We start from the raw sequence: 70,078 nt of genomic DNA on the forward strand, positions 1-70,078 counted from the left end.
TCAACAAGAGAAAAGGCAGTAGGCAAACATCTCTGGAAAGCCTAAACTTCACCCCTTTGGGGTAGGGGTAGCTCACCAGAAGTGGAGGGACTGACCCAGGGGCAAAGGAGATTCTGCCTCAGCTGCTGGGCAGGGAAGCCCAGAGATGCTTCTCCTGTAGAGCCCAAAATGACCCCAGGAAAAAATGCCCCTAATTTGAGGCAGTGAAAGCCTGCAGCGTGCATGTCCCCCAAAAGAAGCTCTCAGGGTGGGGAGAGGGTCCCACAGCTGCCATCCCCCCACCCCAGGTAGTAGGATGCTCCAGGGTTTCCAGCTCCCCCCACAGACAGCTCCACTGCTTCTCTATTCCCAGGCCCAGGGAAGTTCAGCCTCACTCAGTAGCACCCATCTCTGGCTCCTTTCTCCAAGCTCTGGCCCCAGGTCAGGCCAAAGTGTGCAGCTGGAGGGGGCTGAGAACAGGCATTAACTCCCCCTTTGAGACCAGGGCAGTGGAGCACAGCCCAGGGAGAGAGGGCTGCCCAATAACTCTGAGAGAGAGACAGGAGTGAGAACAGTTATGATTTAATCACCAGTGTTCTCTGCAAATCCAGTGTACAGCAGAGCCGAGCTGTGGTCCGGCTCCTGGTGCTCCTCAGCAGCCACTGCCCCTGCCCGCAATGCGGACCTGGTCCATCAGCAGAGCTGGGCACTGTGGGCAGGGCAGGAACAGCACAGGGATGGGGCCAGCCAGCTCCCCTCGCCACTCCCACCCTGCTGGACCTGTGCCTGAGAATGGACAAGCCCAGGGGATATGGGCTCTGCTTCGCCTGGTGGGATGGGGGAAGAGCCTGGTCCTGCCCAGGACCTACTCAGCTCCAGTCTGTGCAGAGCTGGTGAGCAGCCAGGTTGTAGCTGCCCTGGGACAGGCAGCAGGGACTGATCCTGCCCCTGCGCAGTGACATTTCACAGGTCACTGTGGCTTCTGCAGCCACAGAGCTGGAGGAGATCATGCCCCAGCCTTGGCAGAGGCTGGAAAAGCTTCTGGCTCAGGCCAGCTTGTCCCTAAGCCACCCAGCCCGCCCTGGACCTGAGCCCATGGCACAAAGCCGGTGGCCAAATCTCCCCATGCAGTCCTGCAACGGAAAACCCCGGGACAGCGTTCACTGAGGTGGGGTGGGGCTGGCAGGGGAGCCCCCGCACCTCCCCTGAGACAGCCCAGGGCAAGCACAGCTCAGGAGTCCCCGGGCTGGCAGAGGGACCGTCCCTCAGGGCAGTGCTGGCTGGGGCAGCTCTACAGTGTGTGTGGTTCAAACAGCAACAAGGACACGATCCCTCCCAGTGTAAAGGGTGCTGGGGAGGGCGGGGGGGAACTGCGGCAGAACTAGGAGGGGGAATGGCAATAGTGGTTATAGGTGAAGGCACAGGAGTCCCCAGGCTGGATGCCGTGGTTGGGGTTAGTGGTTGGGACCAAAGAGGCTGCCTGCGAGGAGCCGCCTCTTGACCTCCATCCAGAGCAGGTCCCGCTCCCGGTTCGCCCGCTGCATGAAGCCCCTGTTCTCCTGGGCCCTCCGGGACAGGTAGGGCAGCACCTCGTTCACCGGGCCGTAGGGCACGTACTTGTAGACAGGGAAACCAGCCTGACCTGGATGGAGAGAAGCTGGTTAGGGAAGTGCCAAGAAAGGAAAAAAAAAAAAGGGAAAGGGGAAAAGAAGAAAGAGAAAAAAGAGAAAGGGGGGGGGAAAAAGAGGGGGGGGGAAAAAGGGGGGGGGGAAAAAGAGGGGGGGGGAAAAAGGGGGGGGGGGAAAAAGGGGGGGGGGAAAGGGGGGGGGAAAGGGGGGGGGGGAAAGGGGGGGGGGGAAAGGGGGGGGGGAAAGGGGGGGGGGAAAGGGGGGGGGAAAAGGGGGGGGGAAAAGGGGGGGGGGAAAAGGGGGGGGGAAAAGGGGGGGGGAAAAGGGGGGGGGGGAAAGGGGGGGGGGAAAGGGGGGGGGGGAAAGGGGGGGGGAAAGGGGGGGGGAAAGGGGGGGGGGAAAAGGGGGGGGGGAAAAGGGGGGGGGGAAAAGGGGGGGGGGAAAAGGGGGGGGGGGAAAAGGGGGGGGGGGAAAAGGGGGGAAAAAGGGGGGGAAAAGGGGGGGGAAAAAGGGGGGGGGAAAAAGGGGGGGGGAAAAGGGGGGGGGGAAAAGGGGGGGGGGAAAAGGGGGGGGGGAAAAGGGGGGGGGAAAAGGGGGGGGGAAAAAGGGGGGGGGGAAAAAGGGGGGGGGAAAAAGGGGGGGGGAAAAAGGGGGGGGGAAAAAGGGGGGGGAAAGAGGGGGGGGGAAAGAGGGGGGGGGAAAGAGGGGGGGGGAAAGAGGGGGGGGGAAAGGGGGGGGGGGAAAGAGGGGGGGGGAAAGAGGGGGGGGGAAAGAGGGGGGGGGAAAGAGGGGGGGGGAAAGAGGGGGGGGGAAAGAGGGGGGGGGAAAGAGGGGGGGGGAAAGAGGGGGGGGGAAAGAGGGGGGAAAGAGGGGGGAAGAGAGAGAAAAAAGAGAGAAAAAAGAGAGAAAAAAGAGAGGAAAGAGAGGAAAGAGAGGAAAGAGAGGAAAGAGAGGAAAGAGAGAGGAAAGAGAGAGGAAAGAGAGAGGAAAGAGAGAGGAAAGAGAGAGGAAAGAGAGAGGAAAGAGAGAGGAAAGAGAGAGGGAAAGAGAGAGGGAAAGAGAGAGGGAAAGAGAGAGGGAAAGAGAGAGGGAAAGAGAGAGGGAAAGAGAGAGGAAAAGAGAGAGGAAAAGAGAGAGGAAAAGAGAGAGGAAAAGAGAGAGGAAAAGAGAGAGAAAAAAGAGAGAAAAAAGGGGAAAAGCGCTTCCCGTCCATCCCCGCGGCCCCGTGCCCCTCGGGCCGTGCGCCGAGCGAGGGGTGGCGGTGGGGGGGCTGCGGCGGCCGGAGGCTGCGGTTGAGCACCGGAGGGGGAGGCCTGGGAGCGGCCCTGGGCAGCCGGGGGGAGCGGCGGCGCGTCCCTCCCCGGCTCAGCACGGGGAGCTTGGGAACCGCCGGGGGGAGCGGGCCGAGGTCACCGGGAGCCCTGGGAATGTCGGCAGCCAGGGCCGGGCCAATTCAAGAAGCATTCAAGCAGAAACTTCGAGTTAACACATTTTTCCAGCATGAGCAGAGGAGGTTGTGGCCAGGCAGCCAAGCCCCGCTCGCGAGGGGAACTCCAGGACAGAGCAGCGTCCACTCTGGACAACTGCCCGGTCCGCCTCCGGCTGCTCTCCTGGCTCCGGGTCTCCAGCTCTGGACACCGGTGAGGGCAGGGGGATCAGTCCCTGACCTGAGCTGGGCTACCTGGATCCTCCATGTCTGCCTGCCCGCGCCCCCGGGAGCTCCGCTCTGCTGCCTGGGCCAGCAGCAGAGGAGAGGACAAGGTCACACAAGAGCCAGTTGCCACCGCGGTAGCAGAGAGCCCAGGACTCGGTGTGCACCTCCAGCAGAGCAAAGCGACGCTCCCAGACCAAGGGGGTACTGGAGGGGTTTGCTGGCTGCCGGGATCAGTCTCCGCCCCACCTAGGGGTACCCCAACCTCAGCTTGTAGTCCGAAGCAGGAATCTCCCTGCACAGCCATCACAGTCTCAGTGGTGCCTCCAGGAGACAGATGTGATGCTCCATTTACATCCTCATCTACATCTATCATTGCCCTCTACAGCTCCCTGACAGGAGGGTGCAGAGAGGGGGGGATGAGTCTCTTGAGCCAAGGAACAAGCACCAGGACAAGAGGGAATGGCCTCAAGCTGCGCCAGGGCAGGGTCAGACTGGCTCTTAGGAAGGATTTCTTTGCAGAAGGGGTTGTTGGGCGTTGGAATGGGCTGCCCAGGGCAGGGGGGGAGTCCCCATCCCTGGAGGGGTTGAAGAGTCGGGTTGACCCAGCGCTGAGGGATCTGGTGGAGTTGGGAACGGTCAGGGGGAGGCTGATGGTTGGACTGGAGGAGCTTCAAGGTCTTTTCTAACCTAGATGATTCTGTGATCCTCCCCAAACCCCATGCAGGGGTCACAGCACCCCACACAGCTAGGGAAGAGGCAACAAGGTGCTGTCCTCAGCCAGCCCTGCTCTGACAGACCCACAGCCTGGCTCCATCCATCCTTCAGACCCCACAGCAGCTGCTCAGGGAGACCCCAGGGGTCAAGGTGGGGCAGGCGCATGTCTGCCAAGTCCCCCCTGCTCCCAGCACTCACCCAGAGGGAAGGTGATCTGGTCACACATGCCCAGCAGCTGCCCAAAGCACACCTTCTTCTCCGAGGGATGGAGCCCAAGCTCCATCATCCTGCAAGCCAAGACTCGGCGTTAGGGAAGAGCAGAGGTAGCAGAGCACGGAGGGGCAGCACGTCCTACCAGAGTCTCCAAGTACAAGAGCATGGCACTGACCACGTCCCAGAGGGATACTGGGATGCAAGGACTTGATTTATTTTTAAAACAGCCTCCGGGCTGAGGAATGGGGCCAGCTCTGCAGCTGCTGTGGGCTACCATGCTGAAGCCCTGAGCACCAGATAGGAGCGAGGACCCCACTGGGTGAGCACAGAGGGAGACCTGACAAGCCACAGCACATCTCACCACAGCTCTGCTGGGCCCCCACGTCCCCAGAGCTCCCAGTCCCTGCCACACCGCGCTGCCTCCCCAGCACCCACCTGCGCAGGGTGAACTTCACTGTGTCCTCATTGTGAGATGCCACCATCACGTTGGCTTTCCGGCTGTGCTTGATCTCCTCCAGGATATAGTCCAGGCACCTGTAAGACAGTACAGGGCTCCACGGTGAGGCCGCTTGAGCCCGTGCCTGGTGGGGTGGGAGGGAGGAGCATGGCTGGGGCTGTGCCCTACCTGTGGTACATCTCGTTGGTCTTCTCATAGGTGGGGTTGATGGGATCCTCATAGCCAATCTGGGCCGCCCTCTCCCGCTCCTGCTCCATGTAGGCACCGCGGACCAGCTTGGTGCCGAAGCACCAGCCCTCCCGGCGCGACAGCTCCACGTCCACTGTCACATTGTCGTAAGCCTCCTGGGACCAGATGGGAGAGATGGCACAAGGTCATCTCACCAGTGCCACCTCTGCCCTGCACCTTCAGGCAGCCAGCCCCAGAGTTGCACCATCGCATCACCATGGCTTCAGGAGCCGAGGTCTCCATCCAGCTGCTCCAGTAGATCCTTTCTGCCAGACCTCACCTTCAGGTAGCACTGGTAGGTGTTGAAGATGATCGGCTGGTCCCTGTTGAAGCGGCGCTGCATCTCCAGGGTGAGGCGGCTGATGGCTGGCTGGAAGTAGCTCTGCTCCGCGTCCACCATCAGCCTCACGCCCTTCTCTGTGGCTCTCTAGGGGGGTGAGTGACACGCCGGCTGGCTTCATGGGGCCAACTGCTAGGTCTCCCCCTCTGCGGCAGTGCCCGTGCCCAGCTCCCCCAGCCCAGCGCTCCCTTACCTTGGCAAGGACATCCATCCGCTGCAGCATCCGCTTCATCTGCAGATCCTCCTCCTCGGTGAAGCGTGAGAGCAGAGGCTCAAGCTGCCCAGTCTGAAATGAGAACAGCTTGTGGCACCCTGCCTGCCTGCGGCCAGCCCTGCCCATGGGAGGCAGAAACAGCCCCTGGAGAAAGCCCAGCCCTGGAGCTGCTGCCCACCCCAGCTCCCCGCACAGCGAGCACAGTGTGCCCACCCTGCCAGCTTGGTGGCTGCACACCCAGCCAGGCTCTGGCAGCACAGATGCCAGCCAGCACCACAGCCACCAGCGAGCCACCAGGCAGGGCCGGGGGCAGCAGACCCACATGCTGCTCCCCAAAACTCTCATTGCCCTCCTCGTGGGGCTGCTCCAGGGGTAGCATAGATGGGTACCCACCTGCATGTTGGGGACAAGCAGCAGCTTGGAGAGCTTGGTGCGGCTGTCAATCAGGCTGTTCCAGTCCAGCAGGTCCACAGTGCTGGGAGCAGAGAGACAGGTCTGTACTGGTGTCTTGCAGGGGCAGAGGGGGTGTCTACCAGCTCCTGACCCCCACCAGCAAGCAGGGTGCACAGCACACGGCACCCTGACTTGTCACCTCCACCCAAACCTCCTCTGTGCTTGAACATGGTGCTGAGCCACTGCTGGCCTTTGGAGGCCTCCCCTTACTGCTGCCCCACTGCCCCAGGAACAGGGACAAGGTCCCCCAGCATCCCCATCCCGCAGCACCCCCCAGGTCACACGCAGCTTACCCGCTCATGCCCAGGTTCTCGCCCGTGAACCAGTGCTGGCTCTCCGCCTTGGTGGCAATGCCAAGGTTGGCCAGGGCCTCCTGTCACCAAAAGAAGCATCAATGCCAAGGGGCTACAGGGGTTCATACTGCTCCAGGCTCAGAGGTGTCACAGGTCAGGGCTGCTCCAGGACCTCTACGGCCACCAGCCACCTCCACCAGCACATTCCCAGCAGCACTGCCTCCTCCCTCAGACATCACCCTCCTCACCTGCAGCTTCTCCGCCTCCAGCTTCATCTCCAGCACTGCCCGCCCAGCCTGGCCCTGCTCCGCAGCCATTTGGTGGAAGAACCTCCGCCACTTCACCAGCACCTCCGAGAACTGCAGCTGTGAGGCCAGAGCTTGAGGTGAGACACCCAGGCTGGAGCCCAGCTGGCATGGAGCCTCCTATCATGCCAGAGCTTTGCAAGATCATACCCTGCCTGAGGCAGATCCTGACCCTATAAGCAGGGCACCTTGGCCAAGCAGAGACCGAGCCTAGCAGTACAGACCCCCCACACCCTCATGTTGGGACCTTTAAACTTCTAAGCTCTTCATGTGTCCCCAAAAGTTGAGGAAGGGTCTCCAGGGTGGTCTTGGGCACACAGGGGACAGACCATTGGTGCCCACTCCTCTCTGCCATCTGTAGAGATGCCACTGCAGCAAGCCTGGCATCCCAAAGCACCTGCCCCAACAGATGCATTATCCATGGCCCTGGCTCTGACCCATTTCACCCTGGTCACAGCTCTGGCACTCACCAGGAACTGAGGTCTGCCCAGTGCTGTCAGCTTGATGGCCGAGAAGCCGTTCTCTGAGCTGCCACCTGGATGGAGCCACAAAGCCACAGCTTAGCCCAACAGGCAGGGTGCTCAGGCAGAAGGGGGGCACCCAGGATAGGGTGGAATGCTGCAGGGCTGCTGCAGTCCCCAAGCACAGTGGGGCTGCTCAGGACATGTGGAGCACCTACTTGAGGCATCGATGCAGCGGAGGAAAGTCTCCATGTGCTGGTCACACTTGGCCTCATCAGCATAGAAATATGTGCGGGCGCTGATGACCCCATCGCGGCGATCCCCAAATCCCCGATGAGCTCGGTGTTGCTTCTCCCTTTGTTCTGCTCCTGGGGTGGAAGAGGATGGAGATGGGCCATGCAGCCCTGCCAAGCTCCTACAAGCCTCCCCAGGAACTTCTGCCGTGGGTGAAGTGGAGAGGGGCTCTGGCTTGGACCTCAGAAGAGCCCCCGAGGGCTGCAACGTGCCCTGCCTGCTCTGTCGCCTGAGCAGAGGAGCCTTTGCTGAGAAGCAAGGTTGGCCAAGAACCAAGAAGTTCCTCATCCAGCTCGTGTTTTGAGGATGTGGGAGCTGGGTCCTTCCCTCACACCAGGCCCACAGTGCCTGGATCAGCTGGACCTTCAGGCTATCTCCTGTTAGCAGGAGAGGCTTGGTCACTCACCTCCCATCTCCTTCTCGGCTGCAGAGGTGCAGGAGCTAAGAAGAGAAACAGGGAAGATAAGGGCCAGGTCAGCAACCCCCCACAACCCCTCGCCGGTGGCCAGGGCAGCTCTGAGGCTCCCCTGCTGCCAGCCTGGCGCTGGACCCTGCTCTTCCCTTGCCATCCCATCACCAGTGGAACAAATGCTGCTCAGCACGAGCTCCGCTGGCAGGTCAGATGCCCCAAACCCCCTTCTGGAAGGCAACGGGGTTTCAACATCCAGGCAAGTACTACTTGGAGGCCCTGAGGCAGCACAGGGAGGATGCTCCATCCCAGGGTCCAGAGCTGCTCTCAAACAGTCCATCCCACAGCAAGGACAAGGTCGGCCCTGGTGGGGCTGGGTGCTCCATCTCCAACCACACCGGCCCACGGTACTCACTGTGGTGGCACCAAGCCTCAACCCAACGCCTCCCCACCCTGCAGGCACCAGCAGCCAGACCATGAAGCAAGGAGGTCCTTGCATCCAGCCGTAAGATGCCCTGCTGCAGCTCAGCTGCCTCATGCTTCTCTGTGCCTTGGTATTAGCCAACAGCTTACAGCTTCATCTCCAGCTGAGCTCAGGTGTAATTTCAAGCCCAAGCTCTTTGCCACAGAGATAACAAGGCTCTGACAGCCCAGGGGATGCTGGCCAAGTCATGAGATCCTCCTTCAGCTTGAGCAGCTGAGCCTTCTTGCTGACACCCTAAATCCAGCCCACAGACCTGGGGTCTCACCCAGAAACACTGCCAGCCCCTGGAGAGCAGCCCTGAGTGACAGCAGAGCCATCTCCTCCCAGAGATCTCTGCCTTGGGGTCACCGTCGCAAAACTGGCTGTGCCCAACAGTGGAGATTTCTTGTGTGGACACCTGATATCTGCCTCAGCTTGGGATCACGATCCAGTCTGGCCAATCAGCCTCCCAAAGCGGCCACCTCCCCTTCTCCTCCTGCTCCCAGTGCTCTGCCTGAATGTACTGTGGGTCCCTGGGATCACGGGGTGATCGCACACGGCGAGGCAAGCAGCAAAGCCATCTGTCCAGAGCCAGAGGGCTTGCACGAGAGCGGAGAGGCACGTGGCACGGTCCTAGAACACATTCTCCCACATGGAAACCCTGTGACTGGGATTAGGGGCTGCTGGAAGCATAAACAAGCAGAGACAAGCCCTTGCCTCCGGCTCCCCAGAGCCAGGAACGGACCCGCATTGCTCAAAGCGCAGCAAAGCCCGGTGTGAACCGGGGCAGGAGCAGCTGAAGCTCGGGGGAGCAGCAGGCACCACGTCTGGCAGGCTCTGCTTCGTGATTTTGCTACCCTGAGGACAGGTCAGGAAGATTTCTGTCCCTAAATACAGAGTGTGGAGGAAAGGAAGGAGGAGACATCATACACCCAGGGATGGGATGCGACAGCAAAGCCCCCGGTGGATGGAAGGTCCCCCTGGAGCAGGCAGCGTGGTGTGGGGGAAGGCTTCAGCCGGACACGCTGCTGCAATTCTGAGGACATGCTGAGGGAGATGGGTCCTGTGGGCAGGTCCCAGCTGCAGCCCAGCAGGACAGCTCCGAACCCCAAAGCACAACTTGCGTCCAACATGCTGGGGAGGAGTGGCAGGGAGCAAACCCTCCTCTGACCTGTCCAGGGTGAACACACACAACTCAATTAGCAAACAGCACCCTTGAATTTGAAGCATTTTGTGTTCCTGGAGACAAACACACCCTTTCCAGCAGCATTCCTGCTGCATGACTGCACTGAGCCCTTCATCCCCGAGGGGGGCATTCAAAGCAGTGCCATGGTGCTCGCTTTATTGTTCTGCGTCAAGCAAAATAAAGGAAGCTCCTTCCAGCTGAAGAAATAGCTCTTCCTGAATATCATCTGCTTTCTTTGCAATATTAGTCTTGGCCAGCAAAGCCATTCCTACACCAACCAAGTGCCGCTTGACCCAGCTTATACCTGGCCATCCCTTCTGCAAACCAAAAGCAAGTCTCCCAGAGCAGGACACATCTCCAGGCACTGCCCAAACACTTCTGCAGGCTATAACCAGAAAGGAGCCACCTGCAAGGCAGGCTCAGGACCTGGGAGCTCACACTCGGCCAAAGCATGCACAAAACAGGTCCTCCGAGGGCTGCAAAGCAGGTTACGAAGCCTTGATGCAGCCTGCTGGATTGCAGGGAACAGTAATCTGGCTGACACAGCAGACTGGGACTTTCAGGAAGTTTTTTTTTTATCAGGCTCAAATAAACCATCTCAGGAGAAGCACAAAGGTCCCCCTGTCAGAAATAAGTAGGCAATAATCCATTTCACCCTGGAGGTTACCAGGAGGGTGCCACGAGCACAGTGTATTTGCTTTGCTCGCCAGCAAATGGGTCTGGCAAAAGGGATGTGGGAAGACGAGGGAGAAGCTGTCCCTGAATTACCACATCCAAGAAAAAACTCAAGGTGACATGAAGCCCAGACCGGTGCTACGGGTGATGCTTAAAACCCTGCAGGTAGGAATAAAGCAAAGCTCTTGGCAGAAGAGATTTCCTCAAGCCTGCTCCATGAGTTGCCACCATGCACCAGCCCAGCACCACCACAGGACTTCCTTGCACAGCTTCAAGCTAAACAAAAACCACCCTGTGATCCCAGGGACCCACAGTACATGTGGGCAGAGCACTGGGAGCAGGAGGAGAAGGGGAGGTGGCTGCTCTGGGAGGCTGATTGGCCAGACTGGCTCGTAATCCCACGCTGGGGCAGATATCAGGTGTCCATGCAAGAAATCTCTAGAAGTCTAAAGCAAAGTCCACGTGCTGCGTGGCAGAGCCATTCAGGGTGTCTGACAGTGCTTGGGGGCAAGATTGTCCTTCCCCATGTTAGCCAGCCCCAACCCATCTCCTGGTGTGCGATGCCAATGGGCCAGCAATGGCTCCAAGGCTGCAAGGGGACCACAACCACCTCCACTATTGGGGGGCTCCTTGTTTCACCCCACAGGGAACAGAAGCCCCTGCCCAGCTGCAGCGCAGCTTCTCCACACCCCGCCCAGGGCTGCAGCCACCCCAACGCCCTCAGCCCACGTGCTGCGGAGAAGCACCAGGCTCTGCTGCCTGCAGGACACCTTTCTCCAGCCGTGTCACCAGGACCTGTCGGCAGCCTTCACCACATGGCCAAGGACTCCCGGGACAAGCTGGTGCCCAGGCAGGGCAGGGCAGGTAGAGCCTGCAGCAGGCAGGATAAGCCAGTGCCTGCACATGTTGCATTGCTGTTCCCAGCCAGAACGGCTGTGACAAGGAGTGGCCAGGGCCCATCGCTGCGGCGGAAAGGGCATTTCCCTGCTGTTACCTCCAGCTTGCTCCACAAGAGCAAGCTGCACTGGTGAGCCCAGCATGGCTCTGCCTGGGGGAAACAACAGCAGATGGCACCAGGAGCCCCAAAAACCTGCTGGCTGCATCTGGTTTGTACCTCTGCTTCCCAGCTGGCTGCGGGGTAAACCAGCAAAGTGCTCATGGAAAGGAAGGACACAGCTCCAGAGTCCAGCAGCCACAAGTCCTGGACCACTCACCCTCTCACAGAATCACAGAAGCATCCAGGTTGGAAAAGACCTTGAAGATCCTCCAGTCCAACCATGAACCTCACACTGACAGTTCCCAACTCCACCAGATCCCTCAGCGCTGGGTCAACCCGACTCTTCAACCCCTCCAGGGATGGGGACTCCCCCCCTGCCCTGGGCAGCCCATTCCAACGCCCAACAGCCCTTTCTGCAAAGAAATCCTTCCTAAGAGTCAGTCTGACCCTGCCCTGGCGCAGCTTGAGGCCATTCCCTCTTGTCCTGGTGCTTGTTCCTTGGTTCAAGAGACTCATCCCCCCTCTCTGCACCCTCCTTTCAGGGAGTTGTAGAGGGCCATGAGGTCTCCCCTCAGCCTCCTCTTCCCCACACTAAACCCCCCCAGTTCCCTCAGCCTCTCAACCACGTGCAGCCCAGCTCGGCACCATCCCTGGCAGAAGCACCGGTAATTTGGGGTTTTGCCCCTGAACAGAGCCAAGGAGGACCGAGAGCGATGCTTGGCACGGGCCAGGGTCCAACAGAGCTCTTTTGGTGCCACCCATGCCTCCTCTGGGCTTTGTCCCAGCTCCATGGCATCCCTGGGAGATCTCCAGGATGACTTTCCAACCACCCCTGCCCATTTGTTGGAGCAAATCCCACTGGGGCTCGGGCAGGGTGGCATCGGGGGGCATGGGTGGCTTTGCTGAGCTCTCTTGGGTGAGAATGACCCACACAGCACAGGCAGAGCTCATCTAGCAAGAAGTCCCACACACGTAACCCCCAAATCTGCTCCAGGGACAGACCAGTGCAGCCTGGGCACCTCACAAACCGCTGTCACTTGCCTCCGCACCGTGAGCAGGCAGGATACAGGTGCAGGCAGAGCCTGCCTGCAAAAGCCCTCAGTGGTCAACCACAGGAAAGCACTTGGCACGGGCACAGCCAGCCCAAGAAGTGCAGCCACGCCAGCCCAGCAGCACCAGCACCACCAGCTCAGGGGGGTCGCGCTGGGGCCAGCTCAGCCCCACGGCGATGCGGAGGAACGAGCCTGGACCACAGCCCAGGGAAGAAACCAGCCGCTCCTGAAAACCTTCGAAAGAGCCAGCCGCCCCCACGGGCTGCAGTGGGGTATTTTGAAGCTTTTATATAAAAGATAGGAAGTTTGCAGCCCAATCTGCAAGGGGCTGGGATGGGTGCAGCCCTGCCTCGCCCCTGTGCGGCTCCAGGACCTTCACACTGACGGGGACTTCGAGCAGCGGCGGCGAGGGGCGAGCGGGGGGTCCCTGATAAGCAGCACCCGAGTGGGGAGCAGAGATAAAGCTCCCGGCAGCGGCCCCGAGGAGTTGAGCAGCAGCACCTGCATCACCAGACTGACCCGAAACCCGACTTGCAAACCACCCCAAAACCCCACTTCTGCTGTATTTTTAACACCGTGTGACAAGGCTGGACGATGTCCCCTGCTGCGAACAGGGACACGGGGCTATTGCAGCCTTGCCCAGGGGAGTGCAGCGTCCCCAGCCTGCGCCCCCCCAGCAGGGCCGCCCCTGCCCTGGGTGGGGGGGACACGGCGCACCCCTGTGACCGTGGGGTACCGGGCAGCGGCCCAGCGACCGGGTGAACGGAGCCGCCTGAAGCTGGAGCCTGAAGAGTGGAAAGTTACCGGCGGCGTTGGGCCGGCGCCTGCCCTTGGCAGAGGGTGTGAGGCTGCCTGGGATGGGGGGGCAGTGTGGGAAGGGGGTGTGACCTGGGGAAGGGGGGGGACACCCCAGTGTGTGTATGATGGCGGATAGAAGGGGCAGGACCCTGGGGGAGGAATGGGGGTTGGGGGGGCAGCATCCCAGTGTGGGGGAAAAGGGAGAGCAGATGGGGGGGGCAGCACCGTGGTGTGTGCAAGGGGGGGTGGAGGGGGGCAGCGCCCCGGTGGGGGTAGGGACTGGGTGTGCAGCACCCCAGAAGGAAGGGGGAGTGGGGGAGCAGCACCCCAGAAGGAAGGGGGGGGAGGTGGGGAGCACCTCAGGGTGTGCAGGAAGGTGGAGGGGAAAAGCACCACGGCGGGGGGCGGGGCAGCACCCCTGGGAAGGAAAAATGGGGGAGGGGGGGTAGCAGTTTGGGGGTGTGTGATCGCGCGGCGGGGGGCGGGGCTGTGACGCAACGGCCCCCGGCCCCGCAGCCAATGGGAGCGGGGGGGATGGGCGGGCGCAGCCAATGGCAGCGCGGCCAAGTCCCGCCCCCGCGCCCCCCCGCGCCGCCGCCCCGCGCTCACTCCGGCTCCCGGCGCTCGGCGCCCAGGTCCTCCTCCACGCTGTAGTCCAGCACGGCGCCCACGCCGAAGGCCGCGTTCCGCCGCAGCAGCGGTTTGATGGCCTCCTGGTCCTCCCCGGCCACGAACTGCCCGTAGAAGGTCATCTTCATCAGCCGCTCGAACAGCGCCTGCCCCAGCACCCGCTGGCACAGCTGCAGCAGCTGCGGGGGGGGCAACAGCTCAGCGCCCCGCCGGCAGCCCCCCCCGGGACACCCCCGGGACCCGCATACCCACCGGCCGGAGACCGCCGCCCCCCCCCGCAGCTCGGGGAGCGGGCACCCCCCAGGCCCGGCTCCACACCCGGAGGGGGGACCTACCCCTGCCCGGCACCACCGCCCCCCCCGCCCCGGGACACCCCCCCGCCACCGACCTCCCGGTTGTGCTCCACCAGCGGCCCGACAGCGCAGAGCCCCAGCACCAGCAGCCCGCGCAGCAGCTCGGCGCTGCTCTTGCTGCGGAACGCTTCCCGTGGGTCCCCGAAATCCACGGCGGGCGGCGGCGGCCCCCGCTCCGCACCCCGCGGCGGCACCACCGGCCGGGCCGCCCTGTCCGCGGCCGGCGGCGGAGCGGCCCCGCGGGGCGCGGCTGCGGGCGCGGAGCGCGGGCGGCGGGGGACGCCGAGGCGGGCGGCGGCGGCGCGGAGCGCCCGGACCGCGGGCGGCGGAGCCATGGGCACGGCGGGGCCGCTCGCCCCGCGCCGCCGCCTTAAGTACCGCCCGCCCGGCGCCGCCCCGCGGGGCTCCCCGCCGACACGGCCGCGCCCGCCGGGGCTACGGGGCCGCCGCTCCGCCCCGCGTCCCGGCTCGGCACCGGGACCCCCCTGCCCGGCGCACCCCTCTCCCGCAGCCCCCCAGCCCGGCGGCCTCCCCGTTCCCATCCCCTCGGGGCAGCCCGGCCCGGGGGCACAGCCCTGCGAGGAGCCCCGGGAAGGGCACAGAAAGGGCAGGGGTGGCCCGAGGGGTGCCCCGGGTGGGGCTGAAGGGAGCCGCATCCCCTTGGAGCAGCGCTGGGGAGGGCCAAGGTCGGGGGGGGGAAAGAGTCCCATGGCCTTGGGGGAGCCCCGGGGAGAGCTATGGAGGTGCCAGGGGAGCCCTGAAGTTGTCACCATCCCACTGGAGGGGCCCTGAGGGCAGCACCGAGGCCAACCCCGCAAGGCCGAGGGGCTCCTGACGCCGTAGAGCAGCCCCAGGGAGGGCCAAAGGGTGCCCCAGAAGGGTCCCTGTCCCCTCGTAGCAATCGCTGGGGCATGTCCAGCCCCCAGAGCTGGGAGGCCCTTGTGGAGGGTATCTCAGACCTGGGGGATTTGTCATGGGAGAGATGTTGCAAGCCCCTGTTCTTGCTCCTCCTGGTCTGTGCGTGAACGAGTTTAGGGTTTCAGCTGAATCCTTGTTCATTTGGGCAGGGTTCATGGGTGCTTGGGGGGGCTTGAGCCAGCAGACCGGCTCCCTCGGCGTGGGCTGGGCCAGTTGGGTTTCACCTGCCCCATCGAGCCCCACGGCAGAGAGGGCTGGCAGGGCCTGAGGAGGTTCCTGGCCAGGGCCGAGTGTCTGTGCTGCTCCTGGCAGGCATTTGCCTGAGCTGTTCCTCCCAGGCACACCCAGTGCCGAACTCCAGAGATCACCCAGCACCTCCTTGGCACCCCGTGGCCAGATACGCTCCTGACTCTTGGCCCGGGGAGCAGAGAGCGGGGACCTCCCTTCCTTTTTGCAGGACTGTTTTGCAGCAGCAAGTATCACAGCTGCATCTCTTCTCCATGCCCAGATCCCTTCTCGCTGCCCACATCCCCTCTCCGTGCCCACATCCCCTCTCAGTGTCCACGTCCCCTCTCTGTCTCTGTGGCCGCTCTCCATGACCACGTCTCTTCTCCACGCGACCTTTCCAGCCCCAATTTCGCAGTGGCTCCCGGAGGATGACTCCAGGCTGATGCAGACCTGCCCAAACCCAGCTCCTCAGTGACATCTTGTGCCTGGGGATGCTCAGCGCAGGCAGCATCGGCCAGGCAGGAGGGGAGCAGGCAGCAACAAGCCTGCGAGGTTTGCTGGGGTGATTCCCACCACGTCCTGAGTGGGGTGGAGAGAAAGAGCCCGAAGCTTTGAGAAGGCTCCAGTAGCTGCGATGCAAAACTTTTCTTTTCCAAAGCAACCTCCAGTCCAGCAAACTGTAAACACTGTAAAGTCTGACCCCGTCTGGATGAGGTACAGCTACCACAGGGTCAGCAGGACAGGAAAAATGAGTTACAGCAAATGGTTTTTCCTCCACGCCCCAGCACTGGCATTGCTGCAATTAGCAGTGAGACCACGGAGGTTCTCTGAGTTCATTTGCAAGGAAGGTTTCCTTTTGGGATGTCCCAGCCTTCCATGGTGAGAGCCAGGCAGTGGCATTGTTCCCTAGCAGAGCTGGGTAAAAAGTCAGCTATGAAAAGGCATCTCTTTCCTTCACAATATTCCCTGCACTGCATTAACTCTTCTGTGTTATTCAGGGCAAAATAATTCACCTGAAGTTCCTTGCTGCCACGAGATTGCGCATGTGAAGTCTCAGGCTGCGGTTCAAACTCCTGTTGAGGAAAAAAAAAGCCATTGCTACACTGAGCTGCATTAAAGCCTGAGGAGCAGTCGCCACTGCTGCAATTAAAAACTTTTAATCAACTGTAATTTTTGCTCCTTTTTTAGCCTCAGTGGTGCCAGGCCAAGCCACGACTCCCTGTTAACCAACAGCCACAGCCAGACCCCTGTGCGGTGGCAGGGAGCTCATTTCTCAGCCAGGTGCCACAGAGAAAATTCCCTTGAAAGGCTCTAACAGCATCAGTCACCCCTGGGAAATACTTGCCTGATCTCAACAGGGAAAGTTTCTGAGCGTTGCCCGTTGTGCTGGCAGAGCCGGCAGCCCCGCGGCGTTGGCAGAGCCTCCAGGCTGGGACAGGGAGTTTGTGGTGCACGACCAGATCTGAGTTTCTGGAGGAGCTTTAGTCTCAGATCTGAATACAAAGATGAAATGTAAAAAAGACATGTTTCATTGGAAGTGCAATCTGGTGTTAATCTCAGGATGGCTGGTCCCGAAGCAGAGGGGATCCCTGAGCCCTGCCGATAGCTGGGAGACCAACCAGGGATGCTCGAGGCTGCTGTGAGGACCGTGCCAAGCCCCTGCGGGTCACCACACCATAGTCCTGCAGAGCACTGACCCCCAGCTCCCCATCCCCCTCAGCTGGGACTTTATGCCCTTTAGGCCACTGTCCCCATATTGTCCGAAAAGCGGATTCCATCACCCGATGCGCAACAGGTCAATAATCACACACTCAGGAGCGACATTGCTTATTTATTTCAGGGTTGTGCAAGCCTCGGTGCTCGGTGCATTCCCACAAATCACGCACACCAACGGGGCTTTCTGCACTATATTTATACACAAAACTTGCAGAGTTAGTAATTTTCCGAGTCCGTCCTCTTTACATTGATTGGTTAGTAATTTACATACAATTATAATACTGCTGACACAATACTTCTACTACTACGTGTGCTCAGGGGAAGGGTCTTCACCTGGGCAAGGGTCTTCTTGACCTCTAGGTGTGATTTTTAGTATCATAATGGGGATAGTTCAGCTAAGGATACATGGACCTTGAGTTTGCTTGCCAAACATCCTTAAAACATCCTGATTACATGTCCTCCTCAAGGTCTAATTGCTCCGGGATGTCCTTGCTCAAAGGTTATCTACGGGCTCTTCTCATTGGGGATGCCTTTGACTTGTCAACTTAACAAAGAACAGCTTTCTTGACCTAAATATGATATTGCTTACATTGATCTAAAAGTTTAACCTTCAACACCCGCACCCCGCCGTGCCCAGGCCGATGCTCAAGGTCTGCTCCTACCAGCATGGTGGCTGCAGCTGGCCCCTGCGCGGCGTGGGAAGCCCGGTCCAGCCCACGGCACCGGTAGCCACATCACGAGCGCAACCACGCTGCTGCCTCCCGCACAGGGAACGTGCCCCAGGCCTGGGGACACGGATCCGAGTCCTTCAGCGGGCACGCTCGGCTGCGCCAGCAACGGCGCTGAGCCAGGGAGAGGCTGTTACTGATGCCTTGAGAAGCCATAAGATGTAGAGAAACAGATCTGAATGTGAGACAAATAGGCAAGAAGGGGATTTAGTGCAGGAGGAGATGGCAGTTTGGAAAGGGGGAGGCCACGGCATGCATATTTCATGGGCCGGTGCTCGGCAGGGAGGCTTTTTTGACACCGTGAAAATAACAGATGGCAACAAGTAACAGCAGCTGCTCACGGCACCTGGGAGGGAGAGTTGTGAGATGAAAATCACTCCTCCTGCCTTTCAGCAGAAGTGGACACAGGCGCATGACCCCCAGGTGCTGGGGCGCAGGGATCAGCCTTCGTCACCCATCACCTTCCTCCAGCCTGATGCCGGGGTAGGGGCAATCCTCGGGGCTGGGGCTCCATCCTCGCTGTCCCGCAGCTCTGCCAGCCCTTGAGCCCTGCCTGCTCCAGCAGCCCTTTCCACGCTGGGCACCCCGCGCTCCCAACATCCACCCTCTGTGGTTTCCCTGGAGAGTGCTGACTCAGATCCTCCTCCGCCGGGTATTTCACGCTGATCACACGCCCGACTCGTGCCCAGCACCAGTGCTACCAAACCGCTTCCACCCCAGGCCAGCGTGCTGGGAGGGACATCTACACCCTGGCAGCAAACTGGAGCGATGTGGACCCTCAGCTGGCGTCTAGCTCTGCTAAGTGTGCCCCTTAAAGCAGGACGTGACAGGGTGGCCAGGAGCTGCAGCCTTTCCCCAGCATGGCGCAGGGGCAACTGTCTGCCGTGGACCTGCCAGCAAAACCCAGAAGAAGGTGGAGGTGGGGACGGCACTTCCCAGATTGCAACTGCGTGTGGCTCATCATCTGGTTGAGGGTTATTTTTCTTCACAAGAGGCTTCATCTCCTGCCGTGCCACTCTTCAAGGAGACCCCCAAACCCACTAATATCCACGCTGATAGGAATAAAACCCCCGTGGGGTGCATGGGAGCTCCCAGCACTAGCACAGGGTGTGTTTAGATGACGAGTTGTTTCTCTCTAACCTTTCCAAGCAGCTCTGTCACCCTCCCTGTCACCCTCCTGGGGGTGGCTCGTGCTGCAGTGTGGACCATTACAGGCGCTGCTCCGCTTTGCTGTGACGCACCGGCAGTGTGGTGGAGAACCCAGCCTGTCCTCCTGCCACTGGGGAACTGGGAAACTGCATCTTTCCCCTTCCTCCTGGTGCTAAAGAGGCCCTGGAGTTTTAACCGCTGCCGTGAGGGTGGTGGTGAACCCCATCACAGCACTGTGCAGGCAGTGTGAGGCTGCAGCACTCGTGTCCTGCCTCTATGGGAACAGACTGGGGAGCTTTGGGGACTTGCTGGTGGTCACCCAGGGAGTCACAGGGTGGGAGCTCCAGCTCCTGGGGTGTTTCTGTGGGTTGGGAGCCCTGGTGAGAGCAGCTGAGAGCTGCCACAGACACTGCCAACAGAAAGAGATGCTGGGGGACTCCTCTTGCAGCTGATCTCCTGTCTGTCCTGGACCTTGCACGGTCAGGATTTGGGAAGCTGGGCTGGGCTCTGATCAAGAAAATACCCGGGTGAATTCCTATCTCCATAAAGGTAAAAGCTATAAAAAAAAGGAGGTTGCCTCTGAAAGGGCACCTAGGAAATATCCAAGGCAGGAGAAGGCACATCAGACTTCCCACATCAGGTAATTTTTTTTGCAGAAGCTCCCTCTGGTTTTCCATCTGCGAGTAGAAGTGGGTTGTGTGATATGTCTATGAGTGTGCCTGGGGGAAAAGGAAGGTCAGCGAATGCCTGAAACAATTTTGCTGCACTTACAGCTGAGAAAGGATCATGCTGAAAGGTTTCTGTGGAAGTGGGGTCTGGGGAATAGACATAAAAAGCCTTTTTTCCAAGCTGACTCCCTTGGCGGGTGGGTTGTTTACGGAGCCTGGATGCCAGAGCGCCTGGAGGGAGCCAGCTCTGTTTTAACCCTTCATAAATGATTTAAACACCTCGTGCTGGGCGAGCATTCCTGGGAAAGCAGCAGGGAGAGGAAGGCGAGAGAGAGGAGCCCTTCAGGGCAGAGGTAGGGGCTGCCAGGGAACGGGTCCCCAGGAGATGGGTGGAAGGCAGAACAGGCCAGCCCTGGGCAGGGACAGCAGGAGCATTTGGTGGGGGGCTGGCTGTGTCCCTCCTGCCCCCATCAAGAGCTGCTTCTGAGACGTGAACCCAGGGAAGTGTGTGCCCAGGGCTGGCAGTCCAGCAAGCATCTTCCCAAAACTCTCAGCTTCCTCCCAGGTGATGATATTAAGGACCCCCTCTACTCTTTTTGCAGCTCTTGCCTGCAAGGAGCATCCCTTGGCCAGGACACGGAGCCAGGCTCCCCACGCTGAGCTGAGCCAAAGAGCCCCCAGGTGCTGGTGCAGGAGCCCGGCGTGCCGGGGGCTTGGAGCAGGGCTCCCTGCAGCAATCTGGTGGCAACCAGCCATCATCAGACTCGGGATAAGGAGTGCTCTCAAGGCTTTAGCAGATTAACTCAAGCCACCCTTACCCTTGAGAACCTGTCTGTTCCTTATTGATTAATGTGGTGGCTCATTTTTCTAAAAATACTCTCTTAATTACTGTGCCTCAGGAAGCAGAGATGTCTCGCAGCAAAGCCTCATCAATTTGAGGGCTGCTACAGCCCCAGCAAAGGCCCTTTGGTCGCGGAGCATTGATGTCCACTGCCCAGAGATGGCTCCTCTCCTCAGGTGGGTTTCGGTCTGGTTCAGGGGATGGGTCGATTCCCAGCTTGAGAGCGTGTACCACTGAGTGGCGCTTGGACTTCTCTTCTAGTGGAACAAAGCGCAAGGAAAAATGTTCTTTTTCACCTTGCACTCCTGAGATGTCCACAGGGAAAGGGGAAAAGTTGTTCTGTTTTCTTTATTTTTGTGTTGTTTTCCTGCTTTCCTCCTTTTCACAGGCAAATACTTCAGGAACCATCATGCTTTTATCTTATTGTCCTGTCCCAGGGAAGTGCTGGTCTGCCCCTCCAAAGGCCCAGGGAAAGGGGCTGATGCTCCCTTCCAAATGCAAGATCCCATAAAGGCTGAAAATAGAAAAAAAATAAAGAAAATAGAGTTGAAAATAGATTGACTTTTCTGGGATCATTTCACCTCTCCTGGCTCAGCCTCCCACGCTGGGAACAAGTGGCTTGCCAGGTCCTGGAGATGGAGAGGGGGTTGCTCGAAGGCCCTGTGATCCCCTGTCCTCCCACCAGCACCACGACACAGCCCGAGAAGGAGGGGACAGGAGTCTTCTGGGACAAATTAAAGAGAAAAAGGGAAAAGTGACTGAGGCCGTCAGTCTCAGTGACTCCCACCCCAACCAGCGCAGCCGGTGGCAGCGTGCAAGCCATCCGTCATCTGAGAGGTCGGCAGGGCACTGCTTTCCGTCTCCATCTGCTTCCAGCCAGGGCCTGTATCTGCCGTGTCTCCCGTCCTTCTCCATCTCCCCTGCGGTCTCTGCCCTGTGATCCCAGCCAGCCCCTGCCCCGAGCTGAGCACCGCAGGGCCAGGGGATACTCCAAGAGGGTTCATCCACTTTTGCATGACTAACATCCACAGGCGTTAGGAGAGAGCCCTGAACCACACGTCCAAACCCACGTATCCCTGCTCACCAACCACACAAGCAGCAGATCCTTACTGATCTACCCTTTTTTTTTTTTCCTCACCTTTATACCTTTTGTAGCCTTTTTGTTACCTTTATACCTTTTGTAGCCACCACCCCTCTGCCCCCCACCCCTCCAAACCAGCTCTTTGTTTCCCCACAGGCTTGTCTGTCACGTTCACCTTTCCCCAGGTGAGGGCTTTGCAATTTGCTTTTGCAGCCCCCAGGAGAGCAAGGGCAGAGCCGAGGTGTTGCTCCAGGGTGACATTTCACTGCCCTTTTCCCTTACCTTACTCGCCGCCTGCCTTCAGGTTTTGGCACCAGGTGGATCAGAGTGTGTAGATGATGGCACCCTTCCTCCCCAGCCTGACGTCCCCCTGCTCTCCCCATCCCACATGATGAACGCGGCCTACGAAAAACAGGCTGCGTGGCTGGGGTCACTTCAAGATGTATTTTACTGCCCAAAAGTGCTGCTTTTTTCAAGGCTGAATCTCATCTTTCACTCTGGTGGTTGCACGGCTTTGTTTTGCACATTCAAAGTTCCTTCTGGTTGGATTTTTTATGTGTAATTTCTTACTTTTTTTTCCTGAAGAAGCATCAAAGGGAGCAGGAGCATCCCTCCTTGGAGAGATTCAAGCCATGGCTTGAACTAATGCTCCTCCAAGGGGGAGACTGACCTGGAGATGCCAGAGACCCCCATGTCTCTGCCATCCCTGAGCCCCATTCCCGCTGTCACACAGCTGTGACAGCCACCCCGGGACTGCAGGATGAGGGAGAGGCCAGGACAGAGCCCACCCCAGTGCTCTGGAGGATGCTCCCACGGGGGACGGTGAGAGGACACCAGGCCTGGGACAGCAGCGCTGACAGACGCCACTAAAACTCACACCCTGAATGTTTGAGCTCTCAAATAATTTTTCAACGTCACTGGCCAAATTTCTGCAGATTTTCCTGGGGACAGGAGAAGGCAACACTCCAAGTCCCTGTTTCACAAGCTGGCAATGTGACAGCTTTCCACTGGAGTGACTGATTTATTTTTTTTCTTAATGCAGGCCAAACAAAGTAATTTTCTCTCATTAGAGTTGCTGATACAGCTGGAAAAAGTGAGCTCGCTCTCTGAAAGCTCATCTGCTGCTCCAAGGAAGGGCACCATCCCCCTCCTGGCAGACCTCTGGGTGTTTGGCTGCCCCAGCTTCAGCACTCCTTGTCTCTCCGACTGTGACTGTTTGCACTGAAACTTGGAAAGAAAAAGACTCCAGGATGGAAAATTTCAGCCCTAAAGGGTAAAGTTGGACAAAATCCAGGCAGGACTTGGCAGACAGATCCAACAAAGGTTGTTCCTCTTGCTGACATTTTTGCTTCTGTGCTTTCGAGAGCCGCTCTGCAGCTCTGCTCTGGCCGGGTCATGTTCTGCTGGTACAAGAGGTGATGTTGCCAGCATGACAGATGACTTTCTCTGGGGTTTCCCAAGTTTTCTTGTCTCTGGAGCTGTGGATATTGCAGAAGCAGACAGTGCAGTAGCCTTGCATCTTGCCATCACCCCATCCCACTCCCTCGCCAGCTCAGAGGTGACTGGAGGGCTTTGCTCCCCTGGCTCTTTGTGTGCAGCGGATGCCATCCGTCCATCCGTGGCTGCACCAGAGCAACCCTAATGCAGCTCAGATAAACCGCCTGGTGGAAATGAGGTGCTGGGATCTTATTGCAAGCTCTGGTTACCGGCAACCAAAAGCAAAAAAGCTCCTTTTAACGAGGAGCATGCTGGAGAACTGGTGTGACTCCCTCTCCCTCCTGTGACTTCTTTCACTTGGGTCTTGACAGGAGGACAAGTCAGACCATCCCTGCAAGGCTTGAGGAGCTTTGCAGAAGGACCTTCACAGGCTGTGCTGATTCCTGAGCTCTTTGCAGCAGGAGGGACCCCACAGTGACTGAGTCACCCCCCCGGAAACCCCCAGGTGCTGGTGCCAAAGGCAGAACAAATTCACCCAGAGGAACAGCTGTAAAAGGAAACTGGACCTCAGTCGTTCCAAGTGTTTAAGCTCTTTTTGTGTTGTTAAAAATGTGTTTTTATTTGTTTTATTTTAAGTGCAAGGCAGCTAGTTCAGGGTGAGAAAAAGGAGGTTGAAGATGAGAGATGAACCGGCTCTGAGGGAATGGCCTCAAGTTGTGCCAGGGAAGGTTTAGACTGGATATTAGGAAACGTTTCTTTACATAACAGGTTGTGAGGTGTTGGAATGGGCTGCCCAGGGCAGGGGGGGAGTCCCCATCCCTGGAGGGGTTGAAGAGTCGGGTTGACCCAGCGCTGAGGGATCTGGTGGAGTTGGGAACTGTCAATGTCAGGCTGATGGTTGGACTGGATGATTTCAAGGTCTTTTCCAACCTAGACAATGCTGTGATTCTGTGAGATAAGCCATCACCACCCCTCGTGTGGGATCTCTCTCAGCTCCTTCCCTCCGGGGAGCACTGTGGGAGCACCTTTCCCCTGGATTTTGGAGAGAACAGATTTGTGTTGCTTACCCAGAAACAGAAATATAACTCCAACAACCTGCCTGTGAAGGCCTCTTGTTCTCCCCTCCGCTGGCCAGGTTCCTTCATGCAGGGGATGACCAGAGGCCAAAGCTGCACCAGGACCCCATGGGCAGGAGGGGGCTGCTCAGACCCGCTCCCCCCCTGGAGGTGAATGTCGGGGAGCAGACGGCCACGCTGCCATGATGCAGATGTGATCTTTGGTAGATGTTCCTGGGGCCACACCACCCACTAGAGACGGCAGCGCCCTTTGGACACGTTTTTGGGGGGGTCCGGGGCAATGGCAGCGGTTCCTGGCCAGTGGGGCGTCTGGAGCCGAGGAGGCGGGCAGGGGGCGGTCAGGGGGGTGCGCTGGGGCTGGGTATGGGGGGGTGGGTGCCGATGGCGGGGGGGAAGGATGCGGGGGGGCGGCGGTAGCGCCTGGATGCCGCTGGGTGGCGCTGTGGCTCCGCCCGCCGCACCGGTACCGGGAGCGACGGGGGTGCCGGTACCGGGGCGTGCCGGGGGTGCCGGGGGTGCCGGTACCGGGGAGTGCTGGGGGTGCCGGGGGTGCCGGTACCGGGGGGGTGCCGAGGGTCCCGGTCCCGGGGGTGCCGGGGGTGCCGTGGCGCTGCCCGGCCCACACTGCTTGTCTCCCCGGGCCACCCCCCGCTCTGCAGCCGGGCACGGTCCCGCACAGCCCCCGGTGCCCGCCGGTTCCTCTCCGGTTTCCGTGCCGGGTGACCCCCGCGGGTCGCAGATGGCTGGTCCAGGACAGGGGCGAGCGCTGCTGGAGGCTCCGTCAGTGAGGACCTGCGGTGATGCTGTGGTCAGGCAGCCACGGAGGGGCTTCTCCTGTTTTCTGTTCCGCCTCCTCTTGGTGGTCTCACCCCCAGCCCAAGGTCTGGGCCATCTGGAAGTGGCTGCTCCCTTGATTTATCCCCACTGCAGCCCTTCAGGCTCCTCCAGCCCCTGCCCCGGCCTCCCGGCCCCAGCACAGCACTGCGGGCCCTCCACAGAATCATCTCGGTTGGAAAAGACCTTGAAGATCCTCCAGTCCAACCATTAACCTAACATTGACTGTTCCCAACTCCACCAGATCCCTCAGCCCTGCGTCAACCTGACTCTTCAACCCCTCCAGGGATGGGGACTCCTCCGCCTCCTTGGGCAGCCCATTCCAACATCCAACAATGCCTTCTGGGAAGTTTTCTGTGCTCCAGCTGAGCTATGGCCAAGGCGTCCCGGTGCCCAGTCCTCCAGCCTGAGCACTGCCCTGCCCCGCAGCCCGGGGTCTGCAGGCAGCGGGGTGCATGGGGGGAAGGCAGGGTCTTGGCAAGCTCCCCAGGGAGCCCTAAGGTGGGTGTTTGGGGTGGCACTGAGATGCCAGGCTGCCCTTGGGTAACTGCACCTACTCCCCACCTACTCTTCCCCACCCAGCAGCACGCGGGGCTCCCACGGGGCGCTGGGAGAGGGCAGGTGGGCTGGGGACACCCCGACCCATCCCTGTGCACATGCGGGGGGGCATGGCAGCTCTCTGAACAAGCCCTCCTCCCGAGCACGTTGGCAGCCAGCTCCACCAGCATCTTTACGGGCGCGGGATGAAGGTGTGGGGGTGTGTGGGGAGGCAGGTGTGAGCACACACCAGGCGGTGCACAGGAGCGAGTGTGCGTGTGTGTGCATCCCTGGGAGTGTGTGTGAGGGGTGCTGACGCAGGGCGAGGGGTGTTTATTGGGGAACACACATGTCGGAGGGCTGGAGGAGGCGGGGGGTGTATGTGTGTGTGGGGCAGTGCCCAGCAAGACCAAGGGTAGGTCTATCAGCCCTGCACGTGGGGACACACTGCGCTGGCCCTGGGCCACCTGACTGATGCAGGGCTCCCCCCAAAAAGCCCCTTGCCAGGCCCTGCTCCATGTGCCTCGTCCTGGTCCAAACGACAACGGCGTTTTATTGCTGCTCCCGGGGACAGTCGCTGGAGCTGCTGCGGAGAGCATCCTGGGAGGAGCTCCCAGCCCATCCATCACACACTGACGTGGCATTTATGAGGGATCTGAAGCAATAAATTCTCCCTGGGACGTGCCTGGGAGTCGGTGTCAAGGACGGGCTTGGCAAAACCTCTGCAGGCACCATGTGCCCACGCAGCAGCTGCCGGCCGGCGCTGCACAGCCCGTGCTTGTTGCCGGCTCCCTCCGTTGGGTCGGCCCGGGCTGGGGGTGCTGCCCTTTCCCAGGCTCATGCATCCCCTCAGCCGTGCTGCAGTGTGCCAGCCTGCCAGCCTGGCCCTGTGCTGGTGGCCGGGCAGAGGTAGGGACGGCTGTGGTCATGAGCTCTCCAGGACAGACACAGCTCCCAAAGCCTGGATCTCTGATGCAAACAATTATTGGAGATCTAGGTTTATTTTAAAGATAAGTGGGGTGGCATCTGGAGTGCTGCACCCAGTTGTGGGCTCCCCAGTACAAGACAGATGTTGGCATACTAGACCGAGTCCAACAAAGAGATGTGAAGATAATTAAACCACTGAAGCGTGTCACGAGGGAAGCGGTTGCTCTCCATCCTTGGAGATATTCAAACCCCAATAGGCGATGGCCCTTGAGCAGCCTCCTCTAGGTGACCCTGCCTGAGCAGGGGCTTGTGCTAGACCATCTCCAGAGGTTCCTCCAACCTCAGCAGTTCTGTGAGTCTGTAATGAGATTGCTGAGCCCTGGAAACATGAGGCAAATGTCCAAGACCAGAAAACAAAGAGAAATAAGAAGATGGTCCATATCCTTTCTTGGGTTTTTTGGAAGCGTCTCCAGTTGCAGAGCAATGAAGGGCCAAGTTGGGTGGTGGTGAGGGATGGAAGAGGAGAACTAATCTCTCAGACCTCCTTTTGGCTGTTCAGCCTCACCAGAGGGCATCAATGGGGAACGTGGCATGTTCCCAAAGAAAATAACAGTTCAGCCCTAGTGCCACATTTCTCCACCCATTACTGGATCATGGCAACAAAAAAGATGATAAACAATACACAAATTGTCCAAAATCTGGCATTTTTTCTGTGAAGGGTGCTGAGATTCTGATTAAACCTGGTTTTATCGTGACATTTTGCTCTGTGAGAAAACTCTTCTTGGCTGTGCCCAACACTGTGTGCTGCTCAGCAGAGCACAGACGGCCTGACAACAATTTGGCTGCTAAAACTTCTAAAAATAAAAGCCGTCCTTTTTTTTCTATTTTTTTTTTCCCCTCTAAAGAAACATTGCAGCATCACACCTTCCTCCCAGTCCAAACTGTCAAGCCTCTTAAAGCAGAGGGGCTGCATGCATGATGCTGAACTCCAAGATTGTGTCGTTTTGGTTTTCTGCAATATTTCATTTTGAGAACGGGTTATTTTCTCAGGTCTTGGCAGTGGTGGAGGAAACAGGGAAGCAAAGGTCGAAGGGTGGATTCAAACACTTCTTGTTGTTTGGGGCTGCCCAGAGAGGAGCATTTGGGGGGCTTTTCTGGAAACCATCTGCCCAGATGAGGAGGTGGGCTGGAGCTCACCTCTCTGCGGCGGTGGATGGTTCCTGTTGTTTTGTGCTGGACTGGTTTAAACTGGGAGTTCCATCACGCAACATCACCCCTCTTTGCAGCGTGGTGGCTACCTGGGGCCTGTAGCACCAACGCTGCCGCTGAGGCTGTGGCTCCTTTTGTGCTGCCCAGGGGCTGAGCTGGCAGATGGAGCTGAGGCTCTCACTGATCATTGCTTAAAAGCCAGGAGGCTCAAGAGTGGGGCTGGAGGAAGAATTGAATTTTTAATTTAGTGCATGAACCATAATTAAAAAATAATAATAGATTATTTTAATGTGAATATGTATATATACCTATATTTAACAGGGCTTTACCCAAAGCCATGTACTTTCCACCATCTGAAATGTCTAGTTAAGAGGAATCGCTTTAGTCCACGGATGTTTTGAAGGGGCTGGAGAAGGGTGTCAGCCCTCCCCATGGGGTCTGGGGGTGGGAGGGGTGCAGGGCTGAGCAGGGGACAGCAGGGCCGGTCACAGCCATGCTGGGATTCTCCTCCACATGTTCCCGCTTGCTGTATCTCTCCGAAGATCCAGTGCTCGATGCCCCCAGCCCCCAGTCTTGCCGCTGGTGGGTGTCTCTCCGCTGGGCTTGCAGGAAGCTCCATCAGCCACCTCCCGGGAGGATACACCTTCATTGCACCGCTGCTGCCACGCGGACTCTGTCCTTCCCAAGCGAAACTTGGCACTGCTGAGTGTCTGCCGCACGACTGGGGAACCCCGGTGGCTTTGGGGATCCACCCAAGTGTCACCCCCATGCTTCGACATGCCCACCAGCCATGCTGCAGGAGAGAAAAGGCACCCAGCCTGTCCTGGGACAGCCCCCTGGCAGCGCCCTGGCAGCCCGCTCCCAGCCCGCCAGTAAAGGGTGGCTGGCTTCACTTTGAGCACCAATGTTCACTCAGTTTTACCCACCTACCAGGTTTCCACTCAAATTGTATTTCCCTGCTTTGTATATGAAAATGGCATGCAGGACAGCACCAGAAGCTTCACCTAAGATGTATCACATCCTCTTCCTCCACTAGACCAAATAACCTGGCAAAGAGGGAAATTAGATCACCCTGACATGATTCGTTCCTGATAAACTGGGTTGGCTGGTTTTTATTCTTTATTTTTATCACATTATTGTCCTCTAGGTCTTTACAAATGGGTCATTCAATAATTTGTTCCAAAATTTTTCGAGAAAATGTAGCCAGGCTGGCTGATCTGTAACTCCCCAACTTCTTCATCTCCTTTTTTTCTTTTTTTTTCTTTTACAGATAGACTTCCATGCTTCTCTGGGATCTCTCAGACCTTCAGAATTTGTCACAAACTACTGCTACTTGTTCAGAGATTGCTTAAATTTTCCAGGGTAATTTTTCTTGACCACTGACTACCCATGCATAGAGCTTATCTCGGCATCCTCTAACTGCTCCCTTCCTGACATTGACCTCAGCTCTTGCTAATGACAATTGTTCTAGATACTGGTTACAGCCTTATACTGTGAAAACCATGGCAAGGAAGGCACCATTTACTTCTCTGTATCATCTCTTTCTTCTTGTCTCCATCACAAGACACGAGTGCTGTCTGTCTTTTCTCTCCATTACCCTTCCAGTGTATTTCTGGAACTTGTTTTGTTGCTTTTTATGCTTCTCGCTGGCTGTAATTCACTTGGCTCCTTAGCCTTTCTCATTCTACCCCCATGCACTTGAGCTTTCCCTGTACACTCATCCTTATACCCTCATTCCCATTTTTATAGGATTCCTTTTTGATTTTCAGGACACTAAAGTGCTCCTGATGCAGCAATATTGGTCTTTTACTGTTGTCCCGTGGTTCCTCTGCATCAGGATGTTTAGCTGCTGTGCACCTAATATACTCTCTTTTAGTAACTTCCTGCAGTCCTGTATTTCTTTTTTTCCCTAGGATGCCCTCCCGAGGGACTCTTGCTGGTGGTAAATCATCCCCACAAGTTCATTAAGTTTGTGTTTGTGCAGCCAACTGTCTTTTTTTGGATGCTCTCCTTCTTTTAACGTCAAAACCAATGAACCACACTATTTGTGATTGCTGTGCCCCACGTGATGCCCAACCGGTCCTTCCATATTGGCCAGAAGCAAGACTGGAAGAGCTGCCCCCACCCTACCTCCCCAGTCCCAGCACTTTGGAAAAGAAAAAAATGGCCAGGGAACTTTCCAAATGTTGTCTGGGTAGGCTATGTCCTCCTGCATTTGTCTTTGTGATGAAATGTCAAAATGAGATGGTTTAGACATAAAAAGTTGCTGTTTATTCAGCCAACTGCTTGCTGAATGAGGCCTTAACTTGAGAATAATTGCAGATAAAATGAAGCTGTATTTTTGATGAATAAATTGTTCTTCTTTCAAATGTGCTCAATTTGAGGTTTAGTGCTGTGATAAATCTTCACTAACTTCTGTTCCTGAGAGAAGCAGCAGACAGGGAGGGAACATTCCCGGCCCCAGTGCGGGACAGATGGTCCACGCAGCAATCCTGCAGGAGAATGGAGTCTCCTCCCTGCCGGTGAGAGTGATGGGGACCTGCCAGGTCTGAGCACAGGCGCCTTCCCCCTGGTCTGCTCAGCCCTGAAGTGTAATGGGAAGGGGGAGAGGGAATGCAAGAGAGGTGGGTTGAATACTGGTTATCACCTAGAGGAAATGTGCCCAAAATGCCACACTTGCTTTCTAGCCAGTCAGTCTGTTCACCCATCCCTTCATCCATCCTTCCATCCATCCTTCTGTCCTTTTGTCCATCCATCCACCTGTGTATTGGGTTTGCGTGGCAAGGTTTGGGTAGCGGGGGGCTACAGGGGTGGCTTCTGTGAGAAGCTGCGGGAAGCTTCCCCCACGTCCGATGGAGCAAAGCCAGCCGGCTCCAAGACGGACACACCGCTGGCCAAGACCGAGCCCATCAGTGACAGTGGTAGCACCTCTGGGATAATGTATTTAAGAAGGGGGAAAAAACCCAACAACTGTGCAACTGCAGCTGGAGAGAGGAGTGAGAATATGTGAGAGAAACAGCCCTGCAGACACCAAGGCCAGTGAAGGAGGAGGGGCAGGAGGTGCTCCAGGTGCTGGAGCAGAGATTCCCCTGCAGCCCGTGGTGCAGCCCATGGTGAGGCAGCTGTGCCCTGCACCCAGGGAGCTCCATGGTGGAGCAGATCTCCACCTGCAGCCCGTGGAGGACCCCACACAGAGCAGGGGGATGCCCAAAAGAGGCTGTGACCCTCTGGGAAGCCTGTGCTGGAGCAGGCTCCTGGCAGGACCTGTGGGCCCATGGAAGGGACCCACGCTGGGACAGTTTGTGAAGAGGTGCAGCCCATGGGAAGGACTCACATTGGAGAAGCTCATGGAGGACTGTCTCCTATGGGAGGGACCCCACGCTGGAGCAGGGGAAGAGTGTGAGGAGGAAGGAGCGGCAGAGACAATGGGTGATGAACTGACTGCAACTCCAATCCCCTGCCCCACTGCACTGCTGGAGGGGAGGAGGTAAAGAAATCAGGAGCAAAGCTGAGCCCGGGAAGAAGAGAGGGGTGGGAGGAAGGTGCTTTAAAATTTAATTTTTATTTCTCATTCTCCTACTCTGATTTGATTGGTAATAAAATTAAACTAATTTCCCCAGGTCGAGTCGGTTTTGCCCATGACGGTAATTAGTGAGTGATGTCTCCCTGTCCTTGTCTCAACCCGCAAGCCTTTGGTTATATTTTCTCTCCCCTGTCCAGCTTAGGAGGTGGAGTGATAGAGCAGCTTTGGGGGGCACCTGGCATCCAGTCAGGGTCAACCCACCACAGCCTGCTGCCTTTAACAGTGTAATGTGGGAAAAGGGACTATATTCTGCAAAACTCTTTCAGCCAAGAAGGCAGAGATGCACAAACCAAGACAGGCCCGAAGGTGCTGCAGTAGCCTGGCTGAGGCTGTGGATGCAGCCCCATGCTAGCAGCCAGGAAAAGGGCAACACTGGTGAATGGAGGCTGGGATGGAGGACAAGGACTCACCCAGGGGCTGGAAGATGGATGGAAAGCCTGCAATGGTGAGGAGTCAGAGGCACCAGAAGGCAATTTCCTATCCCAAAATGTGAAGGCATGTTCTGCAGCAACAGAAAACAAAGTTGTGGCCTCTGCAGTCAACGATACTCAATGAACTCATGAGGAAACATGATGGGAGTGTCCCACTCACTAGAAACAACGGCCACCACTGATCCTGCCATGTTCCTGGCGCAGTGAGGACTGTCCTGATGGGAAGGTCCTCCCAGCACTTATTTTCTCAGCTCACATCCTTGTTGGTGCTGCCCATCATCTGGGACCACTGGATCAGGGTTGAGGAGCAACGGCCAGTCCCTGTGGGGATCACGTCAGCCCAGAGTGATGCCTTGGAGAGGACTCTCTGCCCTGCTGGGAGAAGGCCTGACGCTCACTGTGCGCTGTCCTGCCCCTCACATCTCTCCCAAGTTCTGGGAGGAGAGCGGACTCTGCCTTTTGCTTGGCATGGTCTGGGCAACGCGGGACCTGTTTGGGGATATCTGCTACTTGTGTCACCAGGCAGGGCAGCACAAGGCAGGGCTGGTCCCTGATCCGGGGTGCTGTGAGGGCTGTCCTGACCTGCTGTTGCAATGGCTGTGGCTCAGAGGGCCACACGTCACAGATGTGACCTCAAAAGGGAAACGCTAAGCTGCTCTGCTTTCGGAGAAGCTTAGCACTTAAAGCTGATTTCAACAGCTTTTGCCTAAAGTTTTAAGACCCGTCACTAATCAGCAGCTGGTTTATGGCTGTTGTAAAAGATCAGAAAAAAATAAAGAAATCTCCTGAAGTTGGGGGGGGAGTGCTTCCCAGCTCCCACATCCATCACCAGTGGTGCCGACATTTACGAGCGCAGGGAGCCATAAATCCATGCGGGGCTGACACCGGCCTGGGACTCGGAGCTGAAGGGGAAGTGTTGTGTCTGAATCTGTGTCCTGCCCTGGGAGAAACTTTATTAATGCTTCGCATGGTGAGCCAGACGCATCCAAGCCCTGGGACATTCATCTCCGGATTTTGCAGGCTCTCCTGTCTGCTCCTGCCGCAGCCTGGTGCTGCTGCTGGGTGATTTTCTGCTCCCGAGCATCCTTTGGGCAGGAGAGCTGGGTGTTTTGTTGGGAGGGGGGAGAGGTGGTGGCATATTTTGTTGTGATTTCGCTTACTCTCCTGCCTCCCCTGCTTCGTGGAGCAGCTCTGGTGCAAAGTGCATCCCTCCATGGACTTGGAAGGGAATGGAGGATTTGGGTCCAGAATGGTTCCCTGTGCAGAACCGCTTGTCCCTTAGATGAAGCTGTTCTGCCTCAGACCCTGGGATGCTCTGGGACATGGGGAAAATCCCCTCTGAGGGATGCTGTGGTTTGAGGGGTCTCTTGTCACTCTACAAGTGCTTCTGCAGGTAGTGTGTCCAGGCACTGCTGCCATAGGAACCCGCTGGGGAAGGCTCCCAGCTCTGTGCTTCAGGCTTGTGGTAAAATCCAGCCCGAGGGAAGGTGGTAGGGGCAGCACAGCAGTGTCCCTGCTCCAGCCTTTGGGCACAGCTGGGACGTCCTGGGGCAACGGGAGCTGACTGGTAGCAGAGGAGCGGAGGAGCCAGGAGGGGCCCCAGCCAGCCCCTGGCACTGGGTCTGGCAGTTGCCCGTGGGTCTGCTCAGCCTGGTGCAACCCCGAGCTGAGTCTGCTGCCAGCAGAACCCGGAGCCAGCCATCTCCCCTGGGGCTGACAGCCACCCCAGAGCACCCCGCCTGTGCATCAGCCTTGCTGCATGTCGGCAATCACCCACCACCACCAAGCCTCCCATCCTCACCAGTGCAGTACCAGGAGCAAGAATAAACACAGGGCAGCTGGAGTGAGGGGAAGCCAAGGGAATGGCTCGATCCCCATCCTGGTGAGCACAAGCAGAACCAGGTGCCTGTGCAAGCCAGCATCTTGTGTCAAGGATGCCTTGGGCACCAGAGAGGCTGTGTGCTTGCTCGGCCACCAACCCTCCAGCAGCCCTGCTTCCAGGGCGAGACCTCGCTCCATCGCCTTGTAAAATATTTTCTTTGCAAACCTAAGGAAACCGTGCGTGTGTGTGTGAAGGGGGGAGGACTGAGACATCCCCAGCCGCCGTGTTCACTCCGATTACACATAAATTGACATCTTGTAAGAGAGCTGTCCAGAATACTGAGTAATTATAGCTTGTACTGAATCACAGAAGAATGTGGGCACAGCATCTCTCTTACAAATCATTGCAAAGACCCTGCAGATTAAATCCTCCTTTTCCCCCATAAAGGACTGCATTTGTGCTGTAAACAGTAAAAATAGCAAGAGCTGTTATTAACTAGGATGTACCGCAACTGCTGACTCCAATGCAAAACGCGTCTCCATATGGTCATTACAGTTGAAGGACAAAAACAATATTTTATGTTTCTCACAGTTATTGTTCATCAAATGTTTATGAAAACGCATAATGACTGTGTATGATGAGCTCGTTGTTCAATAAAGGGAATGAGATGAGGACCCACGTGAATTTCCAACCCAAATAATAAAGACCATTAAATTAATAGCTTAATTATGTGATAAATTTCAAAACATTTTCTAGAATTCATTTTATTTTTATTTAACCTAATAACATGTTTATCTGCAACTCTTTCTGGGATCTGTACAATAAACCCACAGCAACGGTGATGCTTCCTTAAGTCTCAGTTTCTATTTTTATTGCCCGTCTGGAAGCTGCCAAGGGCCCAGGTCCTGCTGCCGTTCGGTCCCACGGCATGCACCGGGGCCGGGGGTGTGTGATGCACAGACGGGCTCCAAACAGGGCTCTGAATCACTTATCTCAGAAACACTGAATGCATTACGGTGCTGATCCCCCTCTGCCAGGACCCGCGTGGGTTTATTCTCCTACTCATACACTCCGAGGTGCCTTTCTGCCAGCTCAGGGCCATGTGCAGAAAGTGCAAGTGATAATCAGTACTGCACTTTTCCAAGCAAGCAATTACTGTTCATTAACTTCACCTCCTCACTGTGCCACTGTCCAGCTTCATGCAAAGCCCATCACCCTGCTTTTGCATGGTTGTACTCTGCTCTAATGAACCAGCGACTGGATCCTCCCGCCAGGGATCCATCCCCACTTTGGCACGGGTGCTGACAAACTGGAAGATGATCAGAAAAGAGCTGCAGGAAGGGCAGACTGGCTGGAAAACTTGCCTTACGCCGGGAGATGAGAGGGCAGGTCACAAGGTGACCTGCCAGAGTGCAGGAGTCCTCTCTTTAGGAGAACAGTGTCGGCATTTGGATGAGCAGGACAGCACATAGAGAAAAGCCAGTGGTGGAAACAGACACTAGGATGAGTCAGATCAGAAACAAAAAGAGCATGAACAGCTCAATTAAGGATCTGCCAGATTTGGTGTCAGTGACAATCTTCTACCAGGGAGCTGTCAGGGAGCCCTGGGTCTCTGCCTTGCTGCATCAGTGATACCAGGGAAGTGAAGAGAGAGGCTGAGAGATGGTCTGAGCTAAACCCTGTGTGTTTGGGGTGTGTGTGGACTTCTGGGGCTGTGGCCATTCCTCCACATCCCCTTTCCTTGCCTGTACCTGTGTCCTTGTCCCCTTGAAGCCGTGTGTCCCTGTGCACCTCCAGTCTCCTCCTGCACATCCCTCACGGTGCCCCCTCACCCAACATACCAGCAGTCACCCCACAGCCCAAGGAAACCCTCTTGGGAATGGGTCACGCAGCAGTTTTGGGAACAGTTGATGGTGTCCCATCACTCTCCCCTCATGGCTGGGCTGCGGGCTCTGCCTGTGCACATTGTTCTGGAAAATCAGGGCAGTTTCTCTCCAAATCCATGACATAAACCAGCAATCAGGGTCTTTTCCATTCCTCTTTCCAGCTGCGCTATAAGTGAAAATGTCCCTGCATGCAGTTAACATGTCAGGCAAGGAGATTTGAGGCTTGTGCTCCTCAGCAGATCTGCTAAATGCTCTCTGAAACACAGCTACGAGTAATTCAGTAATAACCAATGCCCCATTAACAGCAAGCAAGGCCTTGCAGCAGGCTTCTGAGAGGCATCATGTAATTAGCTGAAACTTCTGTAAACTATAAATATATAATTAGAGTCTGTCTAACGAGTTACAGTGGTGGAGGGGGGGTGCATGCACAGTTCCCAGGCACAAACGCCTCCCTGGCTGAGAGCGGCGCATTTAAGCAGCATCTCAGCATTTATGCCCACTTAATATTCTACTTGCAAAAAGGTGTTTTATTAAATGACAATTTGAAACTTAATTGTATTAATTTTCCATTGATTGCATATCTAATTCTAAATTAACTCACTGGTGCCTTGCTTCCCTACCTGCACGCTGAATTAATCTCAACATCCAAACACAAAAGCTGATGGAGTCACAGGTTTGTCACCTGCGAGTCACCCATTTCTGCAGGTGCTGAATGCTCACCCTTTGCGGTCAAAGAAAAGGGCTGATGCTTTTGCTCTGCAGAGACTGATGCTCCCATGGGTTTCCATTCAGTCAGTGTTTTCAGCCTGACCTCGGCTTTTGGCTCTTGGTCCTCTACTCATTGAAGCTCTGTTGGAAGAAAGCTCATGATTCATGCCAGGCTCATCACAAACGGCCACCGTCAGCACGTGTGGGTGTCTGGGAGCTGGTGTCACACAACAGCAACCTGCTGGTGTCCGTGGCCTCATGCTTGCTCCAGGGATGATCGAGCCTGTAAAGGAGCAGGATTGATTTTCTCTTGCTTGGCCAGGACCTTCTCTTTGTCCTTGGATTTCTCTTCTGTGCTTCACCATGGGGCTGTAGCTCTCTCTCCATGGCCACCACTGGTCCTGAGCCAGCTTCCAGGCCCTCCTGTCCTGGTGGTAACCCTGTGTGTCCAAGCACTGAGGTGCACAGCAACTGGACAGATGGGTGCACACCCCAAGGAGTGTACAGAAGAGGAGGATGGACTGTGAAGACCCAGTGAAGTGATCACAGCTCATCTGCCGTCAACCACAGCCACCATTACCCTGCTTGGTGGGTCTTTCTGCCCCACCTGCCCCTGACTAGGGCTGTCCTTGTCATCAGGAGCCATGCTGCATCAGTGGCCTTGCCTGGTGAACTGAACTCCTGGGGGCAGTGATCCAGGACATGGGAGGATCCATGATGCAGCTGAAATCCCCTCCTGCTAGCACAAGAATGAGGCCAGATGTTTTCCAAACAGCCTTTGAAGTATGGGAGATGCTGTGCAACCCCTGCCCCTCAATACCCTCATGTCTTCTGATGCTGGCTCCAGAAGATGTTTCTTCATCCCCAGTGGGGAGCCAGGGGATACCCTGGGGTCCAGGTGTTACCCCAGATCCTCCTGGCTTTGGCTGAAATGTGACCGGAGAAAGGAGAGGTTCCCAAGAAGGACTGTATGAAGGCGTTGAGCAAGGACCTTACTGAGCCCATGAGAAACACCATGGGCTGTTCTCAGTGCAGTGCTGCCCCAGACCCTCCCCAGCCCCAACTCCCCATCCTAACCAAAGCAAAGAGCACAATTCTCACTCATGAATACTCATGCCTTGGTTCCTGCTCCCAGAGCAGCTACTCCAGCCACACAAGGCCATGAGAGGAGCCCGCTGGTTTCTAGCAGTGGGGAAGACCCAGGTCCCTTAGTGAGCAGGGTAATGGTGAGAGCCTGCCGTGAGGGTGGGAGCTCTCTAGTGGCCAGGATGGGGATGATGGAACTTGCCTTCAAAGGGTTGTGGAGTACCTTTGGCTGAGGGACTGTGGGGTAACAGCCTGTGTGTGAAATAGGCTGCCAGAGCAGGCACGGGTGAGCGTTGCCTGGTAGGTCTTTGGGGCGCAGGGATGTGTGGTCTCAGCCTCATGAACAGGACACAGCCACAGGAACTGCGTGATGTCCTTGCCCCAGGCACCAGTGTCGCTGCTGCCGCCGCACCCTGGCTCAACGTCTCTGCTGAACAGAGATCCTCGCTTTTATGGGCACTACAGCAGTCATCGCTTTATTCGAATGGAGGCTTCTTATGGTTTAATATCATTAAATACAGATGCAACTTGTGTTCTCTAAAGCCATAATGTCCCTTTCTGTTACTGCCTTACAATTAACTGGACTATAAAGCTTTCAAACATATTGCAGACACTAATTCAACTGGATGGTGAAGAAACATGGTTTTATTGGGCAATTACAGCGCTTGGAACAGGTTCCAGTACGTGTGATATCTTCCCAATAGAAACAGGGGCTACCAGGCCATGCCACTAAGAAAGGTTCAAAGGTGGTATCAAAACATCCATGTCTCCAGGCTGCAGGGATTGTTTTATTTACATCTTAATAAAAAGCTATCCAGGAGTGATATCAGAGCTTGTGAAAGCAGAAAGCACAGCAAGCTGTGCAAATCGGAGCTGAACCAGCTCCTCTGTGCCTCCACCTTGCGTCACCTGCCCAGCCATCCTCCATCATGGTGCTGATGCCCATCTGCTCACTCTGCTGCATAAAGTTTAGTTTCAGATGCCTGGTCTGTGCCCTCTGCACTCAGCCCACACTTAGCCTCTTGGTCTCTGGAGAGCTGTGGGGAGAATCCCACCAGCTCCCTACCCTAGCAGACCCCGAGGGTGTGCATGTTGCTGGACAGGAGGAGGACCATCGACATGGCAGCTCTCTGGGTCTTGGTCTCACGTATGGGGTCCTGGTCCTTCGGCAGGGACCTGTCCCTGTGCCAGGGCACACTGAGCAGGGGGGGTGAGGAAAGGTGATGAGCTGGGTGGTACTGGACTTTCACTGGAGTAAAGGAGCCTGGGGAAGCTGGGATGGGTCCTGGGACCATTGCTGTGAGGGCTACCAGGTAGGAGAGGATCCTCATCTCCTGTGGTACCTGCATGTTGTCCCAGAGACAGATCTCTCGGTGTCTTTGTTCCTGACATGGAAGACACATGGCATGACTTGACATGACATGACATGACATGACATGACATGACATGACATGACACACACCAGACATGGAGTCATGCCTGGGCATGTCTCTGGGCAGGAGATGAAAGCAGGCTTGAGTTTCTTCAACTATGCTGAGTGCAGGGATTTCTCTGGAGGGCATCCTCCAGCAAAGTGTCTCCACACGTCCCTGCAGGCCCTTGGAAAAGTCAGTCTAATCACTAAGCAAATGTGCCATACGGGGTTGGACTGGGCAGGCACAAGAGAGACAAAGGCAGTTGACCACATCCTGACCTATTTGGACTGACTTGCTGTGCTGAAGCCTAAGTTTCCCTGCAAAAACATGGCTGATGATATTTGTCTGCTGGAGCTGTCAGAGGGTGTCAACCTGTGAGCTGACAGGGGATCTGTGACACAGGGGGATCTGTGACACAGGGGATGGTACAGTGAAGGGCTGGGTGCTCTTGTTGTAGTGTCATGGCTGCTGGTTCCAGCTGTGTCTTGTTGCATCCTGAGAAGCATCGGGGAAAAGCTGCTTTTTTGGTTCTCTGCAAGGTCCAGCAAGAGATTACCCACTTTCTGGGAAATTCCCTGGCTGGCAGAAGCAATGCAAAAGAAATGGATGGACCTGGCTGTGAGCACCCACTGTGGTCCCATGGCGACTTTCTTGGAAAAAGCATGACATTGAGATTTCCCTGTGCAATTCAGGGATGGAACCCTTGACCTGGGGCAGAAGCAGACTAAATCCTTGACCCCGTCCATGACACTGCTGTCTTGGCAATGCGCCTGCTCTCAGGCACAACCAAATAGAGCCTATTCCTGCCTTTTCTCCAGGGATGGTTTTTCTGTGGTGCCCAGCTCCAATGGAAAGACGAATTCACCCCCCCAGCAGTGTTGGTTGTGTCTTGAAGCTGGGCAGTGAATGCCTTTTGCTGCCGATGGCTATGGGGGGTGCAGGCATCCTTGCTGGGAGGAGTGAGGGGACAACCTGTCTGGGGAATGATTTTGTCCTCTCTTCTCAGCAGAGGGGTTATTTCCACAGTGTGGAGAAGGGAGGCTGACCTGCCACCCTCCCTGCAGACCGTGCTCAGTCCTCCCCATGTCCTCTGGTGGGAACAGAGGCTCTTTGTTCCTCTACAGATGTCCAGTCCCTGAGCTCTTGAGGCTGGGTGAGAGCAGGTCCCAGACAGCAGCTGGGGGCTGTGGGGGCAATACTTCCCCATGACAGTTTCAAGAACGCTCTGTGCCACAGGACAGCTTGGGTAAGGGATGGCTTGGACCCTGCTCGGAAACTCCTCGATAAAGCTGTCCCAAAAGGTAGCAAATACCTGGATATTCACAGGAGGCAGGTGTGATGTCCTGGTCCCCATCCTCCCAGGTGCACAGCCATTCCCACTAGGGTGCTTTGCTACCCAGCACTCATATGAGGATGGTTCCAGGGAAGGGGTGGAAGAAGTGCTACCCTGTCACATGCAGCACCTGGTGCATCCACCCAGGGAATCATCCCAACCAGGTCTTTCTGCACAAGAGATGCTTCAGCCTGTCTGCAGAGTGGAAGACCTGGTGGCACGATGTGTGGATGCTCAGCAGGCCGGAAAGTAAGACATACAATGCTGAGGAAGGGAAAGCAGTCTGGGTGAGTCTTTGCCCTCAGAGCTTTTTCTGGTTGTCTCTGGAGGCCAGCCACAGCAACCACCAGTGCAAGTGGCATGGCCAGGAGCAGAAGGAGGGTGGCTGTTGGGTTGGGGACTACTGCTGGTGCTGGCATGGCCCTGCCATGCGGTCGAGCCCAAAGAGCTTCTGCAAGCAGCAAGATATGAGTGGGGCATTTGATTTGGGGATTTCTTTGGAGTTAATAACCACATTTATGAAAGAAGTTGGAGTCAAATACTCCCTCTTGACCACATTGATTTACACAGCCCAGACTGGGAGTAAGAACAGACTATATTCATATTCCTTTTTATTTTTTTCCCATTTTGGAAATGGAGAAAATTTGTTAAGTCTTGAAGGAAACTGTTTTTATTTCTGCTATAATAGCAGAACTTCGTATCCCTGTTTATCCCTGATATGACTCCTGCTTTCATGATATTGACTTCAAGAAGTAGTTTCTCATTTGTACATTTCTCTCTGGAGAGGAAGGTCATATCCTTCACGAATGGGAAAGCTAATTAGAGAAGTAATTCAGCAGTTGCCTGATAGGTCAGATATCAGAAATAAATATACAGGTTAGTGCATTATTATGATGATGGTTTTTGCTCCTTTAGTGAGTCATGAAGAAAACATGTTGTGTTAAGAAAAGATTAATTTTATTGCCCACTGGCGGAGCAGAGGGTATGTAGCCACACGGCGTGCTCAGCAGCAGTCTGCGCACAGCCGGGGAACCTCTCGTCTGCAGCTCTCCAGAGCCACTTCACCTCCTTTTTGCCATCGTGAAGGACACCATTGAGTGGGACTCAGGTGTGGTCAGCAAAGACATGCGTGATGTGGGCGAGCAAGTGGGAGGACCAAATGAAGACCCATTTCACCAGCGATGAGCCTACCCAAGATGTCTTATGACATCTGCTGGGTTTAGGCACTACCCAGGCAAGGCACCACAGAGCAGCACCTCTGGACATCCTCTCCCATCACTCTACATCCCGCAGGATGCTCTAGCACCTCCTTCCTTGCTCTTTCCCTGAATGTGCCTGTCTGGGAGTGGGCTGAGAAGGCTTGTGAAACTGGCACAGCGCTCGGAGGCTCATTAGTGGATTTACACTGCCTGCAATACGTTGACTGAAAGTGCAGCGTTACTGTGGGGGATGCTCATCTCTGCAAGTCCCCAGCACCGCTCTGAGCCCAAGGGGCAGGAGCAGGAGCAGCATCTCCTGGGACAGCATCCTATGGGTGGGAAGACATGATGTCCCTCCGCTGCAGCCTCACAGCTGGAGCAAGTGTGGTGGGGCCAACAAAGTGGCTTGTAGCTATTTACTGCTTGCAAAGGAGCTACAGCCTAAGAATTGTTCACAGGAACAGCTCCAAGACACAAATTCATTTGAGAAAGACGCAATCTGCTCATGGCTAATTCAAGAACAGAAAGAGAGGGGGACTGGTGCATGTGATGAATTATTCACATGGTGCTGAGGGGGGTGCATGAGGTCTGTGGTGCAGAGGTGTGATGCAGACGTGGCTTGGACTTTACAATCTCAAGTAGGGTGTAGCGTAAACTGGCTCCAAGCCTGGGAGCAAATTACTCTCCTTGCTCTTGAAACAGGTAGAGGCAAGCAAAATGCATGACTGTCAAAGCTAGGCTGCAGTCAGCGAGGTACCTATGTATGTGTTCATGCATTAGCATGTAAATTACTGTGCAGCAGGCAATGAGATTACACCTGGGAGAAGAAGTAGACATGTGCAATAGATGCTACTGAACTGTGAAATAAAACCTACCAGCAGTCCAAGAGAGTCTGACCAACCACCTGAGAGAGCAGGTTGCAGAGCATATGAGTGTGCCTTGGTCTCAGCAGCTTTTGGTGGTGCTGGGTTTAGCTCTGGCGGTGTACCTGTGGCTTACTAGGCCAGGAATGATTACTGACATTGAATTGCCTAAATGCAGCTCCAGAACTGCATGAAAGATGAAGAGCAGAGGGAATGAGAAAGGAGAAAAGTGCAGGAGGACAGAAATGGGACTGACATTTGACAGAGACGCTGAAGATCATGGTGGAGCTGGGCTGGAGGCAAGAAAGGAGTGGGAGGAACGCGTATGGGAGGGCTGGGGATCCTGAAGTGTTCAATAAACTTGACCCTGGGAGCCATAACCACAGGCAGGCAGACTGATGAAATGGACATTTTGTTCCATGGGCCCAACTGGACACAGCAGCGGCCCAAACCATCCCACAAAAGGGTCACTCCCAGGGCTGGAGACTTCTGGATCGTCATGGTCCAGCCTGGCTGGGAAATATGTCTTGGAGCTGGGGCTGTGCAGACACAGGTCAGCTGCTTCCCAGGAGTCCCGCTGGACTCAGGAACTCCTCAAACTGGATGTCAGCAGGCACAAATATAACCTTGGGCACAGACCAACTCGGGGAATTAGACATCACCAGCAGCCATCTGGCCACTGCTGCTGGGGGGCTTAATACTAGCAGGGAAAAATGAGATCGGTTAGGACCAGGAACAAACATTTTTGGCTAGGAGTGATCAGAAAAACAAATCCTTAAGCCAAAGATAGTCCGGGTGAAGCAACAAAGTGCTGTTTTCTCATAAAGGATGTTTTTTACGCAAGACTCTCTCTGGTCTATGTGGATGAGATGGGAATGGAGCAGAAGGAGGGCGACCACGCTCTATCCTCTCTTCTGGAGTGCCCTGAGCCCTTTGCACTGCCCTGCCTGTGGTCAGCTCTGGCAGGGGGGCTTATGATGACTGCAGCTCCAGCCTGCTCTGTGTGACAAGGCTTTGAGCATCCCCCTCCTGCAAATGCCATCTCTGCTTCTCAGAAGCCTGAAGGGCATTTCAGTGCCCTGTGCTCCAGCCCGTGGTGCATTGGATTTGGCTCTCCCCCTTCCTTCTGAAAGGTAACACTGGTTGGTGGCAGATGTCCTTGCTGCAGGGTTTGGGGAGGTGAACCTCCATTAACCTGCCCAGTGCCTGTGAGAGGAGCCACTGACCCTGCTGTTTGTTACAGCTTTGTAATTTAATTTGAGTTTATTGACTTGTTTGTCACAGTCTGGGAGCAATCACTGTGGTGCTCGGGATCCAGTGCTCGGGAGATGCTGCTTTCAGTTATGTTCTGGCTTCTTGTGGCTAGCCTGTGGATGGGATGTGAGCAGACCCAGGGGCTGTAACCCACTTCACCCACAACTCCAGGCTGCGCCTTTGGGATGGATCAGGTTGACAGTGCCTGTCCTTCACGTGCGTGTTAGGAAGGCAGCCTAGCAGGTGATTAATTAATAAGGGACACTTGTCAGCAGCTTTCTGCAGAGCTCTGATGTGTAGAAGTACTTTTGTATCTCAGTGGCATCTTCTGAGTGATGGAGGGAGCAGTGAGGAGAATTAGGATAGGGAGTGCTCTATTAAGTGGCCCTTCCCAGGGCAGGAGCAGTCCTGCTGTCAGGATGGATATCTCCCATCAGAGGGAAAGTGTTCATGTGTGATGGGGACACTCAGTGAGGAAGGTGGAAGGCATGTGGTCCTGCTGCAGGGCTGAAAGGACCTTACTAGGAGATGCTGGGCTTGGCTGTGAGCAGACTGTTATGCAAAAGCCATGTAGATGGGTTCATCATGGGGCTCATCTCTGGTGCCACACGGCTTTCTCACTGCCAAAGGAGCAAGTCCCATCATTCACTTCCAAGTCTCTGCTCTCCAACCCTCCAGCTGGATGGAGCCTTTGATCCAAAATCCAGTGTGGGCCTTGACCCAGAGGCAGGCTTGGTGTGCTCCATGGCATGCAGGACCCCTCTCGCCCCAGTCATGCTCTAGATGCTGTACGTAGGTGGTCAATGTGCTGACTGCATGCATCAGAGCAAGGATCTGCCAAGCCTCATCAGCTCCAGGGCTGACAGGGACACCATCAGATGCTGTAGTAGAAGGTGCAGACCCAGGGGTTGCATGTGTGGGATAATTCTGGTTTCTGAGAGCTAGAGATTGGCTTCCTCCCAAGGTCCCAAGCAAAGAGTCTGCCAGAATCGCTGCTGTGCTCACCAGCATGTGAATAATCTTGTTATCTGCGTAAATGTACAAGACCTGCTTGACTCTCACTAAATTCCAAGACCAAAGTGTCTTCTGGTACTGGGGAGACCCACAGGAGCCTCCTGCAAGAAGGTGTTGTCTCTTCCCATGGGAGCTGTTGCTTTCCATTTTCAGTGGGTGTCCTTGGATTATGAGTCAGGGAGAACAGATGCTGCCAATTGCTCTTTTCTAGATCATTTATCATATTATTGTGCCCCTCTTGCCTGTCCCTTCTCCAAAGAAGCACCCTCAGGCTGTCCAACCTCTCTTCACAGCTGAGCTGCTCCAGGCTCTTGTCTCAGCCTGACGTTCTCCAGGAGCAGTTCAGCTCTGTTGCTTTCTTCTAGTGCCTTCATTTACCTGGCTTAAACCATAACATCAGCACAAACAATAATTTTCAGCCACTCACATTTGCTGTCAGACTGGGGAGGGGCGTCACATGCAGCTTCCTTTGTGGCAGGTGCCCTTGCCCCGGGACTCCTGTTTTCTGAGTATGGTTGTCTAAAGACCATGCACCTCTTCCACCCCATCAGTGCGCCATCACACTGAGATACTTCTCAGTTTACGTGGCTGAAACATCCCCAAAGGGCCCTGGGAAGGTCAAGGTCCTTGGCTAGAATAGGACACCTGGAGAGGCTGCTGCCCGCAAGCAGCACCAGGTTTAATTCCCTGGGTGGTGTGATGGTGCTGGGAGAAGTGGTGAGATTTGTCAGGCAAGACCTAGAGATGGCCGCGGGCAGACCTCCAGCGTGGATGCTTCTGGAGATGCTGCCCCACAGAGAGGTGGGGACTAGTCTCCCATGTCACCGTCCCCCCTTGCTGGGAAATCTGGGCCCATGAAGAGCAGGGAGACTTGTTGCATGCTGGCGCTGCTATCTGAAGGAGGCTGCAGCAGTTATTTTTCTGAATGCTCATTGTTTGCTGTGGGAGATAAGGCTGCTGGGAGCTAAAAAGATAGAAAGTGCTCTGATAGCAGTGCTTTCTGCAAATATTTGGTGAGTGCGTTTGATTCCCTCTGAACAGAGACCACCAGCACGCCCTGTCCATAATGGAGAGATTGTTTTCCAGGTTGTCGGGGAAATTCTGTTTGCCGTCTCCATCTGAAGCTGTTTTCAATCGCAAGCTCATGTCCTCAGCCCACATCTATTTTGGTCTTGACCCAGCCTGGGGCTGACCCAGCATATGGGAAGTGCCAGTCACAACAGATGGAAAGCTCTCTGTACCCTCCTGGCCAGGAGCACAAGCAGGAGCTGGGAAGCAGCAATGCCTGATGGACTATCCTCATGGTCTGTCTGGTGACAGGGACACCAGATCCTTTCTTTAAGGGATATAGGGGTTTCCCCAAGGATTTTATCCTGGGGAAGTGGTGAAGCTTTTCTGGGCAAGGATCCTTGTAAGCAAGGTGCTCTGAGCAGGAAAGAAGAAACAAGTGACACACAAGTTCGAGCAAGGATCCTTGCGGCTTCCTGGTCTCCATCCTGGTCTCCAGTCTCTAGCATGTCACAGCCGATCACACCCTCTCAGCCCTCATACGGAGATGTGTTGCTTGCCTTCAGTTCAAGTTTTCCCAGGACAGCATCCCAGCCTAGGATATGTGGAGACCTGCGGAAGGCACCTGCCTCACTAGGAAGTTTCTCTGCTAGTTTAAGCTTCTTCCAGCATAAAGTATCTTCTCCACAGGAAGGTGCTTATGTGGGATGACTAAGTCAGCCTGCAGACTTCTTATTTGCCAAGATAGATGTGTTGAGCTCTTTCAAGTCCCTCATTTTCCCATCCATCTAATCACTGTCTGGCCTGCAGTCTGCACAGCCAGGCTGGATGCAGCATGCACATCACTTTTGCCCGTACTGTGCTCAGAGGTGAAATCACTGTGCTCCTCTCTCTATCCCCCAGTCCATTCAAGAACAGCACAGTGGGTCCTGCAAGCACTCACAGGCGATCTGCAGAGCCCGATGTGCAGACCTGTAGGACTCCTTGATGAAGCACTGGGCTGTAACACAACACTTAGGGGAAAGGGTCCAGTTTCCCGGGTGATCCCAGTCTCTCCCCAACCCTGCCAAGATCTTGATACGATTTATCAATCTCTCCATTCTTTGCGTCAGCCACAAATTTTTTATGAATGAGTTTTTAATAGGTATGTTCGAATCATTGATGAAAATATTGACTACTCTAAGCCTCCTGCTACAAAACATTATGAGAAACACAGATTTAATGACAGCTCCCCATCAGCAACTGCTGTCTGAGCTCTTACCCGAGTCTCGGTGTCACGTGTTTCTCCCTGATGCAGTCAAGTGCTCATTTTTAATCAGCCATGCAGCACTAAGTCAGGCGCATTCCCCAAGCTGAAGTATATCACATCTATTCAGCTACTTTTATCAACCACATATGTAATCTCTGTGAATGAAATGAAGGCTGACAAGACCTGTTTTCCATAAAACCGTATTGATTGGCGTTAATTCCTCAGCTTCCTTTCAGCTGACTCCTGTATCGCTTTCCCTTGGCTTTGCCCATGCCTGATGCTCAGAGGCAGATTCACCCAGCCTGCAGTCTCCTTTGGGATCGTCTGCTCCAGCTGCCCCCGTGGTCCAAGATATACTCGGGATGCTCCTGAGAACTTTCTCCAGATCTGCCCATTGTGTCACACATCCCTGTTCGGTGCCATTTAACACCATCCTTGATCTTAAAAATGCTGGTGAGTTTTTCAGCATCCTCTTGTGATACAGACACAAAGGCAGCCCAGAAACATTTATTGCATTTCTGCCCTATCGAGAGTTTGGTCATCTCTCTACAGAAAACCTCTGCACTATTTTTCTCTGTTCACAGAGCATTTCAATTGCCTCCTCACTGTCATTCATTCACTAAGTAAGTCATGCATTTTTAACTGATGAGTGTAGTTTCTCATATCAATTTTCTGTACTTCATAACTTCTAATTCAAAATCAATAGTTATCTATTTCCCCCCTACACTCCATTTTGTTATATATTGCTTTTTTTATTTCTAGTAGCTGCCTCCACTTCATCACTGAAGAGGATGGGCATCTGGCCAAAAGCGTCCTCTTACTTGATTATGGAATTATGGCTCTTGCCCTCTAAGAAAAAAAAATCCCTGTTTTCACTCCCATTTTTCTGTCAATGTTTTGTCCTTCCCACTCAGTTCTGCTTGCGATTCACCTCCTGTAACTCCAGGCGAGCCACTTCTGGTTGTCTGTCATAGCACTGGGAAGAAGCACGGCTCTATCCGCTTCTCCAGAGTCCCTTCTAGCTCCATTTCCAGTAATTCTACAAATATGATAATTACAGGAGTCCTTGAGCCACTTTCACTCTGGTAATTGCTTTCCCTACCACCTTCCTGCTGGATACCTCCCAGCCAAGTTAACCACTCCAGAGGTGCATTTCCAATCACTACAGGTCCCAAGACCAACCTGTTCCCACTTTGCGTGTGGTTTTGTCATCAATACATGCTGTTTGCTTTTCACAGGACTGACTATATCAGAGTGGCCAGATAAAAGTCCCCTTGGGACTGATGTGGAAGGACTGGCCCCCTCCAAAAGGCAGAGGCACCCCGTTCTGGTGTCAGGGAGAATTGCTGCCCATCTCCAGCAAGCTGAGGTGCTTCTGGGGCACACCTCCAGTGAGAGCTCCTGCTCCTCGAGAGCCTGCAACCCTGCAAAGAGAACAGGGCAAATTGAAATTAATAATTTATGAGTGACAGTAACAATTTCCGCCATTTGAGGAAGCAAAGAAAATTGTTCCATAAACATTTTTCTTTTCAATTTCCTACCAGTTACTTGAAATTTGATTTCCATCTAGTTTGTTTCATCAAACCTCCCTGAAGTGATTTAAAAAGTGTCGCTGGCAATTACCCAGCTGCAGAAAGAAAGAAACAGCAGTGGGGCAGCTCCATTTCACTGGCCCAAAAGGAACTGGGAGGAGGAGGGTTGGGGTTGCTGTCAGAGAAACAATTAGGCAGCACCATCAATCGCTTGTCAGAAGTTCAGCTAGCACAGCCTTGGCCACACTCAGATGTGTGGCACTGCCTTTGGTGTGGCAGGGACAACACGGTCTGCTTCATGGGGCCAGTGGAAGAGGTTCAGGGGCTGTGGGTAGCGGCAGGAGGCCATCTGATTGTGTACGAGCCTGGCACATCATCTTCCCTCCAAATTGCTGGCAGGTCCAGCATGCAGCTGGGGCTAGAGTGTCAGCACTCATCAAGTCCTCTCTTAAAGACTCCCATTTCTAACTCTGATGTGGCTGGGGTTGGTTTCCACCATGTGCTCTGGTTCTGCCTTCACCAGAGTGAGGGGTCCTCTGAGCCTGGCATGTGTTTGGCCAAGGGCATCCATCCTGCAGAATGCTGTGGGTAGGTGGGAGCTGGCTTGTCTTGGGTGCACAGCTCACGGGGTTACCTCTGCCACTTTGCGACCCTGGCTTGGCTGTCCCACATTTTCCAGTTTTGGCTCTGCCTCTGTCCCTCTCCTAAGGATATTCTGCACATTTTCCAAGTAGCAAAGGCCCATCTCTTCTGCAGTCCCAGATCTCTCTGATGCTAAAGCACAAGCAGCCCATCCTCTTCTTTCGCAGTTATTCTCCCACATGGCTGACCTAGCCTTCAGGTGTCACCCTGCACTGTTCAGGACTGCCATGGTACTGACATCGGGGCTAAACTGATCGTGTGTGTATCAACAAGAGCGATTCCTCCTGCCTCTGATTTTCTCCAAGACCTGCATCTCTTCAAGTGGCCCCAGACTGTGCATGCTGGCTGCTGGCAGGGAACTGCTGGTGGAGCTGGGCTGGCTCATCCTCGCTCTGTGCCATACCTCAGTGGTGGGGATATTTGTCTGGAGATCAAAGACGGAGGTTCTTCTACTGATTGAGTCTGTGGAGGGCAAGGACTAGACAAGGTGCTCGGGGAAAAGGTCACTGGAGCTCTTTGGCTGAGATCTCCATGTCTGCAGTGAGCATTGTCACTGGTTTAAATACCCTAGACTGACAGCAGGAAAATGATCACCTGGAAACAAATGATTCAAGGGGCTGGAAGACAGGTGGTGGATAAATTTGCACAGTTTGCAGTAAATCAGTGCTCTGAACATCCCTGGCCATGGAGGCCCTGATGCCAGGGGTCTGGGGAAGGTGGGGAGGGCAAGCTCCTCACCCCAAAAGCCACACCAAAATTTCCCTATCCTTCCAATAATTGAGGAAGACAAGTGCTGAATAGGCAGCAATCCTCAATGGACATCATCCAAGCCTGGAAGTGTTTACAGTGTCAACTCTTTCAGCATAATAGGGAATTACATGAATAGGCTGGCTGAGTTTTAAAAGCAATAGCTTTGTTAAAAGCAGTTAGGATCAGGTGCTGCTCGTCAGTGCCACGGCTGTCTCATGGTCATGGCAGACATGGGTTTGCTGTCCTGTGACTCTAGCCAAGTAACACAATTATTTCTCTTCTGAAATAAATGACAATAAATGAATACAGAAATTAAAAACAATTAACACCACCTGTTATGTAGGAGTGTACTGATTGCCTAATGACTTTGCTTAGAGCATGGCAGCACTAATCTCTCCATGCTGGCAATGAGCTGTTGTCTTGAGCTTTTGCTTTTAAATAAAGACCCAGGATGGCAATAACTGCTCTGAGTGTGAATTCATTATCCGTTGGGGATGGGTGCAGGAAGGTGGGAGGAAACCTGTGACAGCCTTCAGGAGAGAAGCAGCATGGGCTTCTCTCGTGGTGCAGTGTCCACGCTCTCCCCCAGCCCCAAGGGAGAGCTTAGCACACATCAGAGGCAAGTACCACAGTGCATGAAGGGCAGATGTTCCCCTCCAGAGACGGGGATGCGTGGTGGGATGTGTAGGACTCATGCCAGGGATTCAAGTGGGACATGGCTTTGCAGGGATCAGACCCTCTTACTTGGACAGAAAGACCCAGTGATGGACTCAGGTAACCTTGTGTTTAGGATATTATCCCACACCACGGCATCCACCATCCTGCCCCACAGACCCCATGCAGCAGGATATATTGCAACACCAGTGTCACATGCCTTCACTGTAAGGGTTAAAAGAGGTTTCCACGAAGGTCCTATTTTTAGCTTTTCACCCAGCTACATTGCTCTGAAGTCTGACAAGTGTGCCCTGGAAGCTAATTAGAAGTTTCCTGAAAAGTTTGACTAAAATTAGTCAAATTGTTATGGAGATCCAGGTCAGGAGGCATTACTCAGATTCTGAATTGCTCCTTAAATCGTAGTTTTTGGAGCAGGTTCATTCGTCTTAAGTAGGAAAACCTTTTACATTTTCCACTGGACAGTCCAGGCCAAGGCAGGAGAGCACCAGTAATTAAGCACTGCTGCTAATGAAGTTTTTAGTTAAGGGTTAGAAGTGCACCTTCTGGTGGCAATTTTCAGTGTAGAGACCACAGGTGTGAAAAGCTCCTGATTTTCTTTTAATATCTTTTTATTAAACAAAAGAGGTGAAGACACAGAATTGAATTCCTCTTCTCTGTTGCTCTCTGATGCAGGGGCACGTTTGTATGGCAGCCCCATGACACCGCACAACCTGGTGCTGATCACTGACTCTCATCCCTCCACTGACTCTCTTACTGCCGGACCTGCAAGCTGGATGGGGTGGGAGAGGGTGGTGACCAAGAAGGGTATGAGGTATTGGGCAGGCAGAGCTTTGCTGTGGAGGAGAGATGAGGAATGAGCCAAAGTTTGGGTTTCTCTTGGCCATAGCTGGGTTTGGTGGGTGAAGACCATGGTCTGTGAATTAAGGAGGTGGGTGAAATGTTGGTGTCTCTAAGGAATGGGGATGCCTGTGTGGAGATGCTCTGTGCAGGGTCTGAGGCAGAGCTCTCCCCTGGTGCTGGTGATGGGGCTCACCCATGGCAGGGTGGTATCGGAGAGGCAGTCTAGACTGGACATAACCCACTGTTGGGAACAGGCACTGCAGACTCAGGGCCACATCCATGCCAGTGTCTCAGCTGCCCACATCGCTTCCTGTGAGGGCAGGCTCAGCTGGGCTCCCCTCGGCCGACCTGGGGATGGATGATCAGCCCTTCTATTCATTACCAGCTGGCCCATTCCCTTGGCCCACCAAGACCAGAGTGTTTATTTACCCAGAAGTTCTCCCATGTGTTGAGTGTCCTGTCGTTGCCCTGTCTGCAGAGCCATGCGAGCTGTGCCAGGGGTTATCCACCATCCCTCGGTGGCAGGGCGAGGATGCTGTCCCTTCCTTCTGCCTGTTCAGCTCAACAGGCCTAGTGGAGGTGGTGGGAGGTGGTGTAGAGTCCCGCTTTGTTGTCTCCACCCTTTAACCTAAAAACTCTCGAGGTGAAGCATAACTTGATTTCAGCGCTGGAGCCCCACACCAGAGATGACTACCACAAAAGACGGGTTGTAGGACTGTAGTGATGCCCTGGGCTACAAAGACATTAACTCAAAGCATGAGGAGGCTGACAATTTGCTGTACTTTTCCAGCGTTTGATGGCAGATAACAGCCTTTCTAAGCAGATAATTAATACAAATTCAGTGGCCACATATGGGACTTTCCTTTGTTCGTTGGAAGGATGTGGATTTGAGTTCAAAGCAGGCTTCCTCCTGACCGCTAGGCCTGATGCTGGCAGAGCCGCTGCCTTTGCCAGCTCTCACTGGGCTGTGCGTTGGGTTGCTGCTCTGCTGTTTCAGAGAAGCCAGAGCCCTGAAAAATTCATGTGAAGTTCTAGGAGGAAAAAAAACAAACTTAATTTGGATTTTCATGACACGCGAGCCCTCTATTAGGCCTTGTAAACTTTTTTTGACATTACCACTTCATGAAAACTTTGATTTCAGCTGTTGACTAAATCTTTAATCTCCCTCTACCTGCTAGGTCTGTCTCCTTTTCTTACTTAAAAAAACATTTTGGATTTGTCTTCAATGGCATCTTTCAAATGTCAGCAGTTACCAGACTAACACGGAATGCAAAGGCCTTGGCAAACAGTCTTTTAAAGAGCTGGGGCATATAAATTTAAAGGCATGATATAATCTAGGAGGAATCCATCAGCCAGGGGAGCCTCTTGCATGAAGTGTATTGAGAACTAAGCACAATATGAGCAGAGGGAAAATTGCTTTTTCCCTTTTGAATTTTTATTCACTTACCAGCAATATTTACTAGTAGCAGGCAGAACCTATTTTTCATTTTCTGGGGAGATGGGAGAATTCTGGTGCCACTCATCTTGTCACCAAATTAAATCTGTCGACTTGCTGCCAGGTCGCTGTGATATTAATGATACACTTGTAATCCCTTTCGTTTGGGAGGCCTGTGGATGGAGAAGTGAGACACTTGACCATTGTTCACACATTGTAATAGAAGGAAAAATAGCACTTCTGAAATCCTGGGAAATTGTAGCTCCCTCTGACATTTATTCCCTTTATGTTAACAGAGCCAGGCTGCAATCAGCTCTCACAGCTCAGCATGTGGACGCCTCTCCATCGCTAGCTTCGTTTGGTAATTAGTCAGAGGACAGGGAGCCTGGTGCAATCAGCAGGCAGCCAGGCACTCACGCAGCTCTGTGCTTCTGTCTTTTAATAAGCCAGGACCAGCCCAGGGACAGCTGCCATGCCTGCTCTGGCCTCGCATCTCCTCTCTGGTGGGGTGGATGTTGTCTCTTCCCTGTGCTGCTGTGGCCATGAGCAGTCACCAGTGCTAATTGCCTTCAACCAGGACAAACTTCCAGTGTATAGCAAAGGAAAAGCCCTCAGCGCTGTTTGTCCAGAATAAAGGAATAAATCCTAGCTGACCTGAGAAAACTCGAAGTCAGAGGGGCCAGGGTGGGAAGATGTTTTGGGTCATGACTGGTACTATCCATCCACATTTTGCCAGCCAGCCATTGCCCTGGGACAGAGCTCAGCAATGTCCTGTCGCAGGTGACACTGCTCAGAGGCCAGCTGTGAGCGCAGCACCTGGAGAGTCCCTCTGTACACCCGCTTTTGCTTCCTGACAAGCTGCACCAGCTCTTCAGCACCCCATGGCAGCCAGTGAAGCTGGTGCTGCTCATGGGGCTTGCGACTTACCCACAGCGGTGCAATCCCTGTGGCCCTAAGGGAGGGACCCATCTTCCAGGGGCTGCAAAGGGAGCGTGAAGGCAGAGGATGTACCACAGTGTGCCCTGCTTCATTTCCGCAAGTAGAGCTTCTCTCCTTATACAAGGTGCAATTGCAGGAGAGCGGTGTCCCTTGCTTTCAGGAGCAGCAGGAGGGCGACAGTCTTTGCCCTGGAGCAGGGATGGTGTCACATCGTATGCTGCTGTGACTTTGGTTAGTGAGGATGCGGCCACGGTTGGAGAGAGGGCTGGGAGGTGGGGTGGCACCAGGGTGCTGGGGGGCCTGAAATCTTCACTGTTTACCATGACCCAGCTGGGTCACTCAGGGGCAGATGTCTTGCAACACCTGGAAAAGACTCCTGCTCTCTTTTTACAGTGGGGAATCCTCAGTACTTCAGCTAGAAATGTCCTCTCATTCAAAGCTCCCAGAGATACCTTCTGAGTTCCAGCTGGTCAGGAGAGAGCTGGGACATCCTTATGACGCTTTGGCAGAACCACTTATTTCTTGGGACAGCTACAGATAAGCACAACTCCAGCGAACTTGAGCCCTTTCAAAATGCCTCACATAGCTCAGATCTTCCATGCCCCCTTTTCCCAAAGCTTTGGGCTCTCCAAAACTTGAATGTAGAAGGGGTGCTTTGGAAATGGGGCTGCCGCTGAAAGGAATGAGTGATGGAGTTGGCTTTGAACTTCCCTGGTGAGACAGTCTCTGGGCTCTACCTGTGGTATCCCAGGGGCTGTTACTTACCATGGAGAGAAGTGTCCTCCATGCTAACCTGCCTGTCAGTCTCCCAGACCAGACTGCCAGGCTCTGTGGCTGTGCCTTGCATCCCATCACCTCCTGACTGCTCCTGAGTTGGACTGGAGCAGCCCCATGGTGAACTGGCTTTGGAGACCCCTCTGGAGCAGCTGCCCCAGGCAGCAACTGCATCTCCAGGGCAGGATGGAGGGTCTCAGGAAGGCTTCCTGGGATTACACCATTCCTGCTCACTGTCTCCTAATTAGCATTCCTTTTGCACACTTAATTAGCACATTCCTGCCTTTAAGTTATGGACTGCTTTCCTATATTTACACCCTCCTAAAACATCAAGGGAGAGGTCTATAAATTACATCTCATGATAAACATTAATTGTGTGAATTCCTTCTAGGATTTATAATGCTCAGCTTGCTACTGGCTCTGCACGGAGCCTGCTCATGCAAACATGCACACACAGAGATTGAGAGATTTACGTGTGCACACATACTGCATCTATTCGCACGTTGAAATATTGCACACGTGCACATCCACGCACACATACTGTGTCCATCACCCCCAGCCAGGGCTACCCAGCCCACCCGCGCACACGCGGAGCAGCACGCTGTGGTCTGTGAGAGGCACTTGTCCAACAGGTAACTCTGCATCTCCAAATCACCCTGCAGGCACTGTTGGGGTGGGAGGCTGTAATGGGATTCAACTGCCTGTAAATCTCCCAGCAGAGCTATTAGTGTGCACAGAGCACCTGGTTTATAGAGCATGTGGGCCTTATCTCAGCCCAGGCAGGATGGACGTGCCGCCTCGCAGTCACTGTTTTTTCAGAAGAGAATTTGATGCTGGTGGGAAGTACTGGCAAATTTACCAGCCCTCCTGAGAGGCTGGCAGCATGGACTGTGAGCACTGACCCATCAATGGGGCCATGGCACAGGCAAAAGGGGGTTTGAATGACCTGGCACCGGGATCCTGCACCCTTGGCACTCACTGAGACTCCTTCAAAAGTGCAAGGGAAAAGGAGCATCCCAGTGAGGTAACTCATTGCAGAGGTCCCAGCTGTCTCAGAGCCATGCTCATGAACAGCCATGCCTCTCTGCATACAGTATTGGACTATAGTTTCAATAACAGTCAATATTCCCACCTTCTGTATTTGTCTAATTTTTTTTTAAAGTCTCTGTAGCTTCCCCAACATCCTGTGGCCCTGAGCCCCACCAGTTACTGATGCGTTGTACCTAAATCTGGGTTTTTTTTTTTGAAGTCTGCTGTCTCATCACTCTGTGACAGCCCCTACTCCTTGTTGTAAAACACACAGACAAACCGTTCCCTACTTGTCACTCCCAGTTTTACAGATTGCTATCACATCTACCTCAGCCACCCTTTCCAAGCTGACAGGTCCTGCTCTGTTTAACCTGCTCCAAGCAGAGTCTACTCCATTTTGTAGTCTGGTGCCTTTTTCTCTAGCTTTTCTACTTCTGCTTTGGAGATGATTTGACCAGATCCAGGCACAGTATTCAAAATACCCTGTGGATGTACACTTTTGCAGAATGATGTCCTTTGCTTTGTTCTCCCTTCCTTTCCTGCCACTTTTTGACTGCATCCTGTACCAGGCTCCGGTTCTGCATGCCTGTAGAGAGCATATGGACTTAAAACATACCCAAACCTCTGGTCAAAGTCCCCTTGTCTGTCTGCCAGACTTCCTCTGTGGGAAAGCAAGAATGAGTTCTGGTCTCTATTTCTGAGTTATGAATATTAGCCACTTTTATGAGCCGTTTATGGAGGAGGCAGGCATACGGCAGAAACCCAGGGTTGGTGATAGAGGACTGAAGCTGAGAGCATAAGTGGGTTAGGCACAGACAGATACTCTGCTGTTCTTACACGGCTCCTTTCTCTGCTCTGGGACATAACTTGGCTGCTCTGGTCTCTTTGGAGGACTCTGGTGATCAGACTGGTTGGACTGGCAGTTGGGAGTAGGTGTGAAGGGTCTGGAGGACAGGTCTTACAAAGAGCGACTGAGGGAACTGGGGTTGTTTAGTCTGGAGAAGAGGAGGCTGAGGGGAGACCTCATCACCCTCTACAACTCCCTGAAAGGAGGGTGCAGAGAGGGGGGATGGGGGATGAGTCTCTTGAACCAAGTAACAAGCAATAGGACAAGAGGGAATGGCCTCAAGTTACACGAGGGAAGGTTTAGACTGGCTCTTAGGAAGTATTTCTTTGCAGAAGGGGTTGTTGGGCGTTGGAATGGGCTGCCCAGGGCAGGGGGGGAGTCCCCATCCCTGGAGGGGTTGAAGAGTCAGGTTGACCCAGCGCTGAGGGATCTGGTGGAGTTGAGAACAGTCAGTGTGAGGTTCATGGTTGGACTGGAGGATCTTCAAGGTCTTTTCCAATCTAGATGATTCTGTGATTCTGTGATGTTCTGATCCAGGCGTCTGTGTTTCAGATCTTACCCTTCTTCCCAAAGATGAGATCAGAAGTCCGTGAGTCTAAGAAAAAGTCTGTTAGTTCAGACCCAGCAGGTTTGAAGGTTGCACCTTCCCCATCAGCAGTCATCATCACTGTGCCACAGCTTCCATCTGATGCTCCAAGGCTTAGACCACACCTGGAGCAGCTGCAAAGGTCCAGCTGGAGCAGGCCCATGCCACTGTCCCTCTGTTCCCTGGAAGAGAGGCTGAGGTCATGTTTCTTGTGCCCTCAGAGCTGCTGTGCTCCCAGGACAGGCACTCCCGCAGCCTCTGTCCTGCCCTGCCTCCTGGGGACAGGCACTGTGCTTGCTGGCTGCACCACACAGCACCAGTCCTCACTCCTTTACTCCCCTGAGGTAGAGGAGTCTGAAGTGTTCCTGTGTCCCAGGTTTCCTGTAGGGATGGTTGGACACAAGCTGGGGGCTCTGAGACATTTGGCACGTGTTCCCTCCATTTACATGTAACAAGCTCCAGCTATTGAACTCTCATTAACAATTTAAGTCAGCCAAGAGCTCAGCTAATGAGAAAAAAATGTCACCCTGAAACCTGAGCTGGCCTGGTGCCTCCTGCTAAGCTCTGAGCAGCTGAGACCATGAGTGCTCTTCATGCCAGTACTGCCGCCGGAGAGGATTCCTGCTGCTCCATGGAGGATCTATTCCTCCACCATGCAAGGACAGTGAACCTGAAAGAGAGACCCAGGGAGCTCAGGCTCTCAAGGCTCTACCATCCTTAGACATCTCTGGAAAGGAGCATTGCCAGCATCTCCAGAGCAGGAGTCCTGGAGCCCTCCTTGAGGTGGGATCTGTGCTGGCCTGACCCGAGGGCAGCACAGTGTGGTGTGTGCATTACCTCATGCACCGGTGATGCCTGGCTCTGCTGCAGTCCACATCATGAAGGATATGTGAGCTGCCCCAAGGGATGTGCGGGAGGAGGAGCTGGACCTAAAGAAAAGGAACTGTGGAGATGCCAGGGCACTGGGAGCAGGTGTGGGCTTTTGTGGACCTCTACACTTTCCTTGGGGACCCCTCCTCTCCAGGATGTGTTGGAAGAGGAGTGAATATGTTGTTCAGAGCTGGTGTTTGTTTCATTGTTATTGCACATAGAAGCCTCATGGCCCTCAGGTGCAATCAGGCGCAGTCACAGTCCCCAGTTCTGTAAAGGACACTGTGACAGCCCAGCATCTTTCAGAGGGTGTGACTGTTTGGCACTGGGCAGCTCATCTGTGATTGCTGTAGGGCACACACGGAACGTGTCTGAACCTTGGGCTAACATACTGGTCCAGCAGGGAGAAGCAAGCGGGGTGAGGAAATGTTGAGGGAAGGAAGGACCCTTAGTCCCTCTTACCGAGTGGGTCCATGTGTTTTGCAAACATCGTGCCCCGTGCACTGGCCCAGTGCCCCAGGCAGTGTGAAGTGAGCACCGTCTGGTTATGAAGTGAGGGATGTGCATGCCATCTTCAGTTACTTACTATGTCATCCCAGGAAAAATGCAACAACGCAGGCAGTAACTCTTCACCTTTTACAGGAGGTTTTATATCTACCTGGAATTTATACATTACTGCTTCTGGCACTCTCTCATGATTGTTTTTATTTTTTTAGTAATATGAAAAAATTTCTTGTGTGTGAGGATTCTCCATGGACACCAGCGAACCTTCCCAGTGGAAGAAACCTGGCAGGAGGTTTGCTGTTGAGTTCTGCCTCCCAGGTCTCCAGCGCTGGCATTTCTGCCACTCTGTAGTTGCACTGTGCCATGGCAGCAATACGCAGTCACTCTGATTGTGTTTTCCATAGGTTGAGCAGTTACGTCCTGTGTTTCTTTTCATGTGTTTGGATACTGAGACCCACGCCTCATCCACAGGGCTACTTTTGATCTGTCAATCCATGGAAGGAAACCATGAATCCATCAGCCACCTTTAAGAGGTCGAGAGAGAAACCTTGTGTTTCCACAGGGATCGTAGCTTCAAAGAGGTCATGCATAGCCAAGGGTGAACCATCACTTCTTGAGTGCTTGTAGACAGTGTCCCATGGTCCTGTCAGGGCTGTGAGTTGCTGATGAAGGAGCAACTGGGCTGTGAATGGGGGCAGTGGAGGCAGAGCTCCTGCTGATTCCCTCAGAGGAATAATGACTGGAGAGGAGCTGAGGGTGTCACTGGAGCTGATGGAGAGGATCAGGGTGCTCAGCTGGGCAGGACTGCTGAGATCCTTTCCTTGGTGTGGTCAGCCAGAATCCCAAGAGATGAGACAGACCTCAGCTTGCTTGATGTCACTCTATTCTGCACCAGTTTATGAGAATAAAGATGTGTTATATTCATCACCAGTTCGGATTCTCGCTGTTCCTTGGTGGCCGTCAGCACATTTCATTCAGCGTGGGCTAGAAGGGGATGGCTCAGACAGAAATACTTAGCACACAGGGCTAAGTAAGAAACAGAAAGTTCCTTCAGAGAAGAAAAAGTATAAGCAAAACTGAGTAGAAGGGAAAACAGATGTAAAAATGTGAATGGAAATTTTAGGTTATGTAAGCACAGTTTTGGTATCCAGAGGGTTATTCCCAAAGAAAGGAAATCTCAGAAAAAGCTCTTGTAGTTTGGGAAGAACAGTATTACAAAAATTAGAAAATCAATATATAGAAGAAGGAAAAATGTTTGGGGATTGATATAAAATGAGAAGAATCCTAGAAAACAGATATAGGAAGTGACAGGCATGAGTAAAGCCCATGTTTGGGCTTTATTTGTATGGTGTTGCCATAAGATTTGTGTACCTGGTTCTTTTGAGCTCCTCTGCAAAGCCCAGCCCAGCAGAAGATTCCACCACCCCCAGGAGGGAAGGTGTTGTTAGAGCTGGCTGAGATGGAAGATACTTGGATCATGGAATGCGCAGCTTCAGGTGCGGTCCTGTGCAAGACAGGGGTTTTGTTTGAACTTCCTGTGGTGGATTCCAGATCTATTTCTACTTTCCCAGCTTGTTTCTTGTTTCTTGCCAGACCCTGTTCCTTTTCTGTAATGGAATAATGACAGATCGCTCGAATGTGCACGCACCATGTAGCTGCTTACAGAAACGCATGCACAAGTGATCTCAGACAGGCTTTCCCTACTGAGAGCCTTGTAGTAGAAATTGTGCCATTGATTTTCCAGCATCCTGTGAGCAATATTTATTTTCACATTTGCCAAATGCATATACTCTTTTGTACAACAGCAATGCACATCACCTTACCATTCGTCAGGTGGCTAAGCATTCCCAGGCAAGACACAGAGCCGTTCTGCACCTGCTCATCTGGAAAGGGAGATGAAGAACACTATATCCAGCTGAAAAGGCAGAGGGAATTTAGACAGCAGTTAATAATGGGCCTAGAATATGGACAGTAAACAGAAACAACAGTTTTGCTCTGCAAAACCCCCCATCCTGATTATTTTAATGTCTGTGAGGAATCAGGGCCTCTGTTTTAGCTCTTATTAGAAAGATAGCAACTCCTATTCAACCAGGCAGCTTAACATGCTGCAGTGCCAAAGCCAAGGGGAGAAACCTCCATTGTGGTGCCTGTGGTGCGGCGCAACCAGCTCACCTTGACAGTTTTAATACTACAGTACTGTTCTGCTGCTGGCTGCAGAATTTATCAGCAGTGCAGGCACCTCCAAAAACCCCATCCAGGGGGGTTCTGGTGGACTGGCTGCTCATCTGAGACCTTTTGCTTCCCTAGGAGTCTTCGAAACCATCCAAGAGATTTCACACCTTGCCCTGAGCAAGGGAAGGGGAGATATGTACTGGCAAGACATTCCAGAGGATGATATGGGCTGTATGTTCCTATGGCCTCCAGAAGCTGGCTGGCCAGAGGGTTAAGGATGGCAGAAACGGCTGCAGCTATTTGGAAGCTTGGTCAAAAAAGATCATCCTGTAGGCAAATATGGGTCTGTGGGTCTGAGGCATCTGCATCCTGCCCAAGTCTGGAAGGTGAATACATCTCGTCTGGAGACTTTTCAGCCTCTGGCCCTCTTTGCAGGGCCTCAGCAGTTACTCCAGGGACCTTGCCAAGACACATGGGCTGAATCACTACTGTTAGTGTTGCCCCACTGTCCTTCCCCCTGCCAGGGCTCCCCCTTCTCTTTGCTCTGGGACACTGCTGGGTAGGTAACACCTCAGGTCATGTCCATGGTTGCAGCCCTCCATGGCCCTTGGGATGTCTCTCTACAGTTGGGGGCTGGGTATGCAGTGCTGTGGGTAACCCCCTCCCAGGGAAAAACTGGCACTGCACCAGTCTGTATCACCAGAGGACTGGGCAAGACAAAGGAATGTTTAGTTCAGTGACTGGTTTTTGGAAGAACTTCCTCAGGAAGAAGCTGCCCTTGCTGCCCCCAGACAGCCTGGAGCCTGGCAGGGACATCTCCTGGCTGAGGCACCTGACCTCAGCAAAGAAGGCTGGAAACGGGGTGCCCGTAGTCCAGGGAAGACAAGGTCTGATTGGTCTAATGGGATATCATTTTTCACAGAATCATCTGGGTTGGAAAAGACCTTGAAGCTCCTCCAGTCCAACCATGAACCTCACCCTGACCGTTCCTAACTCCACCAGATCCCTCAGTGCTGGGTCAACCTGACTCTTCAAACCCTTCAGGGATGGGGACTCCCCCCCTGCTCTGGGCAGCCCATTCCAACGCCCAACAACCCCTTCTGCAAAGAAATCCTTCCTAAGAGCCAGTCTGACCCTGCCCTGGCCCAGCTTGAGGCCATTCCCTCTTGTCCTGGCACTTGTTACTTCATTAAAGAGACTCATCCCCATCTCTCTGCAACCTCCTTTCAGGTAGGTTGATGTTTCTGATTTGTTTTCCAGGCTGAAGCACTCAAATCCCTCTCTGCAGCCCCCACACTCCTTGCTTGATCAGTACCTGTGTCACCATCAGCCTGACCCCACTGTCCCACACCATTCAGATGCTCTGTGCAATGTGGCAGCTCAGAGGGGAGGAGATGAGGCAAAGCATGGTGGACCCAAGCTCCACCTAGCTTCTCCTTCATCCCATTGCTTTGGGCTCTGCTACCTTCCCCCATCCATGTCCAACCTTTTTTCCCCTCTTTTTTCCCCACATTTTATGTCCCCTCTTATTTCTGTCTTTCCCCCACTACATCTTTCTTCTTCCCAAGCAGCGCTCTGGCCTGCGCTTGCTCACAGCCAGCAAGGTGGTTCTGGGGGCTGGAAACAATCTTGCCAAGAACAGCATTTTGCTGTCCCCTGGATAGCATTTCTTTATTTGGCAACCTTGCAAAACCCAGTTAATATGACCACAAAAAAAAAAAAAATGTGCGTAACAGGACATATATTAAGAGAGAACTGGCTAAATCCTCAGTGGGTGTAAGTCAGTGTGGCATCAGTAGCTTCCAAGGGGCTACCCTGATTTACACCCCCTGAGCTCAGGCCAAACATTTACATTTACAGTGTACAGACATGATAAAATGAAATAAAAACAAAATACTAAACCTGATTCCATCTTAAAGCTTTATGTGAGCCATAAATGGGTTTGAAATAAATCACGTACCTTTCACGGGTCTTATAAGTCAGACCACTCAGCTTCCAGAGGAGTGTGGTGCAAAGCCAATTGCTCACCCCACCTGCTTAATCATGTGGAGATTTGTTACTCTGTGGAGGTGTACTCCACACAAAGCACTGCTTGCCTTGGCTGAAGAGTCAAACACTTGAAAGCCGGGGGATGCTGGAATGAGGACTGCAGAGGGAATAAGAACTTACTTTTCCTGGTGCTTCTGAGTTATGAAATACTCTTCAGCCACAGCCATGTCTGGTTTTCCACAGCTCACTCATTTTTTGTTGCTTCATTTTTTTTTTTTCAGATTTTTATGATTTATGGGAAATTCCTTTAGACATTGGCTGAGGCACTAAATAGCATTTCCCTTACAGATGATCTACCACTGTGTTAAATTTCAGGTTCATACTGGGGCATAGGACATTACCATTGTTCAAAGAGATTGAAAGACAGCAGCTAAATTATTCCTAGTCTTGTCTCCTAGGCTGTTTAAAACATGGTTGTGTTGCATTAAAAAAATACATATACCCCTAGGCAGAGAGTACGGGTTGAAATTGAGAGGTCGGTGGGACAGGTGCAGTTAAAAGTAACTAAAAGCAGACTTTCAGAGGCAGCTGTGGCTCTTGCCTTCAGTGAAGTCTGCAACAATGCTGGATGTTCTGGGGCTTGCAGAATGGCCTATCTGTTTTCTCTTCTGCTTTAAAGATTTCTCCTCAAGTCCTTCCATGGTTGCAGTGTGCACGGTGCTGGGTCATCCTCGGCGTCTGTGCTCCCTTTTGCAGCTAACGTGCAGAAAGGCAGCTTATTGGCTCAGGGTTGCTGCATTTTGCAAGTTTGTGTTGGCTTCTCCTTAGTGATGTTTGAGTGACCTTGAAACAAAGGGTAACAAAATCCTTCCTGACACACTGCAAAAAAACCATGGGGACAAAGTCACTGCTAGTGAAGGGAATTTTGCTGGTGGCCTGTGTCCATGTGCCCCTGTATCCCTCCTGCTTTTCAGCAACAGCTGCGATGTGGACTTTCAGATGACACAGGAAAAGCGTCTGGCTTGTGGATGCACAAGCCTTTGGTGCAGGGTGTACCCAGGCAGCTCCGGCAGTCCACAGGCCAGCTGCCAGTCTCTACCCAGAAGCTCCTCGCTGCACGCTGCAGCCAGCCTGTTGTCTTTGACAACGTGAGCTAGCTTGGGAGATTTAATCTGATCTTGCTGGAGCCGCTGGGACCCCAGCCCAGGGAGGGATGCGTGTGCTCTGGACCCCAGCTGCACCAGCAGGCAGGGATGGGGGAGCATGAATGTGTCCCATCTCCATGGTGCCCGATTTCAGGGGATAGATGTGCAGCTCGCTCAGCCCCTGCAGTGTCTCTATCAAACCCCTGCCTTCTCATGAGTTTATAATGGTCCAGGTTACACTCAGAATGGGACACAATGGGCATCCTGAAACTGGGACCCTGGCAAGACTGTTTATCCAAAACCTCTGGCATCTCTGTTTACTAAGAAAAAAAAAAGAAGAAAAAATGCTGCAAACTTACATGACAAGCCAAATCCTGGGATTTATTGCTGCCTCCTGAAGGATTAGAGTAGCAGCAAGGAGCTGAGCCTGTGTTTTTTTTCTGATGGGTGATTGCAGTGGATGCTGTCTCTTCCCAGCCTTCCCTGACAAGAGCTTTGGCTTTGCTTCATGCATCTAAGCTGTGTGATAAATTGTTGGGGTGATCCCATAGACCTTTGCAGCAGCTTAAGTTACTGTGTGGTTTGTTGCTTCCCAAAGTGCCTGGCGAAGCGGGAAGCAGCCCTCCTGTGACTGCGTGTGGCCCCACTCCTGTGTGATTTGGCTGGGGCTCTTTGCTCTTTCTGTGCTTCCCAGTGCCCGCCACACTTTTCCCTGCAAAGGTGATGTTTGCTGCACAGCAGCTGTATGCCATGGCATAATCGGGGTGTCCTTGGATTGCGTTGTCCAGGTCCATCTGGCCCCATTTGTGGGCTACGTGGGCCTTTCCCAAAGGGACTGACTCTGTGCCTGCCCCTGCATGACTTTCAGGTGCTGGCCGCCCTGCTGCACCCAGAGGAACCACTGACTTAGGTCTCTTGTTTCCTTCCAATGCTGCACTGCCCAGCTCAGGGACTGTCCCCTTTGGTGTCTGCAAAACGCCAGGCAGACATATGGCTCCATAACAGAGCTAGGCATTATTATCATATCAATATCCCATTATCATAATAAAACCCAAGGCAGGAAGCAGACGGCTGCACATGGAACAAAGCCTGCCAGATGCAGCCAATTCCTTTACCAGTTTTGACAGGATCACAGAGTGCACAACAAAGCGTTTCTGCTCCTCCAGAGTTCCCCTCCTGCCCCCTTCATGTCAACACACGCTCGTGAACCCACACATATGTGTAAATCCGATTATTTGCTAGCACAGTCCCCCATTCACCCATATGAAGACAATAAAAGGCAACGTGTGACTCTATGGCTGTGGTGGATAATCACGGCAGCAGATCTGACAGTGATACATACATTGTATTTTTAAAAAGTCTTTATTCTGTCAGCCTGTCATTCACAAGCAATGTATTTCATAAGCTGTTTTCCCCAGAGATTCCCCTTGTCTCTTTTCGCTCTGATCCTGCTGCCGATGACATCTCTCCTGCCTCTGCCAGGGACCGTTGTCCTTCTTGCATCCCCTCATAGCCCTCCACTCTCTTGCTAAATCAGCCCACATCTCGGCTCCTTCCCGACACCATTACGGAGTCAGGAGGCAGAGGGACTGCAGCAAACGTACCGTGTCTTAGCTTGGATAAAACATTTGATAGAAAAGCTCACAAAACCTTCCTGGCAAAGTGTCAGATGTCCTTGGCTTTGAGAGCTGCGCAGTCAACTAGAGAAGGAGCAGCAGTCCATAAAGAGGGAGCGCTTCCCAGAGACAAGAACCAGCCGGCCGGGCTCCACACGGGGATGGCTGCAGTCTGGATTTCACTGGGCAGGAAGGGTGAGCACCAGCCCTGTTAGGTGATTATTCCACAGGTTATTTGTTCTACAGAACCGTTTGAGGACATGGGTCAGGTGCCATGGAAATGCCTGCCAGGCTGCAGGGCTGGTTTTGGACAGGTTATTAAGAGGCAGCCAAGGACTACCTATGTTTGGGAGATGGACCTGTGGATGTGGCTGATGCACAAAAACTGGCACACAGCCCCAGTCAGGCAGAGACAATGCGCCCAGCAGCTCTTAAATTTGGGTGCTATGGGAGCTGTCTGACAGAAGCCCTTGGTCCTTGTGTATGTACCATAGGAGTGGAACTAGGAGAGCCTGAGACAAAGGGACATGGTGGCCATGGGCATTTGGCCACACTCAGGCTGGTCCAAAAAGGGGAAGGCTATTCCAAGATAAAGTGTAGATCTCTGTGGCTGTCCCAAACAAAGCTGAAAGTGCTGAGAGACTGAAACTTCTCAGGAGGGACACTCCTCTCAACTTTTTGCCCAGCATGACTCTCTGAGCCTGTCCTTAGGGAGGGCAACCAGAGAGATTGGACTGAAATGATCCCAAACATCCTCCTTCTCCTTCCCTTCAGAAGTAGGGAAGAAACACCTGGGAAACACAAAGCACATAGCAGGAAAGAAGGACTCAGTGTGTGACAAACACAGCATGCTGAAAGGACTCAGTGGGGGGACTTAAATATATCTCAGAGAGCACAAATGTGGTTGGGCTGCTATGGGAGAAGGTGGAAAATAGCCATCAGCAGGCAGTAGCCAAGAATGGCTGGAGAAGAGAAGTTGCTTGGTCCAAGGCTGGGGAGGACACGGCCAGTGTGGACCAGTACAAGGGCTGTGGTCCCTGGTAAAGCCCCAGCATGGCATGTCCCCAGGGGTGCTGGGTCATGTCACCATTGGGAATTTAGGGTAGGAATTTAAGAAGGGTTGAACATACCCGGGAGCCCAAATAATACGATGCAGTTTCGGCTCAGTGCAGGCTGGCAGGAGAGCTGGAAGAAGCAGGGTGCCAAGGCAAAGCGGTGTTTGGACTTCAGAGGTACGTTATGAAAAGGCACTTCAAAACGACCAGTCTTAAGTGGCTCAGGGCTTTATGACGGTGCACGGTCACTGGGCATTGGGCATGTAGTAATGAGCCTTAGTTGTTAGAATCAAAGATTAGGCCTTTCTATTTAAAGATAAAGCAGAAGGGCTGGTACCCCCCAAGTAGTCAGTAAACATACAGCTTGGAGAGGAAAGGAGCCAAGCTCAGATCTTGTAACGTGATCTGGGGGGAACCGGACTGATTTTGTAAAAGTTCTGTCGATGCATTTTAGCAAATCAGTACATCCCATTTGGCCTGGCTTTCCTCAAGTAGGTCACTGGTTAATCTGATGCAGGCAATGAGCCACTTTCTTTCTTTTTATTCTTTGATTTTGCTTTTCTAGCAGGTATGGTTTTGCAACCAGCATGATAAAAGAGTATTTATTGCTGGCACCTGAAAGCATTCTGCTCCAATAGGTGTCTGTATTTCATTTCAAACACATCAGGATGTCCCTAATTCCCTGGCCATGGGAAGTTGGGCGTTGTGAACTTTGGAATAAATTTTTATTAGTTCTCTAGTAGGGCTGTAGTGAAGCTGAATTTTAAAAGCTAAGGTAAAATGCCTGCTTGTCCAATTAGAATAATCTCTCTTAGCAATGAATGGTGAAAACACCTGTATTATGTGTGCAAATGAAGTTATTGCAATTAAGAGTTATGCAAGCAGGAAAATTCTCAGAAGTCTCCAAAAGAGCAAGGAAAATATCATTAACAGACTCTGGGAATAAAGGCTGTGAAAGGCAGAGACTTGGGAAATATTTACTGTAATATATTAAAAGAAGCAGGAAGGCAACCTACTGAAAAGATATATTTTTTTTTGTACGTTGCAGGATGCATTAGAGAATTTTCTTTTGGGAGCACAAGGCAACAAGGAAGTACTTGACTTTTTTTGTGATCCATGTTTGCTACTGTAGGTTCTGAGATAAGCATGGTCTCTGAATGTTTGTGATCGATAAATCAGATGGGAAATGATTAATGTTATTTGCTTTCAAAATTAATGCCCTGCCCAATTAATCAGCCACTCATAGCTCTTTTGGAGTTATTATTTCAGGCTGCCTTCAGATGCGGGGAAGAGATTGCTGCATTTGATTCACATCTGTAAGTTTCTCCAGCAAGCATCAATGCTGTAAACTTTTACTTGCAATGAAAGTTTAGATTATGGAACACTCTGAGGATGACTTCATTAATTACAGAATCACAGAATCACAGAATTGTCTAGGTTGAAAAAGACCTTGAAGATCATTCAGTCCAACCATCAGCCTGACATTGACAGTTCCCAACTCCACCAGATCCCTCAGCGCTATGTGGACCGTACTCTTAAACACCTCCAGGGATGGGGACTCCACCACATCTGAAATAAAATGTGGGAGCAAGACTGTGTGTGTAAATTCGAATTGCATGCGCAAGGGGAGATGCTCTTTGGGACCGGGATACAGCCCGTGAATACTGCTGTGGCAGTCCGGTCAGGCAGCTCTCGCAGCAGGGAGCAACTACTGTTCTCCTTCCTGATCCCTACTATGAACTCATTCCCCTTGGGCCAGTTCTAGCACATAGGGAGTGATGTTACCATCCTCCATCCCTTTGACTCGAACGAAATAGCCGTAGTACATGACGTGGAAGCCACGGAGCATCTTGGGCTTGTTTCAGTACTGTTGGAGCTCAGATTTGTTCAGTAAAAATAGATGTAAAGCTGAAGGACCCTGCCTTTGAGTGCAGATATCTGAAAGAGTACTCTATAAAATTCTGTTGGCAGCTGAAACAGAATATAGAAAAAATAGGATGAAGATGAAATGAGCCCATCTATCCATCTCCCCTCCAGAGTGCATCAGCTTGACGGATGCTCACCTAACAGACTATTAACAAATCCCCCATTAAGAGGATTTCTCTGATCACCTATTCCAGTGCACTGCTCTTCAGATTACAAGGTTTCTCCAAACACAAGGTAGTATTTAACCTTTGCTGGACTTCAGGCTCAGACCATTTCTGAACTCACGTTTTTTTTGCAATCACCATCTTTGATCTCCTGTTGTATAAGGAGCAAAAAAAGAAAAATTATGCGCAATTAAGAGCCTCACAAGAGATGAAGCTGTATGAACAAATTAAAAACAAACGGAGGATGCTTAGGCACTGTTTCACTGCTCATTTTGCTTCAAGAAAGAGCTGCCAGAAAAAAACTAAAGTTTGAAGGCAGCTTTTCTTGACAATTGCTTACTCTGAAGCTCCTGAAGAGTTTCACATTTTTCAGGCAAGTCAAGCGGAAGAGGCTAAGTGCACCCAGCTGTAGTACAGAAAATTGGGGAGTGCTGCAGTCCATGTAGAAAATAAAACCCATGAGCAATATGCTTTTAAGCGGAGGGCACACAAAGAAGACAAAATCATAGGATTACTTGCGATTGATCTAGAGAGAAGAGCCAATCTTGCAATTTTGGGGGCTTGCTGAGTCTCTGATAAAAGACAAGGCTGCGACTGAGATCTGAGGAGGAGGAAACACAGGGAGAAAGGGAGTGAGAAATGATGTATGGGAAGACCCAGCTGTAACTCTTGACAAAATAGTCACAATCTGCCGAGTAAAAAGATCTCCATGATTGGAGAATTTGGTCACTGGGAGGAAAAAAGGAGAGTCCAGATGCTGCCAGATGGGACTCATGCTGTGGAAGGAAACCTTCCCAAATTTCTGAATACAGTGACTATTTGGAAAAGTGCCTGATGTCACCAGCTTCTGGTACGTGCCAAAGATGGCTCCTTATCTGAGCTCATCACCCACAGGCACAGGGGTCTGACCGGCTCCATCAGAGCTGTAGGTGCTTGCAAGGCAAGGATGCTTGCTCACACTGTGGCCAGGACGCCTGCTCTGAGCCCATGTGGATGTGGATCGAGCGGGCATGGGAGATGGTAATCAGTGGTGGTAATGGGGGGCAGAAGGGGAGCAGGGCAGGCTGCCTGCCCTCACCAGGTGCTTTGCACAGGACGGCACGCATGCTGCTTTACTGGACATCCTTGTAGAACATGTTTAAGCCTGCAGCACAAAACCAGTTGGGTGTCCTGAACTTTTAGACAAGTGTAGGCTGCATCTCTGATGACAGATTTTTCACTTATGAACTCCCAGGTAATGGATGATGAAGACAAATTGCCATGTTATGTAATTTAAAGTGAATTTTGCCTGTACAGTACAGCTAAAATAAATGTGTTCATTTCCACAAAATGGCCGATCTGTCACATTAACCTGAATCCTCATCGTCTCTCCAATCGAATCTAATAGTGGGAATTTGAGATTTGATTGTTTTAAAAAGTGAATTTATCATATCCTTAATTTTCATCCCATCTGAAGAGCAAGCTTTAACGTTTCTTTGTCTAGATCCCAGCCAGTGCTTTCCCTCAGACAAACCTGGCATGGGCAGGGTGAGGAGCTGCTCCGGCTGCAGCCGTGCACACATGCCATTTGCCAGCGAGTGAAGCATCCCCAGTGCCCGCTGCTGCTGGGCATGCCGGATCACACTGAGCCAAGGCTCACCTCCCCGTTTGCCTAAAAGCAAAGAGACCGTGTGCTGGTTGCTGGTGCTGTTCATGTCCTTTCTCTGCAAAGCTCCGGTCCTTTTCCATGCAGCCCACCATGAAGAAGTTACCTGCATGCAATTACACTGATTGGTGTTAATCCTATAATTTTATTCTTTATCAGATGAAACCTGTGTTGGTTTTCCTATTATATTCTGTGACTGATTTCAGGTTACAGACCTGTTTTCCTTCATGGGGCACAGCAAAGTAAAATGTCAGTGTTCTCACCATCTCCTCCAGCTCCCTGTTGTCTCTGATATAGTCAAAATTAATAAAGGCCAGATATCTCCTTGTTAGCTCACGGGACGCTGGGCGTACCTTGTCTGGTGTGATTAGTTTAGAAGTGCTTCTCAGTGAGAGATTGCATTTAACCCTTGGCAGCAGCGAGGGGAAACACTCCACAGCTCTTGTGGTATGCCAGCGCATCCTCAGGCTCCTTCCCACACAGCACATAAATATTTCTGCTCCTGTCTTCCCTGCCTCATTATTATCAATCTTATCATCTCTCTCTAATAACAGTCCTGCTGACTTGTATTCTTTGATGAATCCTCTGCCTCCTTTCCCAGTGGGAAGTCACTGGCTGTGGTTATCTGCATCCCAAAGAGCTGGAGAGCTGCTCCTGGTCGCAGTGTTTCCCAGACTGTGGTCCAGCCCCGCGCCTGCTCCTGCTCTGCTCTCCAGACCCCACTCCCAGAGTACTTTGATGGAGCAGGTGCCCGCAAATGGGCTGAAACCCCCCAATCCTATTTGCTGTCTTGTTCACCAGCTCCTCCTGCACTGCTGTGGACTCCCATCCTCCTGTCCCTTGTTGCAGCTCGGTCCCATACACACAGGTGAAGGTGGTCGTGGCTGCAGAAGCTGTTAGCCAGAGACCAGACTGCTGAAATAAACTCCTGTCCAAGGGACAGATCT

General features: G+C 53.5%; 1 protein-coding gene across 1 annotated transcript; it reads right to left on the minus strand.

The window, feature by feature from the left end:
* Positions 1–545: 545 nt before the first annotated feature.
* Positions 546–14,004, minus strand: PRODH (proline dehydrogenase 1). The gene is made up of 14 exons (XM_074887319.1): positions 13,832–14,004; positions 13,423–13,622; positions 7,640–7,674; positions 7,158–7,307; positions 6,949–7,013; positions 6,422–6,538; positions 6,174–6,253; positions 5,821–5,902; positions 5,407–5,499; positions 5,154–5,300; positions 4,814–4,989; positions 4,624–4,722; positions 4,174–4,262; positions 546–1,621 (listed from the first exon to the last, which is right to left on the minus strand). Exons 2-14 carry the CDS (start codon positions 13,569–13,571, stop codon positions 1,434–1,436), a joined length of 1,470 nt encoding a protein of 489 aa, XP_074743420.1. The 5' UTR covers positions 13,572–13,622; positions 13,832–14,004; the 3' UTR covers positions 546–1,433.
* Positions 14,005–70,078: the final 56,074 nt, after the last annotated feature.

Source organism: Strix uralensis, chromosome 17 (genome assembly GCF_047716275.1).
Source record: "Strix uralensis isolate ZFMK-TIS-50842 chromosome 17, bStrUra1, whole genome shotgun sequence".
In the NCBI taxonomy this organism is placed as follows: domain Eukaryota; kingdom Metazoa; phylum Chordata; class Aves; order Strigiformes; family Strigidae; genus Strix; species Strix uralensis.

Bases quoted from the DNA above. Each gene is read 5' to 3' on its own strand.
- PRODH (XM_074887319.1), bottom strand. From the start codon at position 13,571: ATGAAGATGACCTTCTACGGGCAGTTCGTGGCCGGGGAGGACCAGGAG. The intron at 6,539-6,948 runs GTGAGTGCCAGA...CTGGCCTCACAG, and splicing joins TGGGCAGACCTCAGTTCCTG to CTGCAGTTCTCGGAGGTGCT. The intron at 1,622-4,173 runs GTGAGTGCTGGG...CTCTCCATCCAG, and splicing joins CCAGATCACCTTCCCTCTGG to GTCAGGCTGGTTTCCCTGTC.